The sequence below is a fragment of the Vigna radiata genome, chromosome 1 (genome assembly GCF_000741045.1).
Source record: "Vigna radiata var. radiata cultivar VC1973A chromosome 1, Vradiata_ver6, whole genome shotgun sequence".
In the NCBI taxonomy this organism is placed as follows: Eukaryota; Viridiplantae; Streptophyta; class Magnoliopsida; order Fabales; family Fabaceae; genus Vigna; species Vigna radiata.
Window position 1 is genome coordinate 375,917 of NC_028351.1, and position 65,478 is coordinate 441,394.

General features: G+C 28.9%; 4 protein-coding genes and 1 long non-coding RNA gene across 7 annotated transcripts in view; 2 read left to right on the forward strand and 3 right to left on the reverse strand.

Annotated features, from left to right (window-relative positions):
- LOC106763563 overlaps positions 1–1,610 on the reverse strand; it is a 5,064-nt gene extending 3,454 nt beyond the window's left edge. For all 3 annotated transcript variants that reach the window (XR_001375864.2, XM_014647742.2, XM_014647737.2), the window contains exons 1-3: positions 759–1,610; positions 141–196; positions 1–73 (exon numbers count right to left, since the gene is read on the reverse strand). The exon at positions 1–73 is cut by the window's left edge and continues 10 nt beyond it. Coding sequence is in view for 2 of the 3 variants with exons in the window: in XM_014647742.2 (XP_014503228.1) it covers positions 1–73; positions 141–196; positions 759–1,572 (943 nt within the window). In the remaining variant the exon portion in view is untranslated. The remainder of the gene's footprint in view (positions 74–140; positions 197–758) is intronic.
- A 30,604-nt stretch (positions 1,611–32,214) lies between these two features.
- On the reverse strand, positions 32,215–36,409 carry LOC106763421 (tryptophan synthase alpha chain-like). The gene is made up of 10 exons (XM_014647618.2): positions 36,280–36,409; positions 35,652–35,851; positions 35,255–35,401; positions 35,110–35,175; positions 34,511–34,619; positions 34,062–34,138; positions 33,623–33,700; positions 32,796–32,873; positions 32,625–32,684; positions 32,215–32,538 (listed from the first exon to the last, which is right to left on the reverse strand). Exons 2-10 carry the CDS (start codon positions 35,835–35,837, stop codon positions 32,404–32,406), a joined length of 936 nt encoding a protein of 311 aa, XP_014503104.1. The 5' UTR covers positions 35,838–35,851; positions 36,280–36,409; the 3' UTR covers positions 32,215–32,403.
- Positions 36,410–47,837: 11,428 nt separating this feature from the next.
- LOC106766728 lies at positions 47,838–49,473 on the forward strand. The gene is made up of 3 exons (XR_001376115.2): positions 47,838–48,087; positions 48,345–48,511; positions 48,930–49,473. It is a non-coding gene; the product is annotated as an uncharacterized LOC106766728 (long non-coding RNA).
- A 4,382-nt stretch (positions 49,474–53,855) lies between these two features.
- LOC106767979 lies at positions 53,856–54,969 on the forward strand. Its single transcript, XM_014652945.2, has 2 exons — positions 53,856–54,325; positions 54,427–54,969. Exons 1-2 carry the CDS (start codon positions 53,972–53,974, stop codon positions 54,598–54,600), a joined length of 528 nt encoding a protein of 175 aa, XP_014508431.1. The 5' UTR covers positions 53,856–53,971; the 3' UTR covers positions 54,601–54,969.
- A 3,071-nt stretch (positions 54,970–58,040) lies between these two features.
- On the reverse strand, positions 58,041–60,391 carry LOC106764309 (glucuronokinase 1). The gene is made up of 6 exons (XM_014648626.2): positions 60,126–60,391; positions 59,897–60,046; positions 59,637–59,825; positions 59,152–59,268; positions 58,671–58,831; positions 58,041–58,428 (listed from the first exon to the last, which is right to left on the reverse strand). The coding sequence occupies exons 1-6, from the start codon at positions 60,333–60,335 to the stop codon at positions 58,182–58,184; spliced, it is 1,074 nt and encodes a 357-aa protein (XP_014504112.1). The 5' UTR covers positions 60,336–60,391; the 3' UTR covers positions 58,041–58,181.
- Positions 60,392–65,478: the final 5,087 nt, after the last annotated feature.

Sequence of the window (65,478 nt, forward strand, 5' to 3'; positions counted from 1 at the left end):
GTTTCGTTGCTTTGCCAACACACACAATCAATAAACCAGTAGCCATTGGGTCAAGGGTCCCAGCATGACCGACCTGTAAATCAGATAAATTAGTCATCACAGAGAAGCAAACTAAAATAAAGACATGCGGCGGAAAGAACCTTTTTCACTTTGACAAGGCGACGCAGCTTTCCACAAACCGTGAATGAAGTCCAACCTGCCAAAGAGTTACAATGTTCTATTCTTTAATAAATTTCAAAGTTACAATGTTTTTTATAAAATGAAAATTTGAGAAAAAACAAAACTGCAGCTCTATATATATATATATATAACCAAATAAACAGAAACTTAAATAAAACTAACCCTGCAAGATCCATAAAAATGACACCACAAAAATAATGAAGCTTAGACTACATGATTCATTAGCACTACTGCACTATGTTTTCATTCGTGAACATCAACCATACTCCCCCCGCCCTGGATAATTACTGTATGATCTGATTGAACCACGTATCCATAGTCCTCACCAATCTCTAAATGACATGTGTCCACAGTTATTACATGTTACATTTCGACAGATTACATTGGTAGTGACTATTGTAGTTTTAGATATATAACAATTTCTTCTTCACTAAGTCCAAAACCATGTAATAGTTTCTCCTCTGCCCAGAATAAAACTTGCATGCATTTTACAACAAGCATTTCATAGCGCACAATTAACTCCAGGTTCATAGAGAAGCAAAGAAATGAATGAATATAATGTGTAATGTTAAGTTGACCTTTCGGTTTGTTAACCAAAACCACAGTGCCATGCGGACTATCCCACACGGGAGGAAGACCAGTCCTCCTTGACGAAAGAAAAGGCTCTCCAACCTGAACGTCCTTGTTACTACCAGGAACCTTCTTCAAACCCTTGAAGAACTCCTCAACCTTCTTCTCCTTCAGTTCTCTACTTCCACTCTCACCCTCGCCCTTCTCTTTTCCCTCAAAAAACACCAACTTTTCATCCATCCCAACATCTTTCTTCCTACCCTTGCCCCGTCCATCTGCATTAACATCAACATTTGCACTATTGATATTTGACTGTCCCGGTTGGAGAAAGGCCTTGTCAAGCGACTGATCAGGAAAGTACTTCTTCTCCAACTGATAAACCATCTTGTAATGCTTGTCCTTCTCCCAGGGATACGTAAACGCGTCGTGGAAGTACAACTCTTCCTCCCTCTTGTGCAGCGTGGGGAATTCCACCACCTCAGGCTTCAACTCCACGAACCCTTCGTCACGGCGCCCAGCTGCCTCTTGGTCGGAATCCGAGCCGTATATCCTTTTCCTGCGCTTGTTATAGTACTTCCTCTGGGCCTTGTCTAGTTGGGGGCGAGTCTCGGAAGCGGGGTCTTCAGGTTCGGGTGAGTCAATTGGTCGAACAGTTGGTGGGCGAGGGTAAGATGGACGGTTGATAATGAGTTCATATTGGAGAGGATATGGAGTGGTAGAGAGGAGTCTTGGGCGTGAAAAAGCAAAGGAAGAAGAAGAAGATAGTGCTGGGAAGAGCCTTTGACAATGGCAAAAGAAGAATCCGAACCTCGTTGAGGACATTGGTACTGAACGGAAGCAGAGAAGAAAGGATAGAGAAAGAGAAGTGGATTAAAGTAAATAATTGTAATTGCATTTATATTATATATTTATATATATTAAAATAATTAATATTTTATTCACTCTTATTTCAAACAGATCTTAATTTTTTTATTTGAAATTGGAACAAGTTAATTAAAAACTTTAAATTTATAAAATTGATTTAAAAATTTTAAGTGTTTTTAAAATGGTGTAATTCTGTTAAATGTTATTAATAAAATGGTTTAAATATTCTTTTTGATGTTATAAATTAATTACTTCCAATTAATAAGTTTTGAATTTTAATTTACATTCATTCTTATTAAAATTAAACTGAGTGTATATAGTTAATTAAATAAATTGCATTACATCCTTAACTATTATTCATAAGATATAATTGTTTCTAATTTCTTTTAATAACATTAATCGTATCTACTACGTCTTTGTTATTCAAATTTTCTCTATCGAATTAACACTTACTTTGAATTAATTATTTAAAAAATCTTAATAATCATATATATATATATATATATATATATATATATATATTTTGCAATCCTCAAATTTTAATTAACTGTTTATTTAGATTCGAATTGAATCAAAATAAGACACGCATAAGATATTAGACAGAATCGAATAAATATGGTTGTTTTAACATAATATAAAGTTTCTAATACTTTGGTGAAATTAAATATTAGTTATAAGTTTTTGGTTTCAATAATTAATTTTTGTCTTATATATTCTACCTTCAATATTATGTTATGTGTATATTTTTAAATTATTTTCATCCAAGTTTAAAATTATTAAGTAAAAATAATATATAAGAAGTTATATTTTTGTTATTTTAATTAGTGTATTGGTTACATAGATAGTTTAACATAGAACTATTAAAAAAAAAATCTATGTAAGTATAACATTGAATTAATAAAATAAATATTATAAACAAATTAATAGCTAAAGTAAACCGTATACGAAAAGGAAAATTATTAAAGAAAATAGATCAAATAAAAAAATAAGCAAATAACTTATGTTATTTTTATTTTACAATGAAATTTAATAAATATTGGAAGGATAAAAAGGAAATAAATAAAAGAACTAAAAATTGGCATTTTAAAAATGCTAAACATGTAATTCCCATCCTTAACATTGTAAAATTTATAAGAGAATACATAAGTAAACATTATGATATTTATGTAAGTAATTCCCATCCTTAACATTATAACCATCTCCAGCAATATGGGTCCTGTAAAAATAAACCATCTCCTCTTGAAGTCAAACTTTTTGCAATTGTAACAAAGGTAGTTAAAATCAAGATTATGATTAGGATTGTGAGCGGTTAAAAAAATCATAAGTTTTACTTTAAATTTCGTGAAGAGAACAGATGCATGTTAAGTAAACTAGTGCCAATTATGAATTTCTTACTATTACATTTGATTGGATTTGGGTGCGAATCTTAGAATTTCTTTAAGTTTACTTGGAGATGAAAGCATGCACTTGCACACAATGTAACTCGAGTCTTAACTGCATTTTATTTTAATTGAAGGCCATTAAACCAACAAGAAGATGAATAATACAGAAAAAATACACTTAATTTTTAATTGCATTAAAATAAAACCCAATTAAGGCACTTGGAATTTACAAACATATTAACCTCTTCTTCTCCTTCTAAAATTCAAAGCAAAATCTACTGTTGGTGAATTTTGAGTTTAACTACCAAGAAACATAATCTTAAAAAATCTTTAGCCCACCCCACCCGCAGTAGTGGCATTTGTTGCGTGGCCACCCCTACCCGCACGTATCCGTCGTGGTAACTGTCTAAGTAAAGATTGCAGCACATTAATTAAGATTTGGTTAGCAAAGATTGTAACACGTTAATTAAGATTTGGTTAAATTTCATTCTTTTTCCGCTTCTTGAATTAATTCTATAAACTCGGCCTCCTTTCACCAAAGTATTTTCCCTCGCCGTTGAAAAAAAAAATTATATTATAAAAAAAAATTATCATATATATTTTGTATTATAATTTTCTTTTATATATATATATAACGGGAGCGGAAGAGATCTTTCAAATCCTCTAAAATTATTTTTTAATATCAATATCAAGTTATATAAATCTTTAAAACCTCTTTTATAAAGAAATGGTGGAATTATCATGTTTGAGACACCCTTCTTATTTTCATTAATTGAAAATTTCCCTTATGTATGAAGTGAAAACCAATTTTTGTGATATTGTTAGCTTTAATTTTATGTTAGAAACTTTTACGTTGCATTTTATCTTGAATGGTAATTTTTTCATGAATTCATTTTATAACTGTATAGTTTAAGGACTTTTAGAGGTTTTAAGGGTGCATAAATACCCTTACTCTTATAAGGAAATGGTAAAAGTTTCAACATAAAATTGGTTTTCATCCCATACATAATGAAAATTTTCAAGTACTAGATAACAATGGAAATAAGAAGGATGCCTCAAACCTGATAATTCCACCATTTTCTTATAAGAGAGGTTTTAAGATTTGTATAACTCGAGATTGAAATTGTAAAATAATTTTAGAGTGCTTGAAAGATCTCTCTCACCCTCATTCTATATATAAGAAAATTGTAATACAAAATACATGATAAATAAAATAATCCTAAACACAATATATTCATAATAATATATTCATGATATGTTAGGATGAACCACAATATATTCATGATATGTAAGGATGAATCCCAAACTTAACTTTGGTCATTCATATTGACAACACTATTGAGCACCACCATGTAAAATATTAAAATTATTTTTATAAAAGTTAAGAGAAAATGTTTTCAAAGAAAATTTTTTTAAAAAAAAAGACATAAGTATCTTTTACTCATTTAATCAGATAAAAAAAATAAAAAAGATAAAATAAACAAAAGTAAAAAAGGAATAAAATAATAGAACATGATCAAAACATTTATGTCATAAAATTCCTCTCATTTATTTTATTTTATTTATATAATTTCTATAATTTTGGAAAACCATCTTGAATTTCTATTGTTTCCACTTAAAACAAACATCATAGTTAGGATAATGTTTACACGGTCCTTTCTTGAATATCGTCCATGCACATTGACTACAATCATCTCTATCTTCATAATAAATGTCAAAATAATGACTTCCTCCAACCCATTTAAAACTACAAAAGTACAAAGTAATCTTTCTCAAGAAATTAGGTTTAAAACTAAATTTATAAACTTCCTCATAATTCAATGTGTATATCCCAAGATCATGATGCTTGTCTTTGCAATGAATTGTCAAGTTCTTTGAAACAAAATTATATATTAGAATATCTACTTTGTCAGGAGGAAAAGTATAACCTTGTACACTTCCTTTCAATGGAAAAGGAGAAAGTATTGTTAAAACCAAAGAAATTAGCAACCCAATTTTGGAGATTGAGAGCATCTTTTCTCAATAATTTCTTGCAATTTTGGAAAAAATATTTCATTCTTATATATTATGCAGGAATATTATTCAATCACAAATTGTATTGAATTTATGACGTTGATTAGAATAGGCATTTATGATAAGTTGTGCAACTATTTAATGCATCAATCAAATTTAATAAAGAATACTTGAATATTTTTTGTTTTTTCATTAAAACATATTGTTTTGGAGTCATTCCTTTTAACACTTTTTTTTTTTCAATTTTGTTTTCAGGACGTCATAAAATTCATACTCTCATTAATGCTTTATAAAATAAATATTTATAAATATAAATAAACATTAATTTAATGTGTATAAATATTTATAAATAATAAGATTAAATATTTAAGTCTAATATAAATTCTAGCCATTTGAAATTCTAACTTTACATATATTTCAAAAAAAAAACTTTCCATTTAAATCAATTTAAATCTTTGCTTGTGTTTTACTCTGTATTCGTGAACATCTCGATTACCTGATCTAATATGTACTCGGCCTAAGACTATTCGAACAATAACTATTTATTAATTATTTAAAAATAATAAATTTTCTAATTTGTCAGTTAAAAAAATTAATTAATCGATAAAATTTCAACGTTAAATGTATTATAAATACCTAAAACATATTTAATCATCATCTATTTACATTTTTCAAAATTTATTGGTCAAAAAGATGTCTTTAAAACATAAAATTGAATTTTAATTTTATATCTTACAATCTTATTCATGATATATTTTATACAATAAATGCATTTTGGAATGATAGATGATATTAAATTTCGTATAAACATATATTTATGATAATTTGTGTAATATTTTAACGAAAAATCTCATTTAATAGTACAATATTATTAAATAAATCTTTACATAGTTAATAATTCATAATTATTTAGAGAGTGATACATAACTATACTATCACCTTTATTTAGAATAATTATACTAGTATATAACAAATTTTAAATCAACTTACTTTGAAGAAATAAAAGTTGACCGCATAATTATAACTACTTCCAAAATATAAACGTTAAACATAGTTTTCATGATCCTATATCTATATAACTATATATTTATCTATCTATATCAACATCTTTCTTCTAAAGTAAATTCACACTCATTCTCTCATCTACTCGTACTGATAAAGGTTATTATTGTAAAAAAAAATAATAAACACAAGAGTAAACTAGTTTATAAAAAGAAGTATGTAAATAACAATCACACTGATTTCATCATAAAATATTGTATTTCAAACATTCATATAAAAAAAATAAAACATACAGACTCTTTAGCTAGACTCAGTTATCCGAATCAAGACATTGATGTATGTTTCTTGGTAGTTTTTACACTTATAGTGACCTCTATTGTTCTGTAGAGCAATTGTCACCCTACTACACACAAACTTAGTCCTTTTAATCATCATAAGAACATTGGGGTTGCCTTAACGACAGGACTTCCAATCTCTCTCACCATATAACACATTCTATTCTATATAAGTTTTAAATGGATATTAGAGTATTCAGATAAACCTTCTTTATATCAGTGCACACATTAAAGGAACGTTACCATAAAACTTTCCTACAAGATTCCTGAAATTATACTATACATTCATCCATAAACATGATTCTACATCAAAATTCAAATACCAAATAATCACCTATATTTGTATTCATCCATACTAAATAATATCATGTTCTTGATCAATTACAATCATCATATATATCGATACATGCTCATATCCATAAAAAGTTCGTCGTCGTCATCATAATCAGAGTTTCATTTATCATTATGCACATCACCTTAAATATCTTTTACTCATTTGGTTAGATAAAAAAAGAAATAAAAAATAACAAAATAATATAATCTCACCAAAACATTTATGTAATAAAATTCCTCAATTATTTTATTATATTACTATTTAATTTCTATAATTTGGGAAAAGTAAATTAAAAAGTAACAAAGAAACCATCTTGAATTTCATAAGTTACCTCTTTCTTAGAGAGGTACTTTCTAATGTTTCCACCGAAAACAAACATCATACTTACGATAATGTATACATGGTCCATTCTCGTATATGTTCCATACACATTTACTACATCCATCTCTATCTTCATAATAAATGTTAAAAGAATGACTTCCTCCTTCCCAATTAAAACTACAAAAGTACAATGTAACCTTCCTCAAGTAATTAGGTTTAAAACTAAATTTATAAACTTCCTCGTAATTCAATATGTAAATCCCAAGATCATGATGCTTGTCTTTGCAATGAATTGTCAACTTCTTTGAAACAAAATTGTTGATAAAAACATCAACTTTCTTAGGAGGAATAATTCTATCTTTTACTACCGAAGCTACAGCTTCACCCTCACTTCCTTTCAATTCAAAAGGAAAAAGTATTGTCAAAACCAAAGAAAGTAGCAACCCAATTTTGGAGATTGAGACCATCTTTTCTCAATAACTTCTTGCAAATTTTGGAAAAAATGTTGCATTCTTATATATTATGTAGGAATATTATTCAATCACAAATTGTATTAAATTTATGACGTTTATTAGAATATGCATTTATGATAAGTTGTGCAACTATTTAATGCATTAATCAAATTTAATAAATATAGTAGTTGAATATTTATTATTTATTCATCATGTCCTTTTGGAGTCATTCCTTTTAACATTTCTTTTTTCAATTTTGTTTTCGGACGTTACTCAATTCATAATCTCATTAATGCTTTATTGATTTTAAATTGATTTGAATGGAAAGGTTTTTTTGAAATATATGTAAAGTTACAATTTCAAATTGCTACAATTTATATGATTATGCAACAAATTCACAAATAATACACAATAAACTCATCCATTCAACAAATAGTTGATGATATCGATTATTATTATTATTATTATTATTATTATTATTATTATTATATATATATTTATATTTATATATTTATATATATTAATCGTTGAAACAAATAGCTATGATATTTTGTGAGTTCTATGTTATTCCTTTTTCATTTTTTTTCAAAACGTTTTCATAAACCCTACACTCTCGAAACCCATACTTTCTCGTCTCTGAAACTCAATTTTTGTCAATTCCTTCAACTCCCTCTCTCGTACTTAGTGTCTCCATCATCATTTGTGCACTTTTGTCAATATCTAATTTCGTCAAGATAAATCAATAAAAATTAAAAATTAAAAATAAAAATAAAATAAAAAAAATAAAAAGATAATAATTAATAAGAGTAAAAAGATAAAATAAATTTCCTAAAAATAGCATGAATAGAAAATATTTTTGAAATGGTTTTTAAATAAAGGAATGATTAATATAATAATAATTTGAATCAATATTATGCCAATAATTATAAGTAATAATTAAAAATAATATATTGATATTATACTATAATTTATTGTATGAGTTTCTTTTTAAAAAAAGAAAAATATGATTTTAAAAATAGATAAAATTTCTGACAATAATTATAATTTAAAAATGAATATTATTTGATTTGTTAATGTCTGAAATATTATTTGATTTGTTTTTCTTACAATCAAAACTATTTTTTTTTCTATTTGATTATTTGACAATTAATTCACAATTAAGGCAAGATTATCATAATCACATGCTTTTTAAGTATGTCATTGCAAATTTTTTAAGTATGTTTTTTTCACTTAAATTCACATACTTAATAAGTCTATTTTGCACTAGTGAATATTACAATACTTGTATATAAATACGCACTATGTCATAGAAAAAGAGAACTGAGAACAAAATAGAAAAACACCCGGGAGAGAATATAGAGGAAAATAATTGTTCACGCAAGAGAGATTCTGTTTACGATAACACCAAGGAAGAACGAGGAAAGTACCAAAAGTTGAAAAGGTATATGACCTCTACATCCTTCTTTTTCTCTTTTATTATACTTAGAATTTTTTTTATAAAAGTATTATTTTTTACTACACAACGCTTTTAAAAAATCATAAAAAGAATGTATTCTTTTGTTTCTTTTGGTATGGGTTATATCTCTCTCATCTCGTAATATTTATTTTTTAATCTTGTCTCTTTCGCACCTTTCTGTACTAAGATTGGTCATTTCTTTTTCTATTTGTGATTTCATTATTCTTTTCCATTGTTAATATATATATATATATATATATATATATATATATATATATATATATATATATATATATGTTTGGATTGAATCTGAATGCATCAACATATGGATTAAATGCATGGATATATAAATTGAATGTGAAAAATTATATAATTAAATATAAATAAGTATGAGTTTTTGGGATGATTACGGTAAAAGGAGGCTCAAAGGCCTTAACCGAAGTGTGGTTAAGGCCTCCGGCATGACACATTTCGAATTGCTGTTATGTTTTTTTGATTTATGTGTTTTATTATATTTAATTTTATTTTAATTTGATTTGTTTTTAATTTTTAATTTGTATTTATATGTTTAAATTTTGATTTTTTTTTATATTAAATATTTGTTAATTACTTTTCAAAATACATCAATGCTTATTTAGGTTTTTCTTGATTTTTGATCAATATGGTGCTAGAAAATGAAATTATTTATATATACATTGTTTTTATTCAGTAAAAAAGAGATTTTTTTTTTGTTTGTTTTATTTTTTTTATTCAGAAACAAAGATGAAGAATGCTGATCTGCTGGCAGTAATTCAGAAAGAGGCGGCCAAAGATCATGTGCATAATAGCTTTGCGTATTTTTGGAAAGGATACTACAAGAACGCTAGGAAGGAAAATATGAGGATGAAGGTAAGTTTAAAAACCTTATTAGAATTACCATGCACTCTCATGGCTCTACGTCCACGGCTTCCACTGAAATCTTCTTCTGCTAGAACTCGCCTTCGCATGGCTCGACTTCCACCACTCTCAGATGAACTCATACAAGAAATTCTGTCATGGCTTCCTGCGGAGATTTTCATCCGATTCAGACTCGTTTCTAAGAAATGGTATTCCCTTATAAGTCATCCTTACTTCTTGAAATTGCATCAAGGAAGGTACTTTATCAGTGATGCTACTATGATAAAAAATCATGAGACTCGCCTTCTTATGTTTATAGAAAGGAAAATGATATATGAACAACAACTTTTGATAACATTTTGACACGGGACACGTGTCAAAATGTGAATGGTCCACGTGGAAAAAAAATTTAAAAATAAGAATGATGTGGAAATAGAATTGGGAAAAAGTTTGAAAATGGGGAAGTTCATTTTCACATTTCAAAATTTGAATCTGAGGCAAGATGAGAGAGAACCCAAGCTTAGAGAGAGAAAGTGAACCCTAGAGTGAGTTCCGCTCCCTCCCACCCAGCCAACCTGCCTCTTCCAACAAATGTGCCGATGCAAGTGTGGTCCGTCGGAGTTCCGCGTGACGAAGTGGTGTCCGTTCCGGTGACCGGCGACGTTGGAAGCTTTGATTGGAACCGCCACCAACATTAAAGGTTGGTTTAGTTTGTTTAAATTTGTTAGGACATTTATGTGTTGTTGTATTTTTTGGACATTTTTCAAAGTATGGTTTAGTGTGGGTTGAAGTTGTGTAGAAGATTTAGTGGTTGATGGCGTTTTTAGGTGGAAAGTATGAAGTTTTTTTCTAATTTTTTTGACCATTTACTGGTTTAGTTCTTTCGACACAATTATTATGCCATTTATATACAATTCCATGTCTAAGGAACCATTTTTTGTAAAACTCATGGTGCAGAAACTACAGTGGTAGCAAAGGCAAAATAAGTGGGAACTTCATGCAAATGTTTTGCACAACCAGGTCAACTACGTTGCAGGTACAACACTTGCACACTCCAAGCCAACCAAACTTGTAAGTTTTTAATGTTTATTTGTGCAAATAAAAAATTTTATTGTTTCATTGATATGTTAAATAACATTATTTGTATGTTGGACTTTGTTTGATGTAGATATGATTGTGGAGTTATTGTTTTGAAATTTATGGAGTTGTGGGATGGGGTTGAGAAATACGAAGGCAACACAATGCCCACTTAAAGAACTGTAAGTTATATAAATTTTCATTATTGGGAACTTTGATAGAAGATGTTGCATTTTATTGATATGTTGTGCATTTATCTCTTTGCAGGAGGAACTGCAACAGGTTAGGGAGAAGTGTGTCTGTGATTGGATCTTGGATGTGGACAATGTGTGGAGGGATGAAGTGTTGCAAGATTTAGGCCTTATGTAGATGTTGTTGAATAGGGATTTTTGCAATGCGATTGATGTTTTGCTTACAATATGTATTGATGTTGATTGTACATATTTGTTCTTAAGAATGTTGAAAGAAAAGTAGTTGTTACATTTATTGTTAATGAAATTTGAAAATTAGAATGATCAATGTTTAAAATGTTTGCACTNCAGTCGCACTAAATTTGGTTGTCAAGATTTATGAAATATTGTANGTACATGGTTCTATGTAGAAAGAATAATGAAAATAAATTGGCTTAAGTGGTAATGACGAAAAGAAATTAGGCACACCAAAATGAGTTCCATGTACATAGTTNACNTTCCTATACAAAAAGTTCAACTAAATANCCACTTATATTACTTTTGGTACCANTTCTGTTCCTGCACCATGACTCTTAGTAATTATGCTTCCTTTGCCACTTATTTGTTCATAAATTGTATAAAAATTGGTTCCAAATTACTTATAATTGGAAAAAATTATGAGAAAGAAATTAGGCACTCCAAAATGAGTTTCATGTACATAGTTGACCTTCCTGTGCAAAACGTTCAACCAAAGTACGCACTTATTTTGCCTTTGGTACCAGTTCTATTCCTGCACCATGACTCTTATTAGTTATGCTTCCTTTGCCACGTTTTTGTTCATAAATTGTAAAAAAATTGGTTCCAAATTACTTATAATCGAAAAAAATGATGAGAAAGAAATTAGGGACTCCAAAATGAGTTTCATGTACATAATTGACCTTCCTGTGCAAAAAGTTCAACCGAAGTACCCACTTATTTTGCCTTTGGTATCAGTTCTGTTCTTACACTATGACTCTTAGTAATTATGCTTCCTTTGCCACGTTTTTGTTCATAAATTGTATAAAAATTGGTTCCAAATTACTTATAATCGAAAAAAGTGATGAGAAAGAAATTAGGGACTCCAAAATGAGTTTCATGTACATAGTTGACCTTCCTGTGCAAAAAGTTCAACTGAAGTACCCACTTATTTTACCTTCGGTACCAGTTCTGTTTCTGCACCATGACTCTTAGTAATTATGCTTTCTTTGCCACGTTTTTGTTCATAAATTGTATAAAAATTGGTTCCAGATTACTTATAATTGGAAAAAATGATGAGAAAGAAATTAAGCATTCCAAAATGAGTTTCATGTACATAGTTGACCTTCCTGTGCAAAAAGTTCAACCGAAGTACCCACTTATTTTGCCTTTGGTACCAGTTCTGTTCCTACACTATGACTCTTAGTAATTATGCTTCGTTGGTTTATTGAACGTCCCTGATTCTGAAAGAAAATATCACAAATATGGTCAGTTCAAAAGCACAAATTGCACAAAAAACCAGAAAGTGCAAAATGTTCATAACTTGTTTAATTTCAAGTTACAGTTCAACCAATAAGTCAAAGAAGTTGGGACTTTCTCACTTCCTAAATGAAAGCCAAGGTTTTAAGTTCGCACGACGACACTCCGATAGCAATGGGTGGCTTGGTGGAGGGAAGACGAGACCGTCTAGGTTTTGCGTACGAACGTCGACATTGGGTGGTTGGGTGGAGGGAAGACGACACCGTCTATGTTTTGCCTACGAACGCCGACAGTATGACAACACTTCGGTAGCAACGGTGGTAGGGTGGAGGGAAGACAAGTCTCTCTCTGGTTTTCACGCTCAAAGATTCTCTCTTAAATGTTCCTCAGATTACAAATCTGAAAATGAGAAAATGAAACCTAAATTTGAAACCTACCCCCAATTCTCATTGCCACATCATTCTCATATTAAAAATTCATTTTCCACGTGCACCACTCACATTTAAACACGTGTTCCGTGTCTAAATGTTGTCAAAATCTGTTGTTTACATATCATTTTCCTTATAGAAAATCAAGATTACGCTGCAGCCTATAAGGAAATTTTAAGTTATGACAAGTTTGTAAAGGCGGCAGAGTTTCGTCCTCATCCCTATCGGGGTGCTCGTTTTTGACCTTATGTAATTCCTTTCTCGACCAATAATCCCATTGTCCACCAGTTATTTTTTTTTATGATAATTTGATAATCATATATTTTCTTTTTAATAAGATAAAACAGATATATATTTTCTTTTATTTTGATTTGATTTTTAATTTGAAGTGGTTTAAATGAAAAAAATAAATAAAGTAAATTTAGTTTGGAATAAGACATTTCCATTACCTATCAGGAATATATTGACATCCGATTAAGCTTTGAGAGTCCGTTGACACATGTCTCGTTGTTTGGCTCTTTAAGGAATATAATGTTTGTTAAATATTGTTAATTTTGCAACAGTAAAATATGAATTTAATTTGTAAAAATAAAACATTTTATAAAAAAGATTAATCAATTTATTGTTAAATATTGTAATCAATAATTTAAATTATAATAAAAATTAATATTAGTTATTGATAATTTATTTTAACATTAATGAAACCAAATTTACAAATTATTCAATTTTAAAGTCAATTCCAAATCTAAAAGTACATTTCAATTTACACAATATAGAAATTATTTTTTATAAAAAAAATCAGGAGTAATCCAAAAGTCAAAGAAGATTTTCAATTTACTATTTGTAATGGTGTAATTTCATATATATTTTTTAAGTTTTGATTGTATAATTCGGAAATATCCTTAAACCGAAGGTAAATTGATGATTTTAATATTTAAGGGGTGTAGAAGAAAAGCATGAGGGTGTGAAAAGTATTTATGAAAAACATTTTATAAAGAAGATTAATCAATTTATTGTTAAATATTGTAATCAATAATTTAAATTATAATAAAAATTTATTTTAGTTATTGATAATTTGTTTTAACATTAATGAAATCAAATTTATAAATAAATATAAAATATGAAAGATTTTGTAGACGAACAAGGTAGTGGAAAATATTTAGAAACAAAATTTCATTGATATAGTGAATATCTTTTCATCTTTATAAATTTCGTTCTTAAATTGGTTTTGATATAATATATACAGTCATTAAATTAGTTTCGTTTCAACATAATTGTTTTTATATATTTGATTTTAAATTAGTTTCTAAATTAGAAACTAAAAAATAGTAGCTAAGATTCGTTAATGTTTTAACTACTTATGATTATTAGATTTAGAAAAATATAAATATATATATTATTAGTACAATTTTTTTATTTTATTAATTTTGTTTAAAATCTATTGTAATATACATTTATTTCAAATTGGGATGTAGACTTATGAAATTTTTAAAATTCATATTATTACAATATATTTCAAATAGTTAAAATATAGAATATCATGGATGTTGAAAATTTTTAGGATTACGAAAGATATGAAACATATGATAAATAAAATATATATATATATATATATATATATATATATATATATATATATATATATATATAAAATACAAGAATATACCATATTTACAATATTCTAATTTTGATTTCTTAATTCTAAAATAATAATTAATTTCTAAATATGAAAGATATTTTAAAAAGAGAATTATTTTTTAAAAATTAAATTAAATAAAAAAGATATTAAGTGAATATGAATTAAGAATATCTTTTTTATTTAATTTGTCATCGGATGAGTTAAATCAAGTTAAGGATCACTTAAAATTTTTTTTATTTAATTTAGTTTTTAAGAAATAATTCTCTTTTTTAAAATATCTTTCATTTATCATCGGATAAGTTAAATCAAGTTAAGGATCTTGTACCTTTTGTCGTTTTACAAAATGATCAATAGACAATCACAATTGAAAATAGTCATTCAATAATTTTAGATGATTTCTTTTTTAAAAATAAAGCCACAAAATTATTAATTTGAGAATTTTTTCTTTTCAAAATTATTGGGACCTGGATATTTTAAAAATTATGTGCATAAACGTGATTACTTATTAATAAAATTAGCATAATAATTAAGTTTGTATTAGAAGATTATACTGATCAATAACTCATTTGTTTTCTTAATTAATTATGATATATTTTTACAATTCTACAAAATCTGAAAAGTAGAAAATTCAATAGATGTAGTTCAGTTTTTGACATTAAATAAAAGCTGTTATAAGTGGTTGAATATAGTGAAAATTATGTATGAGATTATAATTTCCTAGGTTGAATATACATATAGGGTTCTCTATTTATAATAGAAGAAATATAGATTAAGCCAAAAATACAAATAAGAAATAATAACAAACTAACTAAATATAAAAAATAAATATAAAATAAAGATGATATATCTAACACTCTCCCAAGCTAGTACATAATATGTATCAAACTTTTTACTAATTCAATACCGTTGTTGTAATCTTATAAGTAGTTAATGAATTAGTCATTTTTGTACGTTTTAAGTATCACCATGAGGAATACGTGTGTTAATAAATGTTATTATTGCTTGCATGAATAACACAACAAAAATAGAGTTGGATAGGTTTATTTACAAAGTAGATTTGTTGTCAATAAATTAGCATAAGAGCTAGAGAATTTGAGTGTCTGAGTGTCTGTAAAAGAAAGAGTGAGATGATCAATCTTACAAACAATGTGCCTTTTTTCTAAGTTGACAAATGCGGTCAATTATTATAATTGGAGTCTCCACATGGAGCCTGTTCTTGGTTCCTAAGACAATTAGGAAGTGGTGGAAAATGGTCACAAAGAACTAACAAACACAACAAATTGGTCGAATGTCCAGATGAATGCATTGAAAGTAAAGCATACGAAGAACAAAACATCTTTGTATGTGTTGTATCAAGTTGTTGATGAGTTTGACTTTGAGAAGATTGCAAGTGTCAAACCTTCAAAAGAAGCGTAGGATATATTGGAGAAAGTGTATAAGGGAGATGATCGAGTGAAACAATTTTGACTTCAAACACTCAAGAGTGAGTTGGAGTACATGAAGATGAATGAGATTGAAGGAGTAACTAAATACAAAACTTGTGTAGAAACTATGGTGAACCATTTTAGTAGAAATGGAAGCCTTTCCTAAGATATATTTGGAGAATGGTATCGCTCGACTTATACTATATTAAGTTGGATAACTACCGACTAGTAGGGTACTCGAACAATGATTGGTATAGAGATGTAGATGATCGAAAAAACACATCCGAATATGTATTTTTCATGGACCAAATGATGTTCACTTGGTTTTCAAAGAAGCAGCCATAGTAATATTATTTTTTACTTTATACTTATTTTTTATCTTTAGTTAGTTTGTTATTATTTCTTATTTGTATTTTAGGTTTAGTTCATGTTTCTTCTATTATAAGTAGAGCACCCTATGTGTATATTCAACACAAGAGAGATTAATCCCATACATAGTTTATCACTATATTCAACATGGTATCTAGAGCCAAGTCCTTTTTGAGTAAAAAAAATTCTTATTGCCTCAACCACTATATCTATAGCTGCCGACGGCGCCATCATCGTTGTCACTAGTGGACTTCTAGTTTCAATCGATGATCACATGATTTTGATTGTCTCGACCGGGGGACCATCATGTCATCAACGACGCCTTCATTGTAACTCCTACGCGCGTCAAGGTTGCTCTTTTTCCTCTTTCATGTTCATCGTGTTTTGTCACATGCCTCATTTCCTCCAGGCAGTTATTCAGAGCATCAAAGTTGCTATTTTTACTTTTTCAGGTGCCTTGATGGGAAAGTCTTGGATTTTTTAAGATTTCTCTCTCCTATTCATCCATGGCTTCTTCCGCTATGTCTCTTCTGACTTCTCTTTTGTCACCATTATGTTTGACTCGTCCATATATGTTTTTTCCCATGGAAAAGATGGTTTTTTGTTAGTTTATTTATAGTCGTGGTGACTCGCCAACAATTATCCCTTTATCCACGAGTGGCATTCCTCAATGGCGATTTATAAGAAGAGATTTACATGGAGCAACCTCCCAGATTTGTTGCTCAGGAGAGTCTTTTAGATTGGTACTTTGTATTTTATGCCGTCTTGCAAATCATTAACAATTTGGTGTCACTCGAGTGCTGAAGCAAATATTTTCACTAAGACTTGATGAATTATATTAATAATAAGCTTGGTACATATTTGTACTAGCTTGAGGATGGGTATTAGATATATTATCTTTATTTTATACTTATCTTTTATCTTTAGTTAGTTTGTTATTATTTCTTATTTGTATTTTGGGTTTAGTTCATGTTTCTTCTATTATAAATAGAACACTTTATCTGTATATTCAACAGAATCTCATCAAACATTTATGTCATAAAAATCCCTCAATTATTTTATTATATTACTATTTAATTTCTATAGTTTGGGGGAAGTAAATTAAAAGTAACAAAGAAACCATCTTGAATTACATAATCTACCTCTTTCTTAGAGAGATACTTTCTAATGTTTCCACGGAAAACAAAAATCATACTTACGATAATGCATACACGGTCCAGTTTCGAATATGCCCCATACACATTGACCACAATTATCTCTATTTTCATAATAAATGTCAAAAGAATGACTTCCTCCTTCCCATTTAAAACTACAAAAGTACAAAATACCCCTCCTCAAGAAATTAGGTTTAAAACTAAATTTATAAATTTCCTCAAAATTCAATATGTAAGTCCCAAGATCATGATGCTTGTCTTTGCAATGAATGGTCAACTTCTTTGAAACAAAATTGTAGATTAAAATATCTACTTTCAAAGGAGGAATAATATAAGCATTTACTCGCGAAGCTACACCTCCACCCTCATTTCCTTTCAATTCAAGAGGAAAAAGTATTGTTAAAATCAAAGAAATTAGCAACGCAATTTTGGAGATTGAGACCATCATTTCTCAATATATAACTTCTTGCAATTTTGGAAAACATGTTTCATTCCTATATATTCAATAACAGATTGTATTAAACTTATGACGTTTATTAGAATATGCATTTATGATAAGCTGTGCAACTATTTAATGCATTAATCAAATTTAATTAATAAAGAGTAGTTGAATATTTATTATTTATTCATTAAACCATCTTTTGGAGTTATTCCTTTTTAACACTTCTTTTTTTTCAATTTTGTTTACGGGACGTTATACAATTCATACTCTCATTAATGCTTTATTGATTTTAAATTGTTTTGAATGGAAAGGTTTTTTTGAAATATATATATATATATATATATATATATATATATATATATATATATATATATATATTAAATACCCGAAACATAATTTTTAAAATAGTTAAAAATACATATTTAATCATCATCTATTCACATTTTTTTTTAAATTTATTGGTCAAAAGGACGTTTTTAAAACATCTAATTAAATTTTATTTTCATATCTTACAATCTTATTCCTGATATATTTTATACATTAAATGCATTTTGGAATTATAGATGATATTAAATTTATAGGCCTCATATAAACATATATTTATGATAATTTGTGTAAAATTTAATTAAAATTTTAATTTAATAATATAATATTATTAAATAAAACTTCATATAACTAATAATTTATAAGTATTTAAAAATGACGCGTAACTATATTATTATCTTTGTCCAAAATAACTATATTAATATACAATAGATTTTACATCAACTTTGAGAACTAAAAGTTACTATGAGAAAAATAGAACTTATCTACTGCCCATTACATACGAATTTTAATTCGTAAATAAATAATCAATTATGTACAAATTTTATTTACAGATATTGAAAATTATTTTTCATACAAATTTTTCGTATGTAATTAAAAAAAAATTTACATACAGATTTTATATATATAAAATCTGTATGTAATGTCGTGTTTGAACGGAAATAAATTTATATGTAAAATCTGTATGCTAGTGAATAAAAATTTATATATCAATTTTACGTATAAATTTTGAAATAATTAATAATTAGTTCTAATAAAACTGAATCACATTTATAATATGTTTTGCACTAAACACAACTCGAACATTCCATTCATAGCATTAGAGGCGTCGTCCGGTGCTCCTAGTACAGAGACCATCTTATATTTGATAAGCTACCTTTTTCATAAAGAAGTATACTTTCTAATGTTTCCACGGAAAACAAACATCATCTTTACGATAATGTTTACACGGTCCAGTTTCGAATATCATCCATGAACATTTAACACAATTATCTCTTTTTTCATAATAAATGTCAAAGGAATGACTTCCTCCTTCCCATTCAAAGCTACAAAAGTACAAAGTAACCTTCATCCAGAAATTAGGTTTAAAACTAAATTTATAAATTTCCTGATAATTCAATATGTAAATCCCAAGATCATGATGTTTGTCTTTGCAATGAATGGTCAACTTCTTTGAAACAAAATTGTAGATTAAAATATCTACTTTCATAGGAGGAACAATATAAACATTTACTCCCGAAGCTACACCTCCACCCTCATTTCCTTTCAATTCAAAAGGAAAAACTATTGTTAAATGCAAAGAAAGGAGCAACGCAATTTTCGAGATTGAGACCATCTTTTCTCAATAACTTCTTACAATTTTTGAAAACATGTCTGTTCCTATATATTAAGTAGGAATATTATTCAATCACAAATTGTATTGAATTTATGACGTTTATTAGAATATGCATTTATGTTAAGTTGTGCAACTAATTAATGCATTAATCAAATTTAATAAAGAATAGTTGAATATTTATTATTTATTCATTTTTTGGAGTCATTCCTTTTAACACTTTTGTTTTCAGGACGTTATGAAATTTATACTCTCATTAATGTTTTATTGACTTTTTATTACGGTTAAAACTTGTGGACTAATATGGTTTATCTCATGTTTAGATTAATAAATATAAATTTTTTATACGAGTTAGTTTTCAGTCTAATTTATTTAGAATCTGGTTTACCCGGTTGAATTCGAGGTGAGTTGGATTGGCCCACCAACCACCTAATTTAATTTAATTATTTATTATTTTGTGTTTCAATATTAGTAATTAATACTTCTTTTTATTGTATTGTTGATGGGATAAAGAAAAAAATGTTTCAAAAGAGCAAAATATTATGGATTTATTCATTTAAGACTCTAATAATATAAATGAATAAGTGACACAAAAAGTATTAATATTAGAAACTTATTTATTCGCTTTTTATGCATACTTTTGGATTACATTTGGATTGTATGGTACGTTTTTATTTTGAATTATCTTTAAAGTTTAACATCATTTTAGATTAAAATTTATTTAGATTTCAATTACAAAAACTTTGTAATTTTTTTGGATTTGAAAAAAAAAACTTGTAATTAATTGAGTTAGTAAGCCAAATTGTTTAACCCAACAACTCGTGGTGGACTGGGTTACCCGTTTTGACGACACTACTTTTAGTTGACAAAGTCTTCTTCCCTCCTTGCGAGTTGGTTGACAAAGTCTTCTTCTTCTTTCATTGGGAGTTTGTTGAAGAAATGTGGTTTGGGGTTGCTTCACGAAGTGTTCTTGTGTCCTTACACGTTGGATTAGGAAATGACAATGTCATTGAATTAGTGTTTTTCGTCTTGCTCATGGGAGACCTTTTGTGGTGGTTCATTTAGAGGATTGGTTGCAACACAAATATACCATTGTGGGGAGGTTGTTATCTTGAGAGTGACAAAAATTGTTAAGAACGAAAGCAAAAAATTTTGGGACTACCATAATTATAAGGTTTCTTGAATGGTTTTACTTTTTAGTTTGCGATAAACTTATTTGGTGATTAATGAAATGTTTATGGTTGGACTTTAGAAACACGTGTAATCCAAAAAGATTTCAAAATCTGATGAAGATCCAGTCAAATTTCAAAATTCGATGAAAACCCAATTGGATTTCGAAATTTATTAAGTGTTTTTCACACTCGTAACTGTTTACCCACCTTAGTATATGAAAATATTTTCGATAACTTGGAGGTGCATAGAGAAAAATCTTGGAGATGCAGGAAGAAATTCTCTTAGGGTTTTTTTGTTTTGTTTTCTTGTGGACCAGATTTGGGCCCATTAGGGTTTTGGCTTTTGTATGATGTGACCATGTAGGTTTAGTGAAAGAAACTACACAATTTTAGATTAGGAACCATTCTATATTTTTGTTTTCATGTTCTAAAATAGCAACCGCCATCCAGGAGTTTTTCATTTTCTTTGATTCAACTATGCTTTGGGAGTTGTCGTCTACTTATTTTAAAAAATAGCAACCATTACCCAAGGTTTATTTTTTTTTTTAATTTAGGATAAATTTATTTGGTGATTAATGAAATGTTTATGATTGGACTTTAGAAACACATGTAATCCATAAAGATTTCAAAATCTGATGAAGATTCGGTCAAATTTCAAAATTCGATGAAAACCCAATTGAATTTCGAAATTTATTAAGTGCTTTTTACACTCATAACTGTTTACCCACCTCAGTATATGAAAATATTTTCGATAACTTGGAGGTGTGTAGAGAGAAAGCTTGGAGATGCAGGAAGAAATTCTCTTAGGGTTTTTTGTTTTGTTTTCTTGTGGACCAGATTTGGGCCCATTAAGGTTTTGGCTTTTGTATGATGTGACCATGTAGGTTTAGTGAAAGAAACTACACAATTTTACATTAGGAACCATTCTATATTTTTGTTTTCATATTCTAAAATAGCAACCACCACTGAGGAGTTTTTCATTTTCTTTGGTTCAACTATGTTTTGGGAGTTGTCGTCTACTTATTTTAAAAAGTAGCAACCATTACCCAAGGTTTAATTTTTTTTTTTTAAAAAGCATAAGTATCTTCTACTTATTTGGTTAGATAAAAATAAAATAACCATAATCTCATGAGCTACCTCTTCAATTTCATAAAGAATCCATCTTGCAATACGTGAATCCCCAAGATCGCGTTTGTGGTTCTTTGATGTTATAGGTTGGATGTGAAGATGAAAGAGATTTTGCAGTGATGTGGTTTGTGTAGAAGAGGCTTGCGGATTTGGATGATGGTTTAGGGTTTTTACGTTTTTTAGTCTTTGTTTGCAGGTTGATGCGCGAGGAGATGACAATGGAGAAGATGAGCATCAGTGTTCTTGGCGTAAATTTTATAAAAAAGATTACCACTTTAAATGTCAAATAAACTCGAAGATCACTTTAAACAAAAATAACTAATATAAGGATCAAAATAAATATTAAATAAAAAAAAAGTAGAAAAGGAATAAAATAATAAAATCTGATAAAGAAACCAACTTCAATTTCCATTTTCTTAGAGAGATACATTCTAATGTTTCCACGCAAAACACTCATCATACTTAGCAAAATGAATACATGGTCCACTCTCTAATACGTTCCATACACATGAGCTACAATCATCTCTATCTTCATCATAAATATCAAAAGAATAACTTCCTCCTTCCCATGAAAACCTACAAAAATACAAAGTAACCCTCGCAAAGAAATTAGGTTTAAAACTAAATTTATAATTTCCCCCATATTGTACTACGTGAGTCCCAAGATCATGGTGCTTGTCTTTGCAATGAACAGTCAAGTTCTTCCAAGCTATAACATTGTAGATTGAAACAACTACTTTGTCAGGAGGAAAAAGCATATCTTCTCCTTTCGAAGCTACAATTCCACCCTCACTTTCTTTCAATCGGAAAGCAAAAAGTATTGCTAAGAGCAAAATTTTGGAGATTGATGAAATCATCTTTTCTCAATACCTTGCAATTTTGAAAAAACTGTATCATTCTTATATATTAATCAATGACAAATTGTATTCAATTTATGACCTTGATTTCAATATGCATTATGGAAAGTTGTGCCACTTTAATGCATTAATCAAATTTAATAAAGAATATTTATTATTTATTTAGTGAAGTATTGAATATTTTTCTATGCTAAAGTAATAACATTAAAACATATCCTTTTAGAGTCAATCCGTTTAACACTTTTTTTTTCAGGAAATTATAAAATTCATACTCTCATTAATGCTTTATTGAGTTTTTTTATAGAGATATAGTAGAAAATAATCTTATTTTATATTAACGTAAATGTTTCAGTCAAATATAAAATAATTATTTATATACAAAAACATTAATTGAATTTGTATAAACAGTCATAAATAGTAAGATTCAAACAATTTGAAAAGCTACCTTTACATACATTTTTTTTTAATAAAACTTTGCTTGTGTAATATATATAAGTTTCCTAATTTATGTAATTTCTTAAAATTGTATTAAATTTTAATTGATAAAAATATCTTTTATATTATAAATTCTAAGTTTTAAGGTTAATTAAGTGTATTTGAATAATTCTTTATTTTTAACCTACTTCGTTCACATATAAGATTTAATCGATTATGATGAATGATGTTAAATCTAACCATTAATGTATTTGGTATGGATGCAATGGACAATGAGAACAAATTTAAAACATGATATATTATTTAAACTCCATAAATTTATAAATGTTTACGAAGAGAAAGTATTATTTGTTTCAGGTAGAGTTCCATCCCACCGATAACATTTACGAGATAGAACTCCAAATGAAACATCACATGGTCTCTTCTCAAATATCTGCCAAGAACATACATTATTGTTACAATGATGATCCCTATGTTCAACATAAATGTCAAAACGACGATCACCACCTTTCCATATAAAACGACAGAAGTACAAGGTTAAATCTGCAAAGAAATTAGGAAAAAAAGAAAAAGTAAATGATTCACCAACTTTTAGTGAAACAATACCCAGATCATGATTTTTGTCTTTGCAGTGAAGAATCAACTCCTTACGTATTAACATGTTGGTTATTTTAACATCAACTTTGTGAGGAATAAGTTGACCATTACTTTCACTACCTCTGAACTGCCCAGCAAGAATTAACAACCAACAAAGTATTATCATTTTGGAGATTGAATCCATCCTTCTCTGTTCTTTCTTTCAGATGCTAACTTCAAAGAACACCAATTTCCTTTATATGAACTCTCATAACCATACATATAAATACCTAATTCAGTATATCTTCCACGTAAGATTAAATATTAATGAATATTCATATACCATCAACATAATAAGGATAATGATATTTAGACAACATTTTTTTATAACATTTGAGCATTGATTACGTGTCAATCTGTGATTGGTCAAAAATTACTCCACAATTAATAATAATAATCATAAACATTATTGTGGAGTAATTTTTGACCAATCACAGATTGACACATAATCAATGTTCAAATATTGTAAAAAATAGTTGTCTAAATATCATTATCCACATAATAAATACCACAAACAAAAGATTTTATTATGATACAGAAAAAAATACTTTTACAACATTTTTATATAATATATATGTGTCGGTTTTTCACTAATTCATTATTTATTTTTTATTATACTAACATATTTTAAACTCAATCAGAAAATGACACTTATGTTAATCTATATTAACTTATAATTTTCTTATGATAAACTCTAAATATTGTTTTAAAGACTGAATTTTAAGTGTAATTTAACCCACAACATTTATTTATTTACATTTATTTATATATTATTTATATACATTGTTATATCTTTAATAACTTATGATTTTCAATATGAGTTACTACTATTTAATGTTTGTATATTTTATTATTATTTACACTAACTTCGTATGTTACACTCGAACCTAAAACTTCGATTAAAGAGAAGTTGGAGAGTTTCAAACTTTGTTTAAGATAATTAATTCAGTTTTAGTCCAACTAATTGATTTTAAATAAAAACCGTTAAATTTAATAATAAAGTACAATGAATTAGAATATTAAAATAGAGAATGTGGTGAGTAAGTGTTTTCATACTGTCAGCGGGCATTCAACAAATCAAAGTTCTTTAATAATTTTTTGTAAATATAAAAGTTCTTTAATGAAGTATGCCTTGCACGGAATGATCCAAGTATGGTTTTCATATTCAGAAAATAGAGGTCATGTAGCAGAAGCATACTAATGATGATTAACATAAACACCAAACATCGATTATTCCTCACACTCCATCACATTTTGCCACACTTTCATCAAAACATTCCATGCCTTAACTGAATCCACTAACATCATGCATTTCGCTTTGACATTTTTTATATGTGGAACTTACAAAACATCTAATAAGTCTTAGGAAATACATTGTCAATGACATTCATTAAAGCAAGGTCTTTGTCAGTGATAACAATGCGTGGATCACCGTCTGATGTCTTAAATAATCCTTTGAACTTTTCCAATGTGTAGAATGCTTATCATCGACTGCTATATTTCAGTTCTTGACCTTCTCAAAGACTGATTGTATGTGTATCTCGCATTATATATTTGTTTTATAGTTGTCACATTAACATCATTATGTTTTTTCAGAGTAAATAGAATATTTGAGGGCTTTATTTGACTCTTAATCATGTCAAAAGGAATTGATTGTTCAACCGCATTTAATATCCCAACAAAAAGATAACCAAAGTCTACGTTAATTAGTGGTTGTAATAGCCGCATATGTCATAACCTTTAAAACTCAACCCTCTCCTTTAGAATACGGTTTACCCCTCAACCTAAACAGACACTCTCATTTTCTTCTTCCCGGATACTATTGGGTTGCATATTTGGTTTATACTTCCTATATTTCTCACTCCTTTCACAACCTAGCAAAGTGAATGTCTTTATTCCAACTTCACTGGTTATTGTGTCAGATTTAATAATGACTACTATAAATCCAAGATCGAATGCAGTCTTTTGAACCCATTCAGTTAAATCGTCGCGTGAGAGAAATATTTTGTCAATAATAAACTTATTTATATAATCACTCTCTGCCACTTCATTTATAGAAAAAGAAAATTTGAACATAAAACTCAAATTTATTTGAGAATCAATTAATTAAAAGGGACAATTATTCATCTTATAATATTAATCACAACCTACAATAAACATATTTATCACACTAAATACTTCTATTCTAATAATAATAAAACACAAATTCAAAAATTAATAATACATAAATAAACAACATCACATATTAAAAATTATTATATAAACACCAACCCAACACATTAAAAATAAAATAATAGATTATAAAAAAAATATCATAAATTAAATAATAATTTAAAAACACTAAAACATATTAAAAATTAACTAATAAATATAAACAACAAAACATATTATAAATTATATAATAAATAATAAATACGACATATTATAAATCAAATAATAAATAAAAAGATTAGACGTATTCAAAATTAAATAAAAAATTAAAAACGTTAAAACATATTAAAAACTAAAAACATTAAAACATATTAAAAATTAAATAAAAAGAAAATTATCATAAACTAAATAAAAGTTTTAAAAACATTTACACATATATAAAATTAATTAATAAATAAAAATAACAAAAACAATATAACTTATTTCAAAAACAAAAAACAAAAATACATTATAAAATAAATAAAACATAAAAACATTAACTCGCATTCAAAATTAACTAATAAATAAAATACAACAAAAACATATTAATAAAACACAGTTAAGGTCTCATTAAGACATCATTAACATCTTAAAGCTTATTGAGATATTACCGTATTTCAAATTATAATCAGATCTCAATCGACTTTTAAACACCAACGAGACCTTAACCATATTTGGAAGGACAATAAGGTTTTAAAACATAATTCTTACTAATGTAACTCTCTCAACGAATAACACCGTCTCATCAATAAAACCTACCACCACGGAGATCACCACGACACCAACATCTGAACCATCATGGCACCACACCGAATCAACAGAAAGCAAAGAAGAAAGGGAGTAACTAAGTAATAAATGTAAAATAAATTTGAAACGAGAACTGGAGATATGTATAGGAAAAGGAAAATGATATTTTAACACCAATTTTTGGACATCATTTTGACACTGCGTACATATCAAAATGCGGTTGGACGATTTCAAATTAAAAAAGAAACTTTGGTTTTTCTCTTCCAAATATACCCTTGTCTCAGCTTTTTTAATTTGAAATCGTCCAATCACATTTTGACATGTGTGCAGTGTCAAAATAGTGTCAAAAATTAGTGTTAAAATATCATTTTCCATAGAAAAATAATATTTTAACACCAATTTTTGGACATCATTTTAACATTGCGTACATATCAAAATGTGATTGGACGATTTCAAATTAAAAAAGAAACTTTGATTTTTCTCTTCCAAATATACATTAATATAACCTAAATGTGGGTTTGATGGGTTAGAATGATGACATTAGCCAAGTTAACGTGTTGGGTCCACTTCATTAATTAATATTTATGATTTTTCCATTGTCCGTAACCTAAATGAATATGTAACAAAACATCATCGTCACTACGAAAGATTGCATAAACAATTGATACAGAAGAGAAGAATGAACAATCGATGACAAGAAATTTAAAACATGATATATTATTTAAACTCCATAAATTTATAAATGATTATGAAGACAAAGTATTATTTGTTTGTGATGGAGTTCCAGGCCACACATAGCATTTACGAGCTAGAGCTCCAAATGAAACATCACATGGTCTCTTCTCAAATATCTGCCAAGAACATACATTATTGTTACAAATATGATCCCTATGTTGTACATAAATGTCAAAACGATAATTACCACCATTCCATATAAAACGACAGTAGTACAAGGTTTTATCCAAAAAGAAATTAGGCATAACATGAAAAATAAATGATTCGCCAACGTTTAATGTATATAAACCCAGATCATGATCTTTGTCTCTGCAGTGAAGAGTCAACTGCTTTAGTGTTAACATGTTGGTTATTTTAACAGCAACTTTGTGAGGCAAAAATTGATCAGTGCTTTCGCTGCCTCTCAACTCTGAAGCAAGAATTAACAACCAACAGATTGTTCTCATCATTTTGGAGATTGAATCCATCATTCTTCAATTCTTTCTTTCACAAGATCAACAGTTTCTTTTACATCAACTCTAATAACCATACGTATATATACTTCTATGAATAATTAAGTATATCTTTAGGCATCAGATTAGATATTTTGTAACTGTTCAGATAATATAAATAAGATAAATGTAACAAACAATAGATTTTTATATAAACATTATATAAATATTTTCATTTAAAATTCATATTTTTATTAAATATTTTTAATAAGATTAAGTTTATTTATATTTATATTTCACATGGAACATTATTTAAAATTGATTTAATGTTTCGATAGGTCCTTCTTTTTGTCCAGAATTTCAAATAGGTCCCTACTTATTTTGATGTCTCAATTGGGTCCTTACTTTTGAAAAATTGAAACAAATAAAGGTTTGCTGTCAAATTAGATAAAAGTCGTTTAAGAGACTCTTACGTGACATGCTAATAGTATTTTTGCCTAAGCTAAACCTTTTCGCCTGGGCGAGATAAGCACTGGAACATTTTCGCTTAAGCTAAAACTAAGTTGTCTGGACGAGATTTAGACTAAAACTTGGAGCGCCCACTAGAACATTTTCGCTTATGCAAAACTTTGCTCGCCAGGGTGACAATGTCCTACAACTAAGGTTGAGCCACTGGAGTTTTTTCGCTTAGGCGAAACTTGGGTCTGGGCGAATCCTTTTAAAACTGTTGTCTTGTCAATTTAACTTAAGTGAAAATGTTTAGTTTAAGCGAGACCATGCGACCTTGTGTTAAAACTCAGAAAAGGAAGGACTGATTCATAATCACTTTCTTTCCAACATAGTGCTTTCTTTTTCCAAATTATAGGGCACGAGGTATGAAGAGATAAATTATTGGTACTTTGTCACAGAAAGAAAAATGGCTTTGCTTCCACAGGAATATGATCCCTTCTTGATTTGGATTCCTACTTTTTGATATACCATTAACATCATTGCTAGTATTGACGTAAGGTAGCTCATTTTCATGGATTACACAACAGAGTATACTTTGATTAAATTCGACCCTAAAACAACTATCAAGAGAGCCAAATAGTAGATTGAATATAACACAGCTCCATTCATTCAAGATAGTGAAATACATTGTTACTTAGTTTTCATTCACATTTAACATCATCTATTGTGGGATTAGACTTTTAAATGGGTGGTCCGATAGCGGCCCGATAACGGGTGGAACAATATGTCCAACGACAACAGAAATCGCTAGGATGGGCTCTAGTCATGGCTCTGATACCATGTTAGAAGTGGACTTTAAGCCTAACTCAACCCCACAAAACCGGCTTGTAGGGTGAGGTTTGCACCCACTTATATACACTTAAATGGCCTCATCTCTAGTCGATGTGGGACTTCCAACATTTAGCTTAGGTGAAAATACTCTCAGCATGTCATGTAAGAGTTTCTTAAACGGCGTTTGTCCAATTTGACGGCAAACCCCCAATTTTTCAAAAATAAGGACCCACACTGTATAACTAAGGGACCTATTTAAGATTCTGAACAAAAAAAAAAAAAGACCTATCAAAACATTAAACCTGTAAAATTCTTTTCAAATTTTAAATTTAATTTTTATGTTGTTATAAAATTGTTTAAATTACTTTAAAATTTTACATTTGAATTTGTAAAATTGTTAGTTACAAACCAACTCAAGTAGAGAAATGATTGAATTTTACACATTTTAAAGATATACAATCATTTAAAAGAATTCAGAAGGTTGATAAATTTATTTTATTTTATCAAATACAATTCATAAACAACTTTAGCGTATTTGTTGATTGTAATTAATTTTTAATTTTAATTTTTTTCTATTAATATTTCTTTTTATTAACAACTTTAAAATAATTTTGAATAAAATATAAAATAAATAAACTTAATAATTTTAAAATATTTAATAAAAATGTAAACTTTAAAAAAAATATAAATATAACATTTATATAAAAACTAAATTTTGTTTCAATTTAGAGATGGATGAAATTACTTTATTTTTAAAAAAAAAGTTAAAATTGAATTGAAAAAAAATAAAAATAAAATAATTAAATTGAGACTAAGACAATAACACGTAATACTACCATTATTACATCACATCATTACTATCATGTAAGACGAAGTTACCTGAACAATTTTTTTATTTTTTAAAAAGTAAGAATAATTAAAAAAATATTTTAAAAAAATCTGAACCGATACCTTTTTAACTCTTTAATAATGTTAGTGCTAGAAAGAACCTGTATCAAATTTGTTAAAGGATAATGATAATTTGAAAACATTTTTTTAGAACATTTTAACACTATCTACATGTTTTTTTGTATTTGGTTAATGTTGATATTTAAGATTATTATTATTAATTATGAAGTAGTTTTGGACCAATTACAGAATGACATGTAGATGATGTTAAAATGTTATAAAAAATATTATCAAAATACCATTATCTTTTTTAAAAGAAGACCAAATTGAAACGCATAAACAAAAATGGATTTGAGATTTTTCTGAAAAAGAAGACAAATGGAATAATTTAACATTTTATTTATTAATGAGTATTGAATGAGGTGATTCTATATCATTAATGATTTCCATTTATGAACATTTATGATGTTCAAATTTGTTTGTCCTACTTGCATTTGCATTTATAAGTTGTAACTTTTATGATATCATAACTTTAGATTCACACTTATTATCAATATTATTAATAATGGTATTAATAATTATGATAATCCTCATCATAATTAACACTATAATTGTTAACATATTATGATGTGGTGAAAAAAAAAACTACAATAGTGTGATAAGAAGAACATATTCTCTTGATTTTCATGTGTGGAATCATCTCTAAACAAATACAAAATTGATTTCTAACAAATTAATTTTTATAAAAACTATACAAAATAGTTAGTCAAATAAAATAAAATTTATATAAAAAAATAAAGATAAACAAAATAAGTAAAAGATTAATTAACAAAATAGTAAATGAAAGAAATAAATAAAATTAGAAAAGATAAAAGATAGTATTTTTCATTGGCAAATAATATTTTTCGTTTGTAATCTAAGGATTGTCATTCAATTAACTATTGTCTTAGATTTTTAAATTAATCAATATAAATTATCAATTAATTTATTAACATTCTCACTCTTAATAAAAATACATTCTTAATCAAAACCAAGAACTTTGTAGATTAATCACAATAAATTTAACAAAAGCATAATCTCAATTAAATATCAAATAACTATTATGTCTAATCATGTCTATTATTTTACTTTTAACATTAAGTAAAAAGCTAATTAACCAATGTATTAATTATTGTTAAAGTTTTCACTTTTAATCAAAGTACATTATCAATTATTAGAAAAAACTCATTCAATTACATCAAAGTTTCAAAATTTAATCAAAATAGATTTTCAATTAAAATTAAAAACTTGAACTCATATGATTAATATGCTATGTAGATTTAACATCATGCTAACTTTGCTATAATGTAAAAATCATTACTTTTATTTAATTAAAAAACTAAAGACATACATAAAAATAAATAACAACAATAATCAAAATAACAAACCAATTATTACATTCTGGTCATATAATTCATTAAGAAATTTTAGCAAAATCTATCCGGTAGACTTAGTACAACATTGAATATAGAAATAACATAAACATATCAAAAGAGAGGGTGGAGAACCAAAAAGAATAAGAGAAAGGATTAAATTAGATCTCACAAAGAGTTCTTAAGCTCGGTATGTTTTTCTCAGTCTCTTTCTATACAAATTGAAATTAACTTTATTTTAAGCTTTTTTATGTCATAATCTTCTTTCTGATAATATAGTTTCTTTCAATTATATTCTAAATAATCTAATACATTTAAGATATATTTGATTATTATGAAGATCTAACACTATTTAAAAATATCTTTATTAAATTCAAAAAAATTTAACAAATATTATCTTTTGATATTTATTCATATAGTTAAATAAGATAATTATTTAAAAATATAAAAGATATTTTTTTTTCAAATTATATTTTATCATAAATATTTTTGAACTATCAAAGCCTTTATTTTCTCATAAAAAAAAATACACAATGAATTATTCAGAACTATTTGCTCACGTGTGTGTAGTATATTTTACAACCCACTTCTTGCTCCTCAACAGAAGATGGTGTCTTTCCTCTCTCAAATAATTAATCCACCAAGTTGGCACAACACAATAGATAATATTTATATGGACATTTATTTCAGTAACTAAGAAATTTCATCATAATTGAAAAGGAACAAAATTTGCTCATACACTACATCATGATCAGAACAAAAAATTGAACCACATTCTTATTCAAATCCAATATATATATATATATATAGATGACCAAAACTACTACAAGTTTGAGCTCTTAGAGCTTATTTTTAAGGAAGTGCCTCCTTTAAGGAGCGGGTAAAAGCTTCCAGCTCTTTCAATCCCTCTTGAGGAGATTTGGCTTCTCCAAGCACCTTCACCATAGCACTGCCAACAATCACACCATCAGCTCCCCATCCTGCTACCTGTATCATAGTATATAATTCATTATTAACCAAATTGCCTGAGATACAAACATACATACATACATACATATGGACTCAGAAATAACCTGTTTAACATGCTCCGGCTTTGATATTCCAAAACCAACTGCCACAGGTTTAGTTGTTGCCTGAATTGCAATTACAAAAAAGGATTAAACAAGTATATATATTGAGATTGACCAAGTTGAATGGTAGACTATTGTGTTTATCATATTGAGAACAAGATTAAAAAGACAAACCTCTTTAATTTCCTGCAGAAGAGACTGAACATTACCACTGACTGATGATCGGGCTCCGGTAACCCCCACCGCACTAACCTAAATCAAATCAACAAATGGTTAATGACATTTGCCAGCAGTTGATGAACTGAGGTAATTGTGCTGGATATCTTCTGTTTTCACAATCACAGTATATTTCTATCCAATTTCCAAAACTTTGGGATCAAGGTGACTTTACCAAGTTCTAGGCCCAAAATATATCAAAATCAAATGCTTGGAATCATCAACATGCAGTAATATGAGCCTAAATTAATTACAAAAAACAAGCATGAACATAAGGTAACACCAAACTTTCGTAAGATAAGGTTAGAAATTAATCGTTGACAATTTCCAATCGGCTACTGTAAAAAGAATGTCAAAAGGCAACTGTACCAACTACAAACAATAGTTTTGTCTACTTGGAGTGCAAAGAGAAGGTCAAAGAGAAAGTTAATAAACAGAGGAATATATAAAACCATTGGTCTTTTGCACTAGACACTGGTTTCTCTGAAGAAGAGGAAACAATAATAGTTCACGAGATTTTGGAATATGCCAAATGCATGTAAACAACATAAAAAGAAAAATTAAAACTTATTCTGATTTCACCGGCTTAATGCAGGATCAAATTTGCTTTGTAATATTAAGAAGGTAACCAGTTGGTGAATGACTAACTTCTTATCCACAGTCTATGAATAAAATGTTTGGAAAAAAAATATAGAACACAAATAAGCAGATAATGGAGTTATACGAAGAGTAAGAAGTATAGCAAAAAACAGAAGTTAATAAATAAGGTCGAAAGAAATTCATACAAGGTACACAAATCCTTCTGCTGCATCAACAATGGCCTTCATTCGGTCTTTTGGAGTGGTGGGTGTTGTGAGGAGTACCTTAGCCATATCAAAGAAGTAAATATACCAAATCAATTACATATATAAACACACAAAGATTAATTTATCCAAACAAAATTTAAATAGAAGTATACTATAAAATGTTAACCAATATATACTAACATATTTATATAATATTGCGAAATATATAACACAATAGAATGGAATGCCGTTAATCACTACAAAAGTTCATATCTCCACAACAACCACCATGTCTCGTTTGGTGTGACTAACAACTGGATTTCATATTTATAGTACAAAAAGGATTCACCACTAGTTTTCAATCATTGGGATCAATGATATAAGAATATTAATCTGAAATCCAAAATAAATGCAAGAGATCATTTAACAGTAACCAAACCAGTTCAACTCCATTCTTCTTAGCCTCCACTCTTAAAGTCTCTGTCTCCTCCAGAGGGACATCCGGGACCACGAGCCCTGCATACATAGCATACATAAGGAAAAGAAAAGAATATCATTCTCATTGCCATACCACAAGAAAAAGGATCAAAATACAAACAAGATCTTGTTTCAAAATTTTCAATTTGAACGAAGAAGCTGACATAGAAGCTATAACCAGGACAAGGCAGGACAGGAGAGTGAAGAGACATTTTCTTAATGATAAATATGTAAATTAACGAAACCAAAGACTTTAAATAGTACATGGTGTGTGTAATTGGAACTGCTCCCTTATTTTGTCTATGCATTTTACAATATTGAATTATCATAGAACTAATACGAAAATTAGACCCAAGTGAAGCATGGCATAATGTAAAACTTTGGCAAATCATTACTTGTGTTAACTCCTACCATGTACGCCAGTTTCTCTTAGAATAGACATAAATTTCTCAGGACCACGCTTTAGTATTGGATTGTAATATGTAAACAGTGCAATTGGACATGACAATTCCGGAACAACCTGCCAAATCGACCATTGCAAAGAACCATCAGTTCAGGGAGCTAAGAGAAGATACACACGACAAAGCAATAAGAAATGGTTTCTGAATCCCTATAAAGAGGAATAATTGTTTTAACAAGGTCTCTCCAAAGGTTCAAATTTTGGGAAGTTTAGTGTATCATAGGAAATTAGATATCTGTATCATATATCCTAGATTTGGGGATATTATTTCTTATTTCCCTTTACATCCAGTATGTATATATCAAGGTACAATAAAGTACTGTTTAAGTGAATTGAATCAGTACAAGTCGTTCAAGTTTATTCTTCTGTTCTGGTTTCAAGTAAGAAAAGGGATATACGATGGATAGGCCTTACTCGTTCAAATTTCATAAGAATCTACCAACATTGGTTGTTTGCACTGCTAACTTGTCAATTGAAGGAATGAAATTAATTGCTAAATCATTAGCTGTTCACATGATAACTAATTAATGGCAAGGAGTTGCACAATTACCTCCTTCAACATAGAAATGATTGCATTGAAATTGGTCCCCTTTGCAAGAGATCTTGTAGCAGCAGCCTGAAGAGAAAGATGCTTCAGTTTGAGAGTCAGGTAGTATAAGTATCACAACAACAACAAAAAATGGAAAGCGTCAAACCTGGATAACAGGACCATCTGCCAAGGGATCAGAATATGGAACACCTAGCTCAATTATGTCAGACCCGCATGAATCAAGCACTTTCAGTGCTTCTGCTGTGGTTGAAAGGTCAGGATCACCGGCTGTAATATACGGTATGAAAGCCACCTTGACACAAACATACTTCTTAGAAAATATTCATTTGGCAATCAAGAATAGCTCTCAGACTCATATCTCTTTGCAGTAGTAAACTTGATACGGTACTAAAAGTAACCAACAACATACAACTATAATCACCAACACCAACACCATTCCATTTTTATAATCAGGCAGATAAAAGTCATTGATTTGAAAAGGCATAAAAAATGGAATCAAGTGAAATGTGATACAATAGTAAACTGGAAAAATAACTACTAACTTTTCCTTCTTTTTTCAGTCTGGTGAATGTTTCAGAGAGTCCCGGAACTTCCATGGTCCTCATAGCAGCCACTGGAGTGTATCTCTTCACAGAGATTAAAGCCTTCTTAGAGGAAAAACAAACATGGAAACCGACCTCAGGTTTCTTCAATTGCAAGAAGCAACTTGACTTGAGTGCAAGAGCCATAAAATTGATAATTACTGAAATTTCACACCAAATTAATCATAAGGGTTCCCAACAGAAGAAAAAAAAAAACCCATGACCGCGATATTACAGAAAACGAAAAAACGAATCTTCATATAAAACCAAAAATGCACCAAATCCAACTCTTCAATATCCACAGAATTTACAGCATTACATTGGCTAAACAAATCCAAAGAACATTCTAGAAACCCCTTTGAACAATGACAAAGCTTTCACCATAATCAACTGGATAAATTCTAAAAAGAAAAGAGACAAATGATATCAACACATGCATTTTCACATTCAGCTCAACCAAAATACAGTTTTTTTTCTGAAATGGAATACGGAGGTTTGAATTCAACGCTAGTACCAAAAGAATCGTGCTACCTAAAAATTAAAATAAGTGAAAATGAAAGCTGAAAAAGACACAGAATCGGAGAAAGACCTGATTTTTTTCTGTTGGGTTTCTTCTCTCCTTCCTGAATGTGAATCCTGTTCTGAGTCTCGCATCCTTTCCTTTATATATTTCACCTTTTTCTCAGACTTGTGGACAATAAAGAAATTGAACTAAGATATGCATTGAATGGGTATACAAAAGAATAGCTTTTTTTACCCTTTTTAATAAATTTTATTCATTCAACATTTCTGTCCTTTGATTTCATTTTCACTTACTTGTCTGCTTTAAATTAAATTCACCGGGAAATAAATTTCCTAGGAGTGGGATAAAGTTTATGTATGGACAACATTACACAACTAAGTCGAAGATTAGATCTGAGTAGAACACTCACTTTTACATTGTTACACAACTAAGTCGAATTTCTTAAGAATAATGATTTTATAACATTTTAACATTTATCATTCTTTTATTAATTTATATTGATGTTTATAATTATTATTATTATTAATTATAAAGTAATTTTGAATCATTTATGAAATTATAAATGATATTAAAATGTTGTCAAAAAATATTACTAAAATATTATTATTTATTTTCTAATAAACACGTTTAACTTTGACTTTCCTTAAAAAAATAAAATGTATCAAAAAGAAAAAGATTTGATCTGTCGAATTTTTTTAATGAAATCGGTTCATATTTGAATTTGGTTTTTTATTGAATAATATTGCATAATATTTTGTGAAATGAAATTATTTTTAATATTTGGAAACTTTTATTGCGTACCTATTTCAAAAGCATAACCAATGTATAAGTTTTTGTCAACTTTCAACTCAATAAGAAAAAAGCAATTAACTTCTATAAAAAAATTAATATCACATTAAATTAATAGAATAGAATTTAAGTCTAATTCAATATAAATATAGATGTGATAAACTTAAACTTTGATTAAAGTAAATTTTTAATGATTCTAACATTATTATATTAAGTTTGATATTATATTATAAAACGAGTTTGAACTTAATTATTTTTATAAAATTGATTTGGAAAAAATGAAATTTATTCTTAATTATAATATAAATTTGATCTTTATCTTTAATAAATTTAAATTTGCATTGGATGTATGAGTGTTGAGGCGTCCACCAACCAAGCAAATCATGCGTGATTGGGATGATAGAACCTATATTGTCCGCATCGGCGTTAGAATATCTAAAGTTTCTTTTTAATGTATATGTTTAATTTCATTTTAATTACTATTCAACTTAATAAGGCAATAATTCAATTATTAAATTCCAATGTATATATAATGTTCATCTAAACATTAGTAACAAAATTTATGTCTTAAGAAAAGTATAAAGGGTATCATTTAATCAAGTTTTATTAATTAGAATTTAATGAGTGATTATCATCACTGATATTTACTAATAAACATTTATGGTGTTTCAAACTTGTTAGCCCTTGTATTTGCATTCGCATTTTTTTTTTTGTTTTAATGGTATCATAAATTTAGATTTACCCTTATTATCATTATTATTGACAGTGGTAGTAATTACTACCATAATTCTCATCATAATCAACACTACAATTGTTAACATGTTATCATCTGAAAAAGAAAAAAAACTAAAATAGTTAATAGACAATATCATCATTAGTGCAAAAAAAATTTATAACATCACCATATATCCATGTTGTAAGTAGTAAATTTTGACATTAAAAAACATTTTTGTGAATTTTTCGTTCAAATTAAAATTGGATTTATTCACAACATACATTAATTAACAATTTAACTCCAGTTACCCTACCTGACTATTGAAGGACATACTTGTTTGAGTTCGGTTACTATACCTGAACCATGAACTCTAATATCACACTGGGCAGAGGTCTCCACACTGGTAAGATATTGTTCACTTTGAACGAAAGTTTCACGGATTTGTTTTTGATACTAATCCAGAAGGTCTCTTACATCCTAAGATTAATCACCGTTAAACGATGTTGTACTATCGATCCGACATCATTTAACATCTGTTGGCTTGTTAAATTGCAAATTGACATATGTTGTAAAGGTGTCTCACATCAATTTTTCTTTTAAAATTTCAAAAACAGGGTTAGGATTCTCATATTTCTTTTTCAAATTAATGTATAAGGTATTGATGATGTACTAGGCAGTAATAATAAATCTAAAACATCATATAATATTATTTAAAGTCCATAATTTTATAAATGATTATGAAGATAAAGTAAAATTTTTTGCTGGTAAAGCTTTCCCCCAGGCAAAGCATGCAACAGTACTAGATCCAGCATAAATAGTACCACATGGTCCGTATTCATGTATTTCCCAATTACATAAATAGTGGTTACATTCAAAATCCCTCTCTTCATCATAAATGTCAAAATGATAATTTCCAGTTGGCCATACAAAGTGACAGAAGTACAACGTTACTGAAGCAAAGAAATTCGGAAGAAATCGAAACTTATATGTTTCGTTGTATTTTAGAGTAACTGGATGCAGATTATGAAGTTTGTCTCTGCAGTGAAGATTCAAATCTGGATAACCTATCTTACTCGAATATAATTTGTTGGTTATTTTAACAGTAACAATTTTATGGAAACCACCATTGCTACCTTTTAAATGTTCACCAACAACAATTAACACCAAACAAAGTGTTCTTAGAATTTTCGACATTGATTCTTTCTTTTACAAACTAACTTCAAACAACACTGCTTTCGTTTACATCAACTCACCACACACATATATATACCTCTATGAATAATTATGTACAATAATTAATAATGAGTATTGAATGAGGTGATTCTATGTCATTAATATATATTTTTATGAGCATTTATGATATTCGCATTTGCATTTATGAGTCTTAACTTTTATGGTACCAATGAATTTGAAATTATATATATTATCATAGACACGTTCTGGATTTTTAAAATGATGTCGCTTAACAAAAATATGCGGACATGAAAGCAGAGTCTGGATTTCTAAAATGATGTCCCTTAATAAATATTTGTGACATGGAAGCACACTCTTTAGCGAAGGTCATTCTGTACAGTGTCTTAGCTAGCATAGAAAAATATATTTTGACACCAATTTTTGACATCATTTTGACACTGTATTCGTGTCAAAATGTGATTGGACGATTTTAAATTAGAAAAAGCTGAGATAGGAGCATATTTGAAAGAGAAAAACCAAAGTTTTTTTTTTAATTTGAAATCGTCCAACCACATTTAAACATGTGTGCAGTGTCAAAATTATGTCAAAAAATTGATGTCAAAATATCGTTTTCCACTAACATATTAAAAAGTTACACGGTAAAAAATTCGATCTATACAATGGTTAATTTAGTTTGTAGATAAGATATTTGATCATTGTAAAGATCGAATTTTTTACTGCTAACTTTCTAATAGAAAGGTTGGTCTCCAAATCGAACTCAACAATAAACAAAGTAACATTACATGAGATAAAATTCAATAAATTGGTCCTGTTTTTCTAGTCTATTTGTGAACATTATTGATAAAAATGTTCGAAAATGGTAAAATATCATTTTGAAAAATTAATCTGAACACGACTACCGAAAAATGATTTTTTTTATTTATATTATTAAATGTGTTTGTTAAATATGGTGTTAGAATGGAAATTGGGTCTATAAACCGAAACGTTGAACTTTATGTTCAAGGTTGATTAGGGTAATACGACTTCCAACCAAAAACGAAGATGACTAGAATGATTAAAGCTAAATTTAAAACTTGGTATTTGATATAAATATTATTTAAACTCCATAAATATATGAATAATTATGAAGACAAAATATTTTTTTTTCTGGTGAAGCTTTATCCCACTCATAGCATTTACGAGATAGAATTCCATATGAAACATCACATGGTCTCTTCTCCATTATTTGCCAAGAACATAGGTTGTTGTTGCAAAACATATCCCTATCTTGCACATAGATCGTTGCACACATATAAATACCTATGAATAATTATGCAACGACCATGCAATTAAATATTTGTGAGTGTTATTTAGGATGTAGGTTGAAAATTACTATCAATTATTTTTTTACATTTTTTTAAATAAAAATGAGAAAATAAAAAACTACATAAATATGAAAAACTCATTAATTTATTATCAAAACTCATTATTTTAAGGTTTTAAGTAGAGAATAATATATTAAGCTCAAATTTTATTGGTGTTTAACAAATAAGTTTTTTTTTAATTAAAACGAGTAACAAATATATATATATATATATATATATAGGTCAAGTATTTCGTCTTCATCCTAATATATAACTTTTGTATATGTTTTGTATATTATTGTTTACTACTATTCAATTCAAGGAGTTTCGCTCATTGTTTGAAATGTAAGAAAATTCTAAATGCCGAATGATGGTCAGATAAAGTCCATAGAACCTCAGTTTAATCAAGAATAAAAGAAAAAACAAAAAAGTCATAAGCAAAGAGGATTCTTGGACCGAATCACATGTTGAAATCTAATAGAAATAAGAATAGAAATTTATTTGTTTTATGACAAAAATTGATCAACTAAAAATGTAAACATTATGGCTATAATCAATTAAACACTTCCTGATAGTCAAAGATATCACTCAAGATTTGTTAATAGCGTTGAGTTTAAGAGTGATTGGAAGTCATGGTCAGAATTATACAGCTTTGATTATAGGACAGATTATACAAGAAAAAGAGATCTTACAACACATTTAATCAATTTAAAATTAATTCTCAAACATTTTTCAATAAATCGAACCACTAATGTATTAAGATATTGAACAGGTGGGCAATCACAATAAATGTAAAACTCCATATACGATGTATGATATATAATATAGACCGAACAATTAACATTCGATATATATCATATATAGTATAGATCAAACAGTTAACCGTCGTACATACATCTATATCGAAACATGATGTAAATATTATTTAAATTCCATCATAATCTTATACATGATCATGAAGATAAAGTAAAATTTTTTGCTGGTAAAGCTTTCCCCCATGCAAAGCATGCAGTAGAATTAGATCCATCGTAAATAGTACCACATGGTCCATATTCAGTTATTTCCCAGTAACATAAGAAGTCGTTACAGTCATAATCCCTCTCTTGAACATAAATGTCAAAATGATAATTACCAGTTGGCCATACAAAGTGACAGTAGTACAAGGTTACTGCAGCAAAGACATTGGGAAGAAATCGAAACCTAAATATTTCGTTGTATTTTAGAGTAACTTGAGGCAGATTATGAAGTTTGTCTCTGCAGTGAACAGTCAATTCTGGATAACCTATCTTACTCGAATGTAATTTGTTGACTATTTTAACAGTAACCTTTTTATTGAAATTAAAACTCTCGCCACCTTTTAACTGTTCACCAACAATTAACACCCAACAAACTATTCTCATCATTTTCCAGATTGAATCCATTGCCACAGACTAACTTCAAACAACACTGCTTTCGTTTACATCAACTGATCAGGGTAAGCACACACACATATATATATACACACCTCTATGAATAATTATGCATACATATTTTTGTAAACGTTTTATAATACAAATATGATAAATTCAATATAGGTTTTATTAAAATAAACTCTAAATATCATTTTAAAAATTAATTTTAAGTCTAGTTTAATTTTATATTCATTTATTTATGTACATTGCGAATTGTTCATATTTTAAAAAATAAAAGCATTTATTACTAATTTAATAATATCAATGAGTTATGGTCAATAAAGTTAACGTTGACTCCACTTCATTAATATTTATGACTTTTACGTCTCTATATGCTACATCCATTTCTATTAAAAATCTTTATAAGTTTAAAAATAATATTTTTCTAACTTTTACACTTTTTTTATTCATACTAAAAAAATATTTTTGCAAAAGAAAGTATGTTATTATTAATATTCGAATGAAATATTAATTGTGAAGTTAGTCTTATGAAACTTTTATGTTAAATTAAAATTTAGAAAAGATTTTAGAAATACTGTGATATGAAGTGAAAAAATAAATTAAAGTGAATGAATGTAAATAAAATCTTAATCTAAAAATAATCTTCTTCTAAATATTAGTTAGTTATTTTATAAGTTTTAAGAAAAATATGAAAAGTCTCTTTTATTTTTATGAGCATTTATTATATTCGCATTTACAGTCTTAACTTTTATGGTACCGATGAATTTGGAATTCTATTAATTATCATTATTGTTATAACGTACTATAATTGTCAACGTCTAATTTTATTCAGATAATAAAATTTATAAAATTCAAAAATTGATGTTTTATTAATCCAATAATAATAACCAGTAAAACCACATGTATTATGCACATATGCGTTTACCTTTTTTCTAATAACAAAAGTAATAAAATTACAATTATAATAAATATAAGTCATTTTCACAATTCAATTATAAGTATTTTTTTATTTTTATAATCATTTTTATTTATTTCATTTAAAAAATTAAATTTTAAAAAAGGATCGCTTGAAAAGTAGAAGTGAAAAGAAAAAAAACACCAAATACTATAGATAAATAATGAAAACACATACGTGTAACGCATGTGTGTTATCTAATAATAAAATGTGATTATTATTATTATTATTATTATTATTATTATTATTATTATTATTTTACTAGTATAATTATGTAATTAAGTATAAATATTTTTTTATAATTTTAATATAAGTAGATTTTGTTTATTAATTAAAAAAATAGTTAAGTTTAAAAGTTGGTCAAAATAAATCGTTAAATTTAAATAAACAGTCACTTAAAAGATGATATTAACAAAAATAATTATTTTAATTAAGAAAATATTATTTAAAAGATAAAATTGAAAAATAAATATAAACAAAAAAGAACAATTCTTTTTATAAATATATATAGATAAATTTTTTAACTTTATTATAAGCAGATTTTATTTATTAATTAAAAAATAGTTAAATTTAAGTAAACTGTTACTTAAAAGATAATATTATTAAAATTAAAAAATATTATTAAAAAGGATAAAATTTTAAAACAGAATTCTCTTTATGTATAAAAGATATATATAGATAGAATAGTGTAAATACATGCGTTATCACGACTGCTTGAAGGCATCTGTTTAAGTTATTTAAATTTTAAAACTAATAGTTAATAGAATAAAATTGAAAAAAACAATATATATATGAGACTTCCAACTACTGGGATATATTAGACCTAAATTTAAAACATAGAATATGATATAAATATTATTTAAAGTCCATATATATATGAACAATTATGAAGACAAAATATTAATTTTTTTCTGGTGAAGATTTATCCCATTCATAGCATTTACGAGATAGAATTCCATATGAAACATCACATGGTCTCTTCTCAAATATCTGCCAAGAACATAGATTGTTGTTACAATACATATCCCTATCTTGGACATAAATGTCAAAACGATGATCACCACCTGACCATACGAAGTGACAGAAATACAAGGTTGCATGAACCCAGAAATTAGGGTTAAATTTAAAAGTATATGTTTCGCCAACGTTTAGTATAACAGAACCTAAATTATGATGTTTGTCTTTGCAGTGAAGACTCAATTGCTTGTGTTGTAATCCGTTGGTTATTTTAACTGTAACTTTGTGAGGAATCAATTGATCTTTACTCCCATTACCTTTCCACAGCAGAGGAAGAATTAACAACAAACAAAGTGTTTTCATAACTTTGGAAATTGAATTCATCTTACTCAAATCTTTCTTTCTCAGATAACTTCAAGAAGACCAATTTCTTTTACATCAAATAAGACAAACACACATATAAATACCTATGAATGAATAATTAAGTATACATTAAACATGCAATTAAATATTTGTGAGTATTGTTTGGGACGTAAGATCGAGAATCACTATCAAACACTTTTTCATACTTTTCTCTTTGTCATGTTATGATATTTCGAGTATTCTTAGTTAAATTGATGTCTCAATTCTGAATTATGTGGACGAATGTCTCTTAAAGACACTCTGACACTTAATTCAATTACATAAGCTATTACAGAAAAATTTTAAATTTACAATGAATACAATCAACTTTCTTCTTATCTCAAACTTGTATTTGTAAGTTTTTTTAAAGACATTCTTACACTCAATTCAATTAGATCAATTATCACATAAAAATCTTAAATTCACCTTCTTATTTTAGACTTGTATTCGTACGTTTCCATATGATTAGTATTTTAATCAAAGCCAAATGCGTAAAATGTCCTTGTAAACTTAATTAATGATTGTGTTTAAGGTTCCTTAGAATTTGTAATCGTTTTATTGTCTCATTCTTCTGACTCATCAGTCATAATTCTGACATGTGTTCAACGGTATGGTACAAGTATTATGATAGAAAAAATACGATAAATTTAACAAATAATAGATTATTAAAATAAATTTTTAATATGTTATCGTTAAAGATAAATTTGAAATTTAATTTAATTTTAAAGATATCTCTTTATAAAATTAAATTTAATTATTTTTGAAAATTATTCATATTTTTGATAACGTATCTCCAATATCATATTTTACTATTTGATATGTTTGTTTGTATTTTGTTTTTTAATTTTATTTATATTTTATCAAGTTAAATTTTATTAAAATTAAATTTTAATTTATATTTAATTCCACTTATATTTTATTTTATATTTTTTTAAAATATTCGTTAGTAATTTTTAAATAAATATTTGACAGTAATGAAAAGGTAACAAATGTGATTTTTTTTAATAGATCGAATAGGGAATAAATAGTGTACTGGGGACTCCCGGACGGGCAATACAGTCTGTCTTCGGGAACATTTTCGATGTGTGGGACAATTGAGCGAATGTAACGATCGGTCATCTTAGAGAACAGTAATCGGACGGTTGGAAATGGAGGATCCGGAAGATCAAGGTAAGATCAGTTTAGTTAAGATAATTGTATGATTAAGACAATTGGGCCCTGATTAAGACCACCTTAATCTTAAGCCCATATTTAACATTATAAATATAAGTCACATGGTAGGTTCATTTATTGCACATTCAATTCTGAGCTCTAAGATCAGACCTTTAAACTGACATAAGCATCAGATTGTCTTTAACAAGTACTCTCCCAAATCATACGTCGGACGGACGATCAGAGAATCATAAGAGAGACGGACGAACGATAGAGAGAAGAAATTGTGAGGGATTTGTCTAACTCGACCACACAATAGCATTCCACCCGTTGTGATGTCTTTATATAATTTGTTTTTGATACTATTGTTATACTTAAAATGTAATAGCTTTCTTTTTAAAAGTTGGATTACTTAATCTGTGTTTATTTTAGTAGTATTATTTTATTGAAATAACTTTTGAATTAAAGTATAAGTGGGTCCATTTGATGAGTTAGAACCATGACATTGATGGAGTTAATGTGGGCTCCACTATATTAATGACTATTTATGATTTTTGCCTCTTCTACGTTTGACATTGTTTCTAATAAAAAAATTATAAGGACTGTTGCAACCTAAATAATGTTGGAAAACTATGAATAAATTAAAAAGATAAGATCGGCGAGTAAAAATTGTTGCCATTAAATTTAAAACTTGATGTAAATATTATTTAAAATCCATAATTTTATAAATGATTATGAAGAAAAAGTATTATTCTTTTGCTCTTGAAGCTCTATCCCAAAGAAAGCATACACTAGAATTAGATGCATATTTAATAGTACCACAGGGTCCGCTGTCAAATATTTCCCAATAACAGAGAGCGTGGTGACAATAATAATCCCTTTCTTGAACATAAATGTCAAAACGATGATCGCCACCTGACCATATAAAGCGACAAAAGTACAAAGTTTTTGAAACAATGATATTCGGAGCAAATCGAAAACTATATGTTTCACCGAATTTTAGTGTAACAGGACCCAGATCATGATGTTTGTCTTTGCAGTGAACACTCAGCTCCTGAAAACCCAACGCCTTCGGATGTAATTTGTTGGTTATTTCAACAGTAACTTTATGATGCAAAGCATCATTTTTAGAAAGCAATTCATCGTTACCATCGCTACCTTTTAAAAACACAGCAACAACTAACAACAAACAAAGTCTTCTCATAATTTTCGAGATCGAATGCATCGTTGCTCAATTGTTTCATTGACGAAGTGTGAAGATGTTATAAAAGCTTTATCTTATTTATCTTACCTATCTTATCTTATCTTTAATCGATGTAAAACTTTTTAATTATTATTTTATTTTTAATTGACATCCAACTTTTGAGATAATTCTTTTACATAAACTTAGAAAAAGCACAAATATAAATCCTTCTATGAATAAAACAATACATATTTTATTAGAATAAACTTTAAATATCATTTTAAAAAATGAATTTTAAATTTAAAATAATCTCAAGAAACTTATTTACAAAATAAAATTTATATTAATTTATATATAATTGTGAATTATTCATATATTTAAACACTTGTGATCTCAAACATCATTTATTACTAGTTAATAATATGTTTGTATTTTGTTCTTTAATATTATTTATGTATTGTTTGCACTAACGTCATCGTATTCTAACCTAAAAGTTTGGTTAAAGAGAAACTGAAATGTGAGACTTTGTTAAAGATAATTAATTAACTGTTAGTTTAACTAATATTTATTTTATTTTAAATGAAAGTTATTAAATTTAATAATAAAAATACAACGTATTCGAACATTAAAATATAATATGAATTAGTTATGTATTTCCATACATATAATCTACATTATTCAAATATTAAGGTTATTAATGCATTAAAATATGATTTGTTTAAAACATATCTAATTTAGGATAATATATAAAAATACACCGATATAATCAAGACTTTAAGTCTCATAACAACATGATATTTATAAAATAACAAGATTAATTTGAGTCTTATAAGACATAATTATTAAAATATATTTATATAAAATAAATTTTAAAATCTTAGATCTTAAACATGATCTTACACCACAATAAATATATAAATAAATAAATATATAATATCTCAAAATTTTAATAATATTAACACAATTGTGAAAATACAGTGTAGATTTAGTCTATTAATATAATATGTTTTGATTTTGAACAAATCAAAGTATAACGACAAGTTAACATTTTAAGAATTTTGCAAACTTATAGACTTAATGATAGAAAAAATACGGTAAATTTAATGAATAAGAGTGACGAATGAAAGATTAGTGTCATTAATAATGAAAAAAATATCCGATGTATAGCTGAAGATGACAGCAAGTGATGTTTCTTTTAATTTTGCATATATGAGCTCATTGCTCCAACTGCATGAGAGATGTCAGAACGCAAAACGAACCGTTTTCTCTTTCTCTTGGGTTTCGTTTCTTCTGCATTTAATTTGTATTGTAATATATTAATATTATATTAGAAAAGTTGTATTAGCTTTGTAACGTTAGATTGTTATAAAATATTATTATAATTTTGCAAAAGAATAAAAGAACGTTATGCAACGTTCGAATTGCAACGTTCAATTTTTGATTTTGGCCAACGTTCTTATGCTAACGGCTAATTTCTTTTTGTTGCAACGGTACTCTGCATTTCTTATAAATACAGTATCTCATTTCTTTCTAAGAAATAAAATTTCAATCTGTACTTTCTCAAAATCTTTCTCCTTCTCTCCTTTTCTGTATCTTCTCATGTCGTTCATTTTGTCTCTGAATCCATCAAGCTTTCAGCTTCTTGGTGACATCTCCGACGTCTAAATGGACGTGGCAATCACTGCTGTCCGCTCACCGGCGATAGTCCTTGGAGGACCGATCAGCGCCTCCGCCTCTGCACGCCTCAGTTCCACTTCTAGTTTTCCAGAGAGGTATCGTTTCTGTGATTGATTACGTGTTCTGTTTGTTAATTGTTATTCTCGTGAGGTGATCTGATGGATTGCCGTTTTAGTCATCTTTTGCTGGTAATAGTTGGAATTAGGGAATCGGAAATGCTTTTCTAATCTCATTGACAATACACGATACTTTGTAAGTGAAAGTAAGCATAAATGGAACCAAACACCGTGTCAAGAGATTGATATATTGATTAATTATCATTCACCTGCCTTTTGTTGTTGATGTTTTCCAGCTCAAGCAAGATCGTCGAAGAGGTTTTGTAGTTAGAGCAGCTTCGTCATTTCCCGAGTCATCTGAATCGGATGTCCGTGCCAAGATTGCTCCTCTTCAGTTGGGCAGTTTCTTTCTCAGATTTTGAGCAGCTCCAAACAGACCGCGATGGATTTTGATTTTGTACAGGTTTGTTTCATTCTCATGTCTTCTCACACTCTCTTTAAGTTTTTCTCGTAATAAATCTGACAAACTTCCATCCTTGCTTTTTTTGGCATCCATAACTTGTATGAATGAAACATATTCCATTCTGATAGTGTGAAGTATAATTTGTATGATGTGCGTGTTCAAAGCTTTTGGCTTTTGCCTATAGTTGTTGTACGTTTTTAGATATGTAAGAACTTTTGGCTTTTGGCTTTTGGCTTTTGGCTTGTGTAATATTCCACTGGTAATTACAAGAGTAGTGAAATATAAATTAAACTCACGCTGTATAATTTTCTACATCACTTGAAGGATTTGTTGTTTGATGTATTACATTAGTATGTGGTTCCACTTAAGATCTTTTATTTATAAATCTGAAAATGTTTGTGATCATATTGTGATGCAGAAGTTCATTGTAATATTTCTTTGACACCATCTGTAATCCCAGATCTGTCTGGTAAGATTGATTTGTGGCCAGATGAGATGGTAAACATGTGAAGCTGATTCAAAACCACCTGAGCCTCATTATGGGTAACAAAGTAGGAGATATAACATCGATTGCTGAAATCAGCAAATTCAGTGATGTATGGTTCCATTTTGTCTTGAACTGAGGAAAGGTGTATACTCCTCAGAGCCCATACAATACAAAACATATATTACAATGTGTCGGTACTATAGTGAAGGCAAAGGTTATCTTCAAGGTACATGTTTTGCTTATTTATTATAATTCATTTGTATATACTGTACTATATTTTGCTTATTGTATGATAGTGTTTGTTGTTATTTGCTGTCTGTTAGATAGTTGGATTTTTCCTATTTAGGTTTATGGTTTACATTGTATGTGAGATAATTTGTTAGATGGATGGGAAGGCTATATTATTCAGAGTAGAAGTGAGCGCAATTTGTAATTTAATGATCTAATAATAATACCCTATAATTAAACGGTAGTATACTTTTTCTTATTATATATAGTTAATTCTTTACATTAAATTATTAACTATATTACCTGTTATGGAAATCACTAACTGTATTCTTGCACCCTTTTTTTCCCATCAAATTCAAAATTTGCGTATATGCTGTAGAAATTCACTATGAACAGTTTTCTGTTCCATAAACAATGAGACATTACAAAAATAATTCAATTGAAAGTTGGTAATTAAAATGAAACTTTGAATATCATTAGAAAAATAATCAACCGTAACTGTATTGTTGAAACGTTGTCCTTAAAGAAAAATATTTTGACTATTCACATTTTTATCCAATAAAAATTAAAATAATAAATATAATAATAAAAATAAAGAAAGAATAAATTTCGTTTCAATATCAGTCGAATGCCATGACTTTTCCGTAATTTTTTTTTTCAATTTTCAATTTATTTCTTTTAATTGAAGTTATTTAACAAAATTTTTAGTTGAATAAAAACTTTTAGGATAAAATTTGAAAAATTAAAATACCCCATTTAAAGTTACTAGTGATAAAATAATTCATAGTAGTTACGAGAAAGAATCGGAAAAGACTTTTGCACTTTTGCACAAACGTTTTTGGTAGGAATACTCTGCTCGTACAGACGACCTTTCCGGCGCCGTTTTATCATTAAGGCCTGCACTAATCAGTTTGGCTTGAAATATGTATACATGGTTTTCCTTATGATATAAGATAATGAGGAAACATAGTAAAAAATTATATGAAAATAAAAAAATTTAAATTATTAAATTCTTGTAATTTATTATATTAAGATGCATAAAATTTATTATATTACGGTGGAAGTTTTTTTTTTCATAAATTTCTAGTAACTTTTTAAATTTTATTTTTAAAACAATTTCTAGACAAATCACGCGAGTGCTTAAAAATTTAAACTGATAAAAAGTTTTTACAACGATATTTCTTGAAAAAATAGCTTTCATTATATGTTATGTCGTGTCTTGAATTGAAAAAAAAAATACAAGATTCTATTTTATAAAAAAAAAAATATTAATCTATTTTGTTTTCCGATAACTTCACACATCACGCGCAGCAAACTCTGTCGTGTTCACCCATTCCTTTACCTCCCCATTCTTTTTTAATAGATTTGGAGGTTTTTATTTGTACACATATTTAGATATTTCTATATTTAAAAAAAAAAAAAACTCATTTTCTTTTGTAAACGACGCTAAATGTTAAGATTGAAATAGTGAAGTGACATTTGATAACTACGTATAAGACCAAATTTATTTTAAGATTGAAATAAAATACTTCTTACTTACCTCTCTCACTTTTTTCTTTATGTAGCCTCAAAGTTTTTTCTCTCTCCTTCTTTCACTTTTACGGTGAAATCAAACGAGGACCAACAACTTCACCAATTATAGAGAGACCAAATTTAGCGCAATACAACATTCATTTTAGCAATCATGTAGTAATATATGTTTTTTTGTACAAATTGTTGGACATTGATAATCAATTGGAGACAAATCCTATCTTGAAAAAAATCAACAGAAAGAAGACTTGAATACAGAATGAGGAAAAAGTTAAAGGATAACACAGGAATGACATGTAGATGGTGTTCAAATGTTGTCAAAAAAATGTTGTTTAAGTATCATTATTCACTCTATTGAATAACCATGTTGTCGACTCTATTGACATTAAATTTCACCATCGCTCTGCTGTAACTATGCCCCAGACCAAGTTAGGCCTTTTCCAAATCTCCAACCTATGAAATCCAAAACAGGACAAATATTGAAATCTTAAAATAAATTTAATGTTGATGGGCTCCTTGACAAGTTGGAGTGTAGGGACGACTTCTGGATCCATTCAAAACTAAACCCTTCTCATCGCAATAGACGAGGTGTATGGGCCTCTATGGGCCTCGCGGGGCCGGTGATCGGAGATGCCGACGAAGAAGACGGCGCGACGATGTCGGAGGAGGGCTATCCTTGCTTCTATTGAAAACCACTTGGTATACACTTTTTTCTTCCTCTTCCTCTGCGCTACCCCACTCTGAGGCTGAGGCGACTGAGACTGGAACCGAGACTGGGTTCTGCGCTCGCAAGGTCACTCACTAATTGTAACTATTATGAACATTCAAAAGGGGCATGGTAGCAACCACGAGGGAAAGGGGACCGATGACAACAATGATTTAATAAGGAGAGAGAAAAAAACTGAGGGCTCATGGCACCGGAGAGAAAACAGGAGAGAAAGTGAGAGAGAGGTAAAAGGAATTTTATTTAAAACATAAAATAAATTTACCTTTAAAATAAATCCACCTCATCACCTTTTCGTGTGACACGTGGTTATGAAATATCACTTCAGTGTGCCATCAAGTAACGTATTTAATGCCGTCTATAGAATTTAACGGTAAGGACTCTTTATTCATTCAAATTTTTCATAAATAAGGACTCAATTGAGTGTTTTCAAAATAGGAGGACCTAATTGACACAAATCTGCATAAATAGGGACCTTTGAACCTATTAAACCTTTTTTTTTCTAAACAAGACATATTTGTCATATCTATTTTCTAAACAACAAAGGTCGAAAGGTGAGCTAAAATTTTCATTTTCTTTCAAAAATCCTGTTATTTTTTTCTCTCTTTTTTCTGAACAGGATATATGACATCAGTTATTTGAACAATTGTTGTCGTATCTACTTTCTGCAGTAGTTCCCTTAACAATCGAGGTAAAAAAATTGATCAAAATTACAAAATTGTGACTTGTTTTCTTTTTTTGTGAAGGACGATAGTCTCAGTTATTTGAACAATAGTTTTCGTATGTCTCGTCTAGTAAAATATTCGCAAAAGAAATGCAAGTTACCACATACAACATCTCTTCTTCGTTCTTTCGCAAACAAGTGACGTTATACATTGCTCGTTATCGTGCTACGTTCATTGCTCGTTGTCGTCACTGCTTCGTTTGTCTCTGTCACTGTGGTGAGCGCCATTGTCATTGTTTTTTTTTTTTGGTTTTTGTGTTTGCACAATAGTGCATATTTGATATATTAACTTGTGTAATATGTTTCGTTTCTTGTGTGCAATTTCAGATAGTGGTTTGGTTCATGATTTCGACGGTGAAAAATTCTACAATGGCTCATGTAAACCATACCATGTCTTTGATCGTGTTCATTTAGTTCATTCATACGTTGTTTCACATATAGCCTCTACTTCAAACACCGTGATTTACACATTTTTTAAAATATTCCTAGTATTAAGCTTTATCTTTGTTGTAGTAGGAGATGAACTCCTTTAAATAGAAAATGAACAAAGTGAACTCCCCGTGTACTCTTTCAGTTCTAGAGAGTGCTATCTTCGACCATCAAAAAAGGAAAACTCAATTCAAACACTTTTTGTTTGAGATTCAATATAAAAATATTTTCTAAAAAATAAATCTTAAAAAAAGACTTTTGGCCACGGTTATTTTTATAACCCAAGCAGAAAATGATCTATGACAATGGTTCTTTTCACAATCGTTACCATAGACCCATTTTTTTTTTTTTAATTTTTGGTTTTTCTAGCCGAACCAAAATGTGAACTTTTTTGCTTTGGTTTATAACTGAAACAAAAAATCTTTCTCTTTTTACTTCGTTTTAATATATTTCGGTTGTAGAACCGTTATCGTTTATAAAAACAATTATTGTCGGATATCTTCCTACACTAGTGAAACTCACCACATATTTAGTAAACTAGATCAGTTAAAATAATGCATATAAGAAAATTGTTATAGTTATCCAAATATATCTATAATAATAAAATACATAAAAAAAGGAATGTTCAACAATTTTTTTATACTTAAATATCTCAACACAATTCCAAAAATAAAAATTCATCTCCATTTTCATAAGGGATAGGAAAATTTTCCTTCATACTTATGAGTATACTCATACGCATACTCACCTTTCAAATAATAATTTAATATCAAAATATATACATTTTTCTAATATGTTTATTTTTATTAAATACTTGGTCTTTAACTATAACAATTTTTGGAATTGTGTTTTGGGCTACAGTTTGTTTGTTTATATTGGATTGTTTGTACAATGGCCAGCCCATTTGGACCAACACATGGCCTACTTATGAGTACATAATTTTCACTATGACCACCATTTTTTACATATCACTGAGTAGATAAATCTAAAAATTTGTATATAAAAATGTACAATTTTTTATGAAATATATTCTCGATAATGGACAATAATGGTAAAATAGGCAGACATTTTATTTGGTTAACCAAATATTTTTAAAATATGCTGAACATTAGAAACAGAAAATGAATATTTTAAATAAAGTAAAATTAAAATTATAACAAAACGAAACTTATTCTAAAATGGTCGGTTATTATAGGGATTAAAATTTAGAAATTAAGTTAAAATAACTAACAGAACGAAAAAGGTTTAATAAGAAATAAATGTTAGAAAAGAGGCATATTTGAAGAAGGAATTCAAAATTGAAAAGTCAAAAACCCGCGATCTCTCCCATTTTTCAAAATGGAAGACGACCACCAATGGGAGCTCTGCAACGACGACGGCTTCATCTTCAAGCGCAAGCGTCGCCGCATCGACGCTCCACCTCCGCCAGAGGCCGACGAATCGGCGGCGGAAAACCTTCGGAGAGAGCGTAAGAAACAAACCCTACTCAAGCTCAAATCGAAGTACGAGAAAGAGATTTTTCAATGGGAAGCACTGTCGAACACCTTGCTCGCACTGCAACAACGCACCGCTCTTCACTCTCCTCAACAACAACAGCAACAGCAACGACTAAACCAAGCCCAATCCCTCCCTTCCCCTTCCTCCTCAACCGATTCCGCCGGTAGCTCCCTCCTCCGCGACCTCCTATTGCAGGTAAAACCCTAATTTGCTAAATTTAGGCTCTACATGAGGTTTTAGAATTGAATTGGAGAGATTGTGGGTGCGACAACGAGCTTAATGCGTGAATTGCACAGGTGGAAGCGCAGGAAGCGATAATTCGTGATGTGTCAAATTTATGCGACATAGCAGAAGCTGTGTGCGTTAAGAGAGAAGAACAGTTCAAACAAACCTTGTTTGATCTTCCAATTTGGGTATCACCGAATGACCTCATGGAAGTGCTATGTGGTGATGATGACGACGATGATTGAAGCCGCTATTCCTCTGCACAATGCCACAACCGATTTTATTATCAGTAAGTGTAACTGCAGCACAGTGATTTCGTGTAGATTAGGCATTTGGCAAAATGGTAAATATATTTATCGATTGATTGTGTTGTGAAGAATATTTTTAGGCTGACGAATGATAAAAATATATATTATGACGAGTTTTAAAAAGGGAGGGAAATAGGGAATTTGGTTTTGTATAAAGTTCATTAATTTCTAGAATCTAATGCCGTTATGTATTTTTGATTAGTGATTCTCTTTTGAGTATACGCTGAATATTGCTTTTGTTATTGTAATGCCATGAATCTATTGTACGAGGAAATATATGAAGCAGTATTTCAATTTTGTTTTGTATATCTATGTACTTTAGGGTATATCATCAATACATATTGAGGAGGTAGTCAAACCTTTGAAATATAGATACTTTTATGAAGACAATTTTTGAAAAATGCAATTTTATTATGTTTAGTAAATTTTATATCTTTTTTAAGTAAGTGTATCTTATGTATTGTTTCCTAGACTCGTATTGTATTTGTATATCAAAGAACGACACCCTTGAAAATAGAATATTTGTAGCTCCGTTTTTATTTGACTAGTTTTGAGTAATGAAATATATGTATGGTTTCTAAGTCATGAAACATTCTAGACAAATTAGGGATTAGAAGTTGAAAATAATTTAAGAAATGTTAAGTTACATTAAAGAAATTATGCATATCATATGTCCAATGAGTAAGTCTAGTATAAGAAAATGGTAGACTAAGCGTATGTTTGAAAACCTCTTGGTTTTGTTGTAATGTCAATTCATCCTCTCAATACTTGTGAGTATGCTGCATTTAAATAGGTACAAATGGTTTTCCAAATACATGATACTTGGTTAGTTATTATGTATATTAATGCAATTTGGATATAAAGAAACCTCTGAGATTGATTATGTGGACGTAGTCCTTGGTCGAGCTTAGCCTCTTGGTTGCCACACTTATTCTCTTCTACCTAAGCCATTGCCTTTATACAATTTTCCATCCACTTTTTAGTTTAGCATTGCCTTAACATTACATATTAATTTAAAAATATATAATAAATTCTAAACAATTGACGAAATTTGACTTGTTCAATTGATCAATTTGGTACTTTTTCTGTGTTTTGGTTCAATTGTTAGATTCTAACTCTCTCATTCACACACAAAAGCAATTATAATCAATCAATCACAACCATTCTAACTCTTAATTATCATCCAATTCATACAAGACCACATTAACCATACACACCAAACCAGATTTAGTAGAAAAAGTCATTTTTATCTCCAATTTGTTCTAGTAGTAAAATGCATCCATCCAATTGATAAAAATCGTATAAAAGAGACCAAAACTGTCCAGAGATTCCTTAGATAACAAAAATAGTTCCTATCCTATTAAAGGCTCTATCATAATCAATCACCAACATATATTCAAAAAGGAAGATTAAAAGACATGCAAAATAGAAAAACATGCATGCACCAATGAAGTGAATGGAATTAGAAAAGTACAGAAAATTAACTTATTCCAAATAGAGAAACTATTGGTTAAACTTGAAGAAAGGATTCTTAAGAAAAACAATTTAGAAACATAAAGTGTTTTTAAAAAATGATTTATTTTTATAAAGTTTCTATTTATTACTTAAGCATTTTATTATTAAAATAACATGGTTTTCCTATTTTAAAACACTAACACTTCTAAAATACAATTTTTCAATTCTACAATATTAATTTAAAACTTAATTAAATTAAATCATTTTCTTACGAGATTAATTATTCAATATTAACTAATTTAGTTTACAAAATACTGTTTATTTTAATTACTTATTATATTATAATATAAAAACATAAATATTTAATCGTAAGTATATAATTAATTATCTTTAAAGAATAATCCATTACGCTTTGATAATAATGCAAAAATTGTTAGTTTTCTGAACATTTCGAAGAAAATTAGTCATGAAAAATCATCTTATTTACTGTGATTTTCAACTTTTGTTGCTTTTCTTCGCTGGATGATTCCACTCTCGGAGACAAAGAGACCCCATAACTTTGTTTGTTTGAAGTACAAAGAAACAAAGAAAGAGATTTTAGATTCTCACAATAAGCAAGGAATAATGCATGTATATAAAGATGTTATATTGCACACGCAACTAATTATCTTACTATAAAAAGAAATATTAAGTATTATTTGCACCATTAATAGGTTATGAAATGAATGTACAATTAATTAGGTGTTTTTTTTTAATACATTATTTGGTTCATAGTTTTGAGTTTTTTTTTTTTTCAAAATAATTTTCTTTCAAAAAAGTTCATTAAGGTTCCATTTTTTTTTTGTTAAAAACGGTTTAAAAATTATCCTTTTAGCTTCGGTATTAAAAACATATGTCCAATTTTTTATTCAATGATCCAATTGATGGGACAATGTTAATATAAAAGAAAAGGAAAACACTGCAAAACATTAATTTCTCTAAGGACAGAAACCCTTGTGCCGCTGTGAAACCCTAGCCGTCGCTGCTGCCACCAAATCCTTAAGCCACCATGTCGCCGTTATCACTATCAACACAAACCCATGATTCGAAGTAGAGAAAAACAATAGAAAACCCAAAAATCAAACCCAAATCACCTAATTCCAACCAAACTCTAGTCACCATGAAATCCTAAACCGCGCTGCTAGTAACTAGGGCAAAATCTCCATCACGTGTCGTGCCTCACCACTATCAAGCCAAAACTGAATCAAAATCCCTAACCTCGCAAAAACCCTAGTTTGCAAGCAGTATCCATGGACATTAACTTGCAAATTACACAAGTTAGAAATGCAAAAATAATGTGCCTCCATACATCATGCAAGAAGCCTCTAAGTGCATCCTCCATCTTCGTATTCTTTGCAAAGAACAAAAACCCAGAACAAGAACTTCTTCGTTCACCACTGATCAAACGCGTTGCACCATCATGGGTTGCCGCGAGTAGAGTGCAGAATCACAATTGCCACGGATTGAAAATTGAACAGGTCACAGTTGCCACGTAATATAAAATTAGACAGGTCACAATTGCCAAAAGGACCAATTTGAACCGTTTTAAACGAAATATAAGACCTTACTAAACTTTTTTTTAAAAGATAAGACAACTTTGAAAAAAAAAAAAAACCCAAAACTAGGAACTAAATGATGTATTAATTTTTTTTTTCTATTTTTCTATAATAATAATAATAAAATAAAAAAGTACAAATTTTATTAATAAAAATAAAATTATATTATCTTTCACCTTTATTTATTTAATGTAAACAATCTAACCTTCTAAGCTTTTGTTTTTCTACATACTTACCTGTCATTCTAATCCTCTTATCTAGAGGAGGCATTAGTCGTATGAGTAGCTGTCACTTCTCAACCATTTTAATTACGGTAGGACACAAGAATAAATAGTTGGCCAACCCATTTTTTTTAAATTTGCTCATATAAAAATTGCTTTCATCGACACAATCCCCAGCTCTTGGGTTGGGTTGTCAAGCCTCCACCATTGTTCAGAACATCACAAAAATAAAGTAGTAGAAATTACATCATTTTGTTTGTAAGCTTTTCAACTCGATTTCACTTAGACGAGAAGGAAATGGTTCAATAGGCTGTATCACAAATCCTTCTTTTTGACATTCATCCTGGAGAAGCTTCACTTGAGAGATCCCTTCAGGACAAAATGCAACAACAGCTCCCCCGCTACCTGTGAATTTTGATGCAGCTCCAACCTTTCTAGCAACCTCTACCATTTTAATGTTCAGACCGCCCAAGGCTTCATCTCCAAACATTGACCTGTACAACATCCCAACAAATTTAAAAGAAACCCAAATTTTGGTGTACAAGATGCATTAATTCCTCTGTAACACTTCAAATCCACTATTGGGGAGCATACTCTGTACAAGATGCATTAATGCCTTATAGAATCTACGGGACCACCTCATGTCTCTATCTTTTAATATTTCCAGATTATCTAATAGTCAAGCCGAATTGAGTTATGTGCTACAAAGACATAATAACATAGAGGTTTGAATCACCTTCGGAGGTCAAAATTTCGATTCATGAGGGTTGCAAATTTGGAGTAGTCCTTTTCTTCTAATACAGTTTTCCCTTCTTCCGCAATATTAGCAACTTCTTCCATCGAAGATACAATGAACTCGTCACCATCAAGCCATCTCTCCCGCACTTTACTATGAACCTACAAAGTTCCCGTCACTTAAAATTAATTATATATTAAAAGAAATTAAGATAAGCTTCTCTTGAATTGAAAATATCTTGGAACACTTTTCATTGTAGCATATAGTGACTAACCCAATGTCATAAATCTACATTCTGCTTACAAAGATAGAAGGACTGTGAAAGCTGGTTCAACAATATGTCTAGAAATAAAAAATAAAAAATATTTTCAAGAAACTAAATTGCAAATGGGATGCTGTAAAATTAAAAATAACAGGAGCAGGCTGAGAGCATAGAGTAAAAGCAAAGATGAAAAAAATTTCATGTCACTCATTGACTAACCTTTCCAGAATCACTAGGATTTTCCGCATAGATGAGATAGAGAGGAGGAAGGAGACTCAAATCCATGGGTATATAAATCCCATGGCCAAGCTCATCCATGTTTTCTTTGCTGAAGTCCTACAAAAGCAGAAAGTAAATATAGTAAAAGTAATGCCTAAATATAATTAGAATTAGTTCATTACACAAAATGTTTAAGCATCACCCATCACAATCTCGTTACAGGCAAATACCATCAACTTCTCCGAGAGAACAAAAATCTTAATTTTGCAACCAAAATCGATACTCTTTCACATTCTTTAGTACAAAACTTAAAATTTGCAACAGAAATCATGATTGCAAACCTCTTTTTATTTTTCTTTTCAAATTCCTGATCCTAAATCCTGTTTCTTTTCAAAGATCTTATTGATGTAATCAAACAGTTTCTAAAATCTCTGGTCAGTTTGAAAAATCAAAAGAAACGACCAAAAGTGCAGGCAGTAACCTACCATGTAAACGAGTCCACCGTAAACCTGCGCTACCCGATCCTGAAGACCAGCGACAATCCCGAGTTCTTTCTCGGCGGCGAGTACTAGGTTGGGCCTGATCTCCACCTTCACAAGCTCCCTGACATTGAAGAAATCTAGCAAACAGCTCAACGCCGCACACACAATCCCACTGGATCCCGAGAGACCAGCCTGAAGAAATCAAGAACCAAAATACGATGAGCAAACAAAGTAAACGGAAACTCCAGAATCAGAGAACGTGCCTGGCGAGGGATATTGGTGTCGTAAGACAGCGTGAAATTGTCATCGCTGAGTTCGATAGCGTTGTCTTTGCAGTAGGCGTAGAACACTTTGCAAATAGCCATAAGCAATCGCACACCTCCATAGTAGCCCTCGGAGTTCAACCTGGTAACCTGCAAGCAGACGAAGAAGGTGCAATGATTGAAATTGGAAGAAAACGAATCGAACTAGAGAAAGGAAAACGATCCGTACCAATTGCGGGAGCGAGGAGAAATGGACGAGATCGTGAACAGGATGGGGTTGGATGACGAGTTCCGACGAGGCTCGGAGGGTGACGGTGGCGCAGAAGTTGGCGACGCTAAGCGATATCGTTTTGCCGTAGTAGACGTCGCTTGGGTTTCCGAGTAACCCCACCCTGGCATAAGCCTTGTGCGATATTTCTTCTCTCTCTCGAACCATCATCACCGTCTCCTTCTTCCTCTTATCTTCGGTTCAATTCAAACGTTCTTAAAATATCATGATTGATATTATTATGGTAGTATGGGCTTTCAAAGACCGATATAAATATATATTTTTAAACAACTTTTTTTTTTTCCCTAACCTCATGATTTTGTTAAAAAAATTATTAAAATATTATAAAAAAAATATATCTTTAATAACTTTTTTACAATCACAACAGTTTGTAAATATTTTTTTTTCTCAAATAACCAATAAAATAATAACACATAATCTATTTTAAAATATCATGATAATACCTAACAATATTTAAAATGTCGGGAAAATAACTCATTAGATTATCCTACTTAATAATATTGGATTAACATTTAATTATATTTAAAAAATAATGATATTATAACACATTTTATATATAGTATTAAGATAAAATAGTCATAAAAAAATAAATTTTTGTATATTTCAAAATAAAAATAGTGAAAAATAAATAAAAGTAGTGCTAAATGAAGATTTAGGTGTATCAAAGAATTATTACTCATATTTTAATTCAATTTCAAGTAATTAGTTTATAATATATATATATATATATATATATATATATATATATATATATATATATATATATTATTTAAATTAATTTTATCTTATATTAAGCACGAAAAACAATTTAATTTGTAAATTACATTTTATATAATTGCACACTTTTGTGTCTAAATGATGATTATCCTTATGCACATTGTGATTTATTTATTGCTATGGAAGGAAAAATGATACGAATTGTGAAGACTTTCCATTTGGAGTAGGACACCTTTGACTATAATTGATGTAGACTCTACATATATCTGCTATTATAATTTTATGTCACATTTCATCATAATCATTACATATATATATATATAGTTTATGTTATGTACATTTAATCATTCTAATTAGGGTAGTCTTTTCTCAGGAGATATTGATATTCTTTTAAGTTATAAGTTATTATTTTACTTTTGTTATGTTTTTTTTTTCTTATGAAAGTAGTTCAAATACACAAAAGGAAAAAAAGTAAATTATATATTAAGCTTTTTTATAATTATTAGAAAAATAACGTCTAATATGATAAAAAGAAAATGTGTTAAGAGTATTGATTGAATACACATTCTCAGTTATTCTTTAAAATGTGAAGCAACAAGTTTAAAATATGTAATTTAAAGAGGTAAAAGGATGAAAGAAAAATATATTTTAGATTTTTATATTGGTTTGTTTGTATAGAGGATTATGTGAGTTCTTGATCATGTTTCAATATGAGACTCTCATTATAAAAATACAAGCTAATTATTCTTTTTTATTTTAGTAATTTTTATCTAAATAAAGAGTTTTTTTTATATAAAAAAGATGAAAATGTTTTAAATAATAATAATTATTAATTGAGATAAATTTACAACAACAAAAAAGTGATCATAGGATAGTTAAGATACTAACTAAAAGAGGATTTATAATGTTAAGTTCCTTTTTTAATTACTAAAAAAATACTAAACTGTTTTATCAAAAGAAATTTACAAAATTATCATAAGCATTTACTTGCAAGATTATTTCGGTTGTAAAAAAAATAATTCAAGAGCGCAATGTAAATATTTATAAGTTGAATTATATTATATAATAATAAAGACTATATGAAAATATATTATGAATTGTTTTGCATTAAGAAACAAAACAATTACATCTGTTAATATTTAATACTTAAAAAAACAATTCGTTTTTTGTGTTTTCTATTTTAGTGTAAAGCATTTAATTAATATTATTTAACATAATGTTAAATTCGTTGATATTTTATTTAATGGAATAAAAACATTCAATATTGATTGTAAATCAAAAGTTATTTTCCTACAACAATATTTTAAAAAATAAACTTTTTATCATAAAATATTATATAAGATTTTAATAAAAAAAGTCATAAAAATTTGAATTTTGACATTTCTTTTAACATTTAAATTATGGGATTCTTTTATATATATATATATATATATATATATATATATATATATATATATATATATATATATATATATTTGTTAATTTACGTAAAGAGGTTTTTAGTTGGTACATTTTAGCAATGTATACTAAGTTTTAGGTTACAAAAATATTCCTTTAAAAAAAACCAACTTTAAATCCAATGATATTTTAATAATTTTAAAATTTAATTTAAAATAAAAAATAAAAGGTAGTTATTAAAAATCCTGATTGGTCCACGGAGAGAAGTTATTAGCTTTTATTATATTTTTAATTTTAAAAAACAACTACTTTTTATTTTAGGATTTATAGAACCCTTCTGGGTTTATAAAACTTGTCTAGGTTAAAAAAACAACTACCTAGGGTTTAAGGTTTATAAAACCCGTCTGGTTTATAAAACCCGTCTGGGTTAAAAAAACAACTATCTTTTATTTTTATTTTTTATTTGGCTTAATACCTCCCTTGGTTCTCGTATTTGTGTGAAAATCTCAGTTCGATCCTCAAGTTTTGAACTGTCTCAATCGGATCATAATTTTTGTAAAAATACACTCATTTTACCCCAATCGTTAATTGATCTCAAACGGCGTTAAGTTTAGCTGACGTGGTATGCTGACGTGTTGGCTTAATCCCTTTTTGGTCCTCGTATTTGTGTGAAAATTTCAGTTCGGTCCTTAAGTTTTTAACTGTCTCAATTGGGTCATAATTTTGTAAAAATGCACACATTTTACCCCAATCGCTAACTAATCTCACTGTTGTTGAAGACTTTGGCAAGTGCACCAAATCGCTCAAGTAGTAAAACCGGATATCGTTTCCCAAGAGACTCGGTCACTACTTTACAATCATATAATTGTTAACTAATTTAAGCTAAAGAATGATTCCATTTTAGTGTGAGATTGTGCAATGAAAGTAAAAGTCATGCATAAGTAAAAGTTTGAATTACTTGGGGTCAAAACACGTGAAAATGAGATGATTAATGAATATGTGGAATGAATATGTTGGAGAATGATTTCAACTTATACAATCATATGCAAATGCACCCAACCACTCTTCTTCATTAACTTGTTCTTGTCAACTAGCTAAGTTACTTAAACTCAATCCCTTGGTGAGAAAGCCTAGGTTCACTTGTAAAATCCCAATCTCTTGGCAACCCAACAAGTTCACCCGCATTAAGAAAAGAAGTTTAAGACAACCAAAGGTCCTAGCTCTATCCTTAGACACCATTTCCTTTAGGTGTTAATGTTCATTTCAAGGTTTCCAAAATATTTCCCAATACTAAACAAACCCTAACATCGTGCCATGGTTGATCAAGTCATAACAAGTTTTAAGCATAGAAAAAAACACTAACGAGTAATGAGAAAAACATATTTTCATTTAGAACAAGTGCATTTACAAAAGGTTTGTATAGTTTACATAATTCCCCAACATAAAAGAACTTAGCTCTCCATAGTCATGGAGAGCCTGAGCTTACTATGGAAGAAAATGGGGTAAAAGGAGACCCAAGGAAGAAAAAGGGTGAGTTCCCATAGCCCAAAACTTGCTCCAAGAGGTCCAAAACGATGCTTCAGAGCTTCAGCCGCCAAGAAGTTGCAACCCTCAAAAATTGTGTGCCTTTTATAGGTCTAGGGTGTCAACTCAGCAAAAAGTCGCGCCCAGCGCCCTTTTCTGGGGCGCCCAGGCGCCATGAATTAAGCTCCAACAACAAATCCAGGGGCGCCTAGCGCCCTCTGGGGGGCGCCCAGGCGTGACAAATCAGGGAAAACAGTGAGCTGAAGGGCGTTGGGCGCCTTTCAGGGGCGCCTGGGCATGGTCAAATGGGGAAAACTGCGACTTGAAGGGCGCTGGGCGCCCTTTAGGGGCGCTTGGGCGCCCTTCAGGGGCGCCTGGGCGCCACTTGTGCAGAGAAACATCTTCAAATCTTCATCTTCTGGCTTTTCCTTGGTTCTCCACTTTCAATAGCTTAAATGCCCTTCCAAAGCAAACAAAGTTCCTACAAATTATGAGGAATTAGTGATGAAAACTAGTGTGTATAACCTAAGCTGAATTTATTCACAAAGTTAGATTAAAAAGAGGTTTAAGCGTGTTTCAAGCTTCGGGAGTGTTGATTTGGCAAGAAAATTGCACCATAGATGATGGTAAAAATTACCGTTATCAACTGTGCAACAGTTATCTTCTGCTATCAGTGGAATAATAGCTTAAAGGCTGGTGATGAACCTATAGGCGAATTTTTCGGTGACTTTATTTTTTGAGCCGACGAGATAATCTGTGTAAAATTTCTGATTCTTAGAGAGATGAATAAAATCCCTAATTCAAATAAACTAAATAGTAGACATTGTGCCACGTGAAACACTGCTTATTTTAAAAAAATAATTCATATAATTAAATAATACACGTCAGCATGTCCTCTGACTACCACGTCAGCTAAACTTAACGCCGTTTGAGATCAGTTAATGATTGGGGTAAAATGTGTGCATTTTTACAAAAATTATGACCCAATTGAGACAGTTCAAAACTTGAGGACCGAACTGAGATTCTCACACAAATACGAGGACCAAGAAGAGATTAAGCCAACACGTTAGCATACTACGTTAGCTAAACTTAACGCCGTTTGAGATCAGTTAACGGTTGGAGTAAAATGTGTGCATTTTTACAAAAATTATGACCCAATTGAGACATTTCAAAACTTGAGTACCGAACTGAGATTTTTATACAAATACAAGGACCAAGGAAGGTATTGTTAAGACTTTGGCAAGTATACCAAGTCGTGCAAGTAATAAAGCCGGTAAGACCGGAAATCGTTTCCCTAGAGACTTCGATATTACTCTACACTCGTATAATTACTAACTGACTCAAGCTAAAGAATGGTTCCAATTTTTGGTTGGTATAATGCAATGAAAGTAAATTTTATGCATAAGTAAAATTTGAACTAATTGGGGCCAAAACTAGTGAAAATGAAAATGATTGATAACTATGTGGAATCAACATGTTGGAGAATGATTTCAACTAGTTCCTTGCTATGCAAATGCACTACAACACCCTTCATTAATAACTTGTTCTTGCCAACTAGCTAATTTACTAAAACCCAATCCCTTGGTGAGTTAGCCTAGGTTCATTTGTTAAATCCCAATCCCTTGGTAATCCACCAAATTCACCCGCATTAAGA

Bases quoted from the DNA above. Each gene is read 5' to 3' on its own strand.
- LOC106767979 (XM_014652945.2), top strand. From the start codon at position 53,972: ATGGAAGACGACCACCAATGGGAGCTCTGCAACGACGACGGCTTCATC. The intron at 54,326-54,426 runs GTAAAACCCTAA...TGAATTGCACAG, and splicing joins TCCGCGACCTCCTATTGCAG to GTGGAAGCGCAGGAAGCGAT.
- LOC106764309 (XM_014648626.2), bottom strand. From the start codon at position 60,335: ATGATGGTTCGAGAGAGAGAAGAAATATCGCACAAGGCTTATGCCAGG. The intron at 60,047-60,125 runs GTACGGATCGTT...GTCTGCTTGCAG, and splicing joins TCTCCTCGCTCCCGCAATTG to GTTACCAGGTTGAACTCCGA. The intron at 58,832-59,151 runs GTTAGTCAATGA...GGAACTTTGTAG, and splicing joins ATCCTAGTGATTCTGGAAAG to GTTCATAGTAAAGTGCGGGA.
- LOC106763421 (XM_014647618.2), bottom strand. From the start codon at position 35,837: ATGGCTCTTGCACTCAAGTCAAGTTGCTTCTTGCAATTGAAGAAACCT. The intron at 34,620-35,109 runs GTAATTGTGCAA...TCGATTTGGCAG, and splicing joins TCATTTCTATGTTGAAGGAG to GTTGTTCCGGAATTGTCATG. The intron at 32,874-33,622 runs GTATGAATTTCT...GATTTGATTTAG, and splicing joins CAGAAGGATTTGTGTACCTT to GTTAGTGCGGTGGGGGTTAC.